The following is a 71,477-nucleotide window of genomic DNA, read 5'->3' as shown; positions in this document are numbered from 1 at the left end:
AGTCGCTTGCTGCAGCTCCACCTCATACCTTTGCCTTACCTATAAGCTTAAATAGTCTTGATCGTGAGGGTGTGAGATTGCTGAGTCCCCGTGACTCACAGATTCCTTCCTAAACCAGATGCAGGGACCGATGATACCGTTCCAGACGATGCGCTTAAGCTCAACTGGGAGTTCGATGAAGACTCTCACCATTACTACGTGTCTTTCCCAGATGATCAGTAGTGGTGCCCAGTTGGGGCGATCGGGGACTTTGTCGCATTTGGGGGTTGATCTTTATTTTGGTACCGTAGTCGGAGCATGAGTGTATTGGATGAATGTAATGCTATTTATGTATTTGTGTGACGTGGCGAGTGTAAGCCAACTATGTATCTTTTCCACTTTATTTATATTACATGGGTTGTTTGCGAAGATTACCTCACTTGCGACATTGCTTTCAATGCGGTTATGCCTCTAAGTCGTGCTTCAACACGTAGGAGATATAGCCGCATCGAGGGCGTTACAAGTTGGTAATCAGAGCCTTCCCCGACCTTATGAGCCCCCTGCTTGATCGAATCGTTGGCGTTGTTGAGTCTAGAAAAATGTTTTGAGTCATTTAGGATTATATATATCAGAGAGTTAGGAATTCTTTTTACTCCCAAGTCCCTTCATCGCTCTGGTGAGGCATCCTGACGTAGAGTTTTGACTCTTCTCTTCTCAAATTTCACTAATTATTTTTAGGATCACGTGGGTATCTTGGAATTGTTTCGATGGTTTTGTGACGACAACATTGTTCTTGGTGCCTCCTGACATTTAGGGGTTGTGGCAGTGTCCCGGGGAGTTGAGCTCCGAGGTGTTGTCATCACAATTTTATCATTGAGATTCTGGAATACCTGAGTTTCGCCGACATCGAAAATCTCTTTTATGTAGTTGTTGGTGAGATAACCTCGACGCCACCCAGTACTGGGCGGGAGTTCAGGAGTATTGCCATAACTTGTATAACGGATGCTTTTCGAAAGTTGAGGTAAATGATTTCCGAAGGTTTCTCGGTTATGTGTTGAAGGATGGATACAGCTGGATGTAGGATTTGCTAGATTTGGGTGAGATGTTATGCTTTCCCTGTATTCCCAACACCTGATTGCATAACCGGAAAGGTTCGGGAGTTTCATAGGTGGGAATTCTTGTAGCTCTAGTTCTTCTTCCGCGGATATTTGGTTTGGGATTGAGTAATCCTCACCAAGTATTTGTTCTTGTCCGTACCTTGTTTTTATTCTTCTACCTCAATTCTAAGTGGCTTCTCAATTTATGGAAATGTGACCATTTCAATTGGATTGCATTCGTTCATTTTGTTCGGATGTGAAGACTTTATGTTGCAATTTCAATCCGTTTGATTCAGCTTGAATATTTGTCTGTCAAGATGCTAACGGATGTCAACCTCTTCAGGATGGCTCCTCCAACGCGCACGACTCTGAATCCTGATCCGCCACCACCACCTTCACCTCCGGAGGCATGGCAAGTTGTGATGGCCGCTACCAATGCAAACACGCAGCTGATCATGCAACTTCTTCAAGAGCGCAACCAAGGGAATCATGGCCATGGAAACAATCAGAATCAGTTCGCTACACTCAACCAGTTCCTTGCTAACCAGCCAAAGACCTTCAGCAATTGTGTTGAGACAACAGACGCTGATGATTGGCTCGTGGACATATGCAAGCATTTCGAGTGCAGTAACGTCAGGCTTGAGGACTTTGTCAAGTTTGCCTCCTTCCAACTCAAAGACCAATCTGCAGAATGGTTTCAGCAGTACAAAGATTCCAGAGGAGGCCGTGTGATTACCTGGGATGAATTCCGTCAAGACTTCAAAGCTCATCATATTCCTCAGAGTGTGGTTGAAAGCAGGCGTGAGGAATTTCGCAACCTGAAGCAAGGCACTATGTCTGTTTACCAGTACAACATCATGTTTCAGAAGCTCGCCCGTTTTGCTAAGCAAGACGAGCATGATATACCAGTTCAGGGGTGGTCTCAGAGAAGAACTCCAGCTAGCTCTCGTCCTCTTTGAGCCCAATAAGTACGATGAGTTTTACAACATGGCAATGAAGCAAGAGGCTGCCCAACTGAAGTGCGATGCTTCCAAGAAGCGAGTCAGAGATGCGACTACTTCTTCCTCTACTCAAGTGACTAAGCAGCAAAAGTATTGGTTTCCTCCTCCTCCGTTCCATCAGCCTTATTAGCAGAAGAGTAAAGGTGGCAATGGATCTTCCCACCCACCCAACCCTGGCTTTCAGAACAAGACTTTGTCTCAAGCTCCAAGATCTAGTGCTCCGTATCACCGTCCGCTCTCGGAGGTCACGTGCAACAAGTGCCAATAGAAGGGTCACTATGCCAACAAATGCTTCAATCAGAGGCGTCTTCCTCCTCCTCCTGTGGGATCTGCCAGCACCGCAGTGGTCAAGCATGACCCCAAGTCTGCTAAGATCAACATGATGAACGCAGCTCAGGCAGAGGACTCGCCAGATGTGATTATGGGTAACCTTCCTGTTAATGACATTCCCGCAAGAGTTCTTTTTTATACTGGTGCATCTTTGTCATTTTTATCGAATCCTTTTGCATCCATGCATGATGTGCATACTGTTGATTTGCCTAAGCCGATAGCGGTTTCTTCTCCGGGTTTGTTCATGAACACCAAAATGATGGCTCCGAATGTTACTATCACGTTGGGCGACTACAAGTTTCTTTCTTTTTCAATGGTCCTTGGCAACTCGGATATTGATCTTATTCTTGGAATGGACTGGCTTTCTAAGCACAAGGCTTAGCTTGATTGTGTTGCCAGGCAGATTCAATTGACTCATTCGTCTGAGGATGTAATTGTATTTGCCGCAAGGGATGATACCATTCGTCTGTTTTCTCTCAATGAGAAGGATGAGATGGAGGCCATCTCACAAATTCCAGTCGTTTGCGAATATCAAGACGTCTTTCTAGAAGAGCTTCCGGGAATGCCTCCACACCGGCCAGTTGAATTGTCATCGATCTTGAGCGTAGCACGGAACCTATTTGCAAACGTCCTTACAAGCTTGGACCTAAAGAGTTGAAGGAGCTGAAGAAGAAACTCGATGAACAAGAGCGTATGGGTCTCATCCGACCTAGTTCTTCTCCGTGGGGTTGTGGAGTTCTTTTTGTGAAGAAGAAGGATGGAACAGACCGACTCTGTGTTGACTACCGTCCATTGAACAAGAAGACTATAAAGAACAAGTACCCACTTCCCAACATCAATGAGCTGTTTGAACAACTCAAAGGTGCTCACATATTCTCCAAGCTTGATCTCCGTATGGGCTATCATCAGATTCGAATTGGGAGCAAGATATCCCTAAGACAGCATTCAGAACAAGCTATGGTTCATATGAATACACCGTCATGTCTTTTGGCCTCGTCAACGCTCCTCCGATATTCTCTCGCATGATGAATTTCATCTTCAACCCCTACACAAATGACTTCGTCTTGGTCTACCTCGATGACATTTTGGTCTTTTCCAAGAACAAAGAATATCATGCCAAGCACTTGCGTTTGGTGCTGGATAAGCTCAGAGAACATCAGTTCTATGCCATGTTTTCAAAGTGCGAGTTTTGGCTCGATGAGGTTCTTTACCTTGGGAATATCATTTCTGCCAAGGGCATAGCGGTGAATCCTGAGAAGGTGTCTGCAATTGTGAATTGGAACCACCTCAGAATGTGAAGCAACTCCGCAGCTTCCTTGGGCTCGCAAGCTATTGTCGAAGGTTCGTTGAGAACTTTTCAAAGATCACGAAGCCGCTTTCCAACCTTCTCCAGAAGCACGTGAAGTATGTTTGGTCTCCTGAATGTGACATCGCTTTCAACACCCTGAAAGAGAAATTAGTAACTACTCCAGTTCTGACTCCTCCTGATGAATCCAAACCGTTTGAGGTCTTGTGTGATGCCTCTCTTCAAGGTCTTGGTGCAGTGTTGATGCAAGAGAAGAAAGTTGTGGCTTATACTTCTCTCCAGTTGAAGCCCAATGAAAAGAACTACCCCCTCACGACCTCGAGTTGGCGGCAGTTGTCCATGCTCTTTTGACTTGGAGACATCTCTTATTGGGACGAAAAGTGGACATCTTCACTGACCACAAGAGTCTCAAGTACATCTTCACTCAGCCTAATCTCAACCTCAGGCAGACTCGTTGGGTCGAAATGATTCAAGAGTATAATCCAAGCATCGAATATACTCCAGGCAAGGCCAATTTTGTTGACGCATTGAGCAGGAAGGATTACTGCAACAGTTTGATTCTCAAGCCTTACCAACCCGAGCTTTGTGAAGCTTTCCGCAAACTCAATCTGCAAGTTGTTCCTCAAGGTTTCCTCGCCAACCTTCAAGTCTCTCCTACTTTGGAAGATCAGATTCGCAAGGCTCAATTTCTTGATGCTATGGTGAAGGTGAAGATTGGGATTGCCAAGAGTCAACCCAAGTACAAGTGCTATCATCTTGATGACAAGGATACTCTATTCTTCGAGGATCGCATTGTTGTGCCTAAAGGTGATCTTCATAAAGTCATTATGAACGAGGCTCAAAATTCACTCCTCTCTATCCACCCTGGAAGTACAAAGATGTACCATGACCTCAAGCAGTCGTATTGGTGGACTCGAATGAAGCATGAGATTGCTCAGTTCGTGAATGAATGTGATGTCTGTAGAAGAGTGAAGGCAGAACACGAACGACCAGCTGGTCTCCTCCAACCTCTTGCCATTCCAGAATGGAAGTTTGACCACATTGAGATGGACTTCGTGATGGGATTTCCAAAGTCCAAGCGTGTCAATGATGCTATATTCGTTGTCATCGACAAACTCACTAAAGTGGCTCACTTTCTGCCTATCAAAGAATCCATCACAGCAGCTCAATTGGTAGAGCTATATACCTCTCGGATTGTCTCTCTGCAAGGCATTCTGTAGTTGATTTTTCAGATCGTGGCAGCATCTTCACCTCGAAGTTTTGGGATTCTTTTCAGAAGGCCATGGGCACCAACATCCGTTTCAGCACAGCTTTTCATCCTCAAACTAGCGGCCAAGTCGAGCGTGTCAATCAGATTCTTGAAGATATGCTCAGGGCTTGCGTTATCTCTTTCGGTATGAAGTGGGAAGATTGTCTTCCATATGCCGAGTTTTCCTACAACAACAGCTTTCAAGCGAGTTCGGGCAAGGCCCCATTTGAAATTCTCTATGGCAGGAAGTGTCGTACTCCTCTTAACTGGTCAGAGACTGGTGAACGTCAACTTCTTGGCAATGACTTGATCACAGAGGCAGAAGAGATGTGCAAAGTCATTCGTGATAACCTCAAAGCAGCGCAATCGCGCCAGAAGAGCTACTATGATAGTAAGCATCGTGATTTGGCTTTCGAGATCGGAGACCATGTTTACCTCCGCGTCTCTCCAATGAAAGGTACTCGTCGCTTCGGTATCAAAGGGAAGCTTGCCCCTAGATACGTGGGTCCTTTCAAGATCTTCAGGAAGAGAGGCGATCTCGCCTATCAACTTGAGCTTCCCTCCAACTTTGCAAACGTGCACGACGTGTTTCATGTCTCTCAGCTCCGCAAGTGCTTCAAGACCCCTGACCGCACCGTCAACTTCGAAGACATTGATCTCCAAGAAGACCTCTCTTATCATGAGAACCCAGTTGCTATTCTTGAAGAAACTTAGCGCAAGACTCGCAACAAGTCAATCAAATTCCTCAAAGTCAAGTGGTCACATCATTCCGACCGTGAAGCCACCTGGGAACGCGAGGATCACCTCCGTTTTGAGTACCCAGAGTTTTTCTAGTCCTAGATCTCGGAACGAGATCCTTTCGTAGTGGTGGAGTGTTGTAACACCCCGGGTGTAATTTACCTTATATGTATCCCAACTCTTTCCGTTTCCGGCACTAAGTTATTTTATTTTCCTCGTTGTTGGGTTTTTGTCCTGATTTTGCTGTTATGCCATATGTTCATGTTGTTTCCTAGTGATTCGTGCCTCATTTGAGGATGATCAGTAAAGATGTTTTGTTATAGTTGTGGTGCTCTATCCATCCATGTCTTTGTTTGAAATTATGGAGCACCCTAGCTTGAGTCAATCGAGCTCTATTTTTGCTATAAAATGATCCTGGCAGATTGTTGACATTTTTAGCGATTTTGCCGAGGATGTTGCTATTGATCCGTGCATGCTATGTTGTTGTTCTTGCCATGTCTAGCTTCTATGCTATGTATTCTTGATGGGTGTATGCTTAGTTTGCCATGCCATGCTCTGTAGTGAGTGCACCGAGCTCGTAAACATGCCTACTCGTTAACTGTTTTGCATGCTCCAGTTTTTCACTAAGTCTGAATCTGTTTGTGTTTTTGCTATGTTCACATGCTTGCAATTATATTTTCTAGTCCCTTTTGGCTCAAGGTCACTAAGGGACTTTTGTTAATTGCTTTGAGTAGCTTCATGCCATGCCTTGCTTTGCCATGTTAAGTTCCTGTAGCATGTAGTTTTCATGCTCTAAAGTTTGCTTCCTGATGATAAATTCCAGACTTGTGTTAATTTCACTAAGTCTGAAACCTGTCATCATTTGCACTTTTGCCATGTTTGTTTGAACCTGTTAATGGATGATTTAGCCGTAGCTCAGTGTTCATATTTTGTCAAGCTTCATGAGTGGATTGCTGCCATGTATTTTGTTGTCATGTTTGAGTGCTGTAGCATATTTATCTTGATGCATTTAGTTGGTCACTTGCTGATTATGGCAGACCGATGCCATATTTGTTTTGCTTGCCATTTCCAAACCGTGCATCCGATTCCGGTGATCTTTATATCGATTTCAACCAAAATCACCTCATCTTTCCAGTGGCACTCTTGGATTTCCAGGTTGAGGCCAGATTCAATCATTCCTTTGCAAATCTTGCATATGCATCACATATCGCATCCCGCATAGCATACCATGTTTGCATCATGTTGCTTGAGAATTGCATGTGGTTGATTGTGTTATTTTGCTTGTTGTTCTTGCTTGGGTAGAGCCGGGAGACGAGTTCGTGAACGAGGAGCCCGTTGAGTTCGCTTACGAGGATCAAGGCAACTCTGAGTACTTTGCAGGCAAGATGACCATACCCTCGAAATCACTTCTATCTTTGTTTGCTAGATGCTTGCTCTTTTTCTATGCCTATGCTACGATACCTACCACTTGCTTATCACGCCTCCCAAATTGCCATGTCAAACCTCTAACCTACCATGTCCTAGCAAACTGTTGTTTGGCTATGTTACCGCTTTGCTCAGCCCCTCTTATAGCGTTGCTAGTTGAAGGTGAAGATTGGAGATCGTTCCTTGTTGGAATATTGTTTATTGTTGGGATATCACAATATTATCTTGTTTATCTTAATGCACCTATATACTTGGTAAAGGGTGGAAGGCTCGGCCTTTTGCCTAGTGTTTTGTTCCACTCTTGCCGCCCTAGTTTCCGTCATATCGGTGTTATGTTCCCGGATTTTGGGTTCCTTACACGGTTGGGTTATAATGGGAACCCCTTGACAGTTCTCCTTGAATAAAACTCTTCCAGCAATGCCCAACATTGGTTTTACCATTCGCCACCTAGCCTTTTTCCCTTGGGTTTCGCGGACTCAAGGGTCATCTTTACTTTAACCCCCCCCTCGGGCCAGTGATTCTCTAAGTGTTGGTCCAACTGAGCGATGTCCGGGGCTACCAGGGGCAACTCTGGGCTGGCCTACCCGACGTCTTGCTCATCCAGTGTGCCCTGAGAACGAGATATGTGCAGCTCCTATGGGGATTTGTCTGCACATCTTGGTGGTGTTGCTGGTTTAGTTTTACCATTGTCGAGGATGTCTTCTAACCAAGATGCCGAGTCTGATCAGAATGTCTCGGGAGAAGGAATATCCTTCGTTGACCGTGAGAGCTTGTGATGGGCTAAGTTGGGACTCCCCTGCAGGGATTTGAACTTTCGAAAGCCGTGCCCGCGGTTATGGGCAGATGGGAATTTGTTAATGTCCGGTTGTAGATAACATGAAACTTAACTTAATTAAAATGCATCAACCGCGTGTGTAACCGTGATGGTCTCTTCTCGGCGGAGTCCGGGAAGTGAACACGGTGTTGGAGTAATGCTTGACGTAGGTTGTTCTAGGATCACTTCTTGATCATAGTTGTTCGACCGTGCTTTTGCCTTCTCTTCTCGCTCTCTTTTGCGAATAGGTTAGCCACCATATATGCTAGTCGCTTGCTGCAGCTCCACCTCATACCTTTGCCTTACCTATAAGCTTAAATAGTCTTGATCGCGAGGGTGTGAGATTGCTGAGTCCCCATGACTCACAGATTCCTTCCTAAACCAGATGCAAGGACCGATGATACCTCTCCAGACGATGCGCTTGAGCTCAAGTGGGAGTTTGATGAAGACTCTCGCTGTTACTACGTGTCTTTCCCAGATGATCAGTAGTGGTGCCTAGTTTGGGCGATCGGGGACTTTGTCGCATTTGGGGGTTGATCTTTATTTTGGTACCATAGTCGGACCATGAGTGTATTGGATGAATGTAATGCTATTTATGTATTTGTGTGATGTGGCGAGTGTAAGCCAACTATGTATCTTTTCCCCTTTATTTATATTACATGGGTTGTTTGCGAAGATTACCTCACTTGCGACATTGCTTTCAATGCGGTTATGCCTCTAAGTCGTGCTTCGACACGTAGGAGATATAGCCGCATCAAGGGCGTTACATCGTCCTTCACCAGGGCCACGTCCCGGACCCCTAAACCAGCTTGCATTCAGGTCCTTGAAAACTAGCGCTTTTGGTGCCAAACACCATCGCCACACTCCTTAAAAAGATGCCCCAAGTTGCCACATACCGCACACCAATCACGGAGCCTCTCGAATTTTACACGAAAGATCACCCTTTGCATCACATCCTTCTTCTTGATAACCAGCGAGACTGCATTCTTTAGTGGCTTTGTGACATCGATCTTAACTCTCACACTGGCAAAGTTACCCTCAAAATCCTAGGATTTGGGCTAAGCATAGATGAACTCACCCACCGTTGCCGAGAGCGCTTTGATCTTGGGGAAGAAACCATCAGGAAGGTCATGAATTTGCATCCATATGTCTAGCTTGGTGAGATCTATCAGAGAGGGTTTAGTGAATCCATCGTAGGGCGCCACGATCACCGCTTTCCCTTTGAAAGTCCACGGGCCCTCCTCCATAACACGTTCCCGGTCGCCGAGGCACGCAAACTGCAAAGTATACAAATTCTCCTCCAGCGGTCTGATTTTCACTTCCTTTGCCAGATCCCAAGCAACTCTCATATTCTTGTAGAACCAATACTGGTTGTAGGTCTTTTCGGTGTGAACCCTAGCTAGAGCCATCCACCGGGTCGCTTCCTCCGGAAGTTCCTCGTCCTCCACCACGACATCCTGGAGATCGTCTTCCTTTAAGCCCAACTCTTCCATCATCGCTGCCAGATCTGATTTTGCCTCTGCCGCACCCGAGGGTGCGCCGTCTTCTTTAGTTCGCTTGCCCGAAGAAACCAAGTCCACGAGCGGTAGGGTCCCCATCGCTTCGTCCGCTCCCGCCATGATCGAAGCCCCGAGGGCGCCCGAACGCCGGGAGAGGGAGGAGGCAGGGTAGATCAAGGTCTCTATGGCAGGGAGAAAATCGCCGCCGCCGAGAGTAGGAAAACCCTAACAAGAGGGGTCTCATGTGTTTGTGAGAGCCTTGGGTCACTCAAGTAGGACTCGCTCCTGGAGTACAAATGATCTGTGTGCGTTGGTTGTGAACGCACGCGATCGAGCCCTCTTGAGCGGGAATGGGCTGGCCCGGGAAGGAGAAACCTTCAGCGAGAGCTGCTAGTGTATCGCTTAATGCTGTTTAGGAGCTCTTGCTGTGTAGGCCCAGCAGGGCCCAGACAAAGGCAGTGGCATTGCTCCTTTTCTGATTCTCCCCAAACCCAAATGCACCCGATTTTTTTATTAATAATAAATAAGAATTCTCTAATTACGGAAGTGGTAAATGGTCAGTGGAAATTGTCAAAAATAGTAAGGACGCTATTAAGAGCAGCGTCCAATCCTGGACGCCATTGCTAAGTGCGTCCCTTTATGGACGCTCTGTTACGCATGATGTCCAGCTATATGGTTTGACTTATTAGGCTCAGCCGAGTTGTCTTTTCTCTTTCTCTGATATACGTAACAGTTTTTGATCCGCAAAACACTAATACGCATGCAGCCGTCGCTCCTAATCTCGCCGTCCCGTAAGCAAGCTCCAGCGGGTAACATCAGCAATCATCAAAGGAATCGTGTTGTCTCACCGGCCGCTCATCATTAGGATCATCCACTTGAACTGCAGTTGGCGCATGTGACTTGTACGCCGTATTGCATCTTCTCTATCAAGTTTTTTGTATAATTCATTCCATGGTTGCAAGTGTACCGCGTACAATGTATAGATGATTGGGTTTTTATTTCTGGTAATATAATTGGTAATTGTCTAGTTTATGAGCTGATAGGTCGTGAAAAATTCAACCTTGAGTCAATAGTAAATCAATTTAAGATTTTGATCTTTACTTCCTACATGTTCATGTCTGCAGGTGAATTCGAGAACATGTTAATTGTTCTAACGTATGTGGATGGTGAAGTGCAACATGGATCCATGGGTGTGGAGTATAGTGTTCCTCCCAAAGTCACATTTTCAGCATATGGGAAAACATGTGGTGATCCAAAGTAGTTGCGCATCAACCATTTGTGTGCATCAATCCGTTCTCTCCGAATGAACGCACGACCATAGACGGAACCACCGTGCTTTGGCTTCTTCCCCTTGTGCATGGCTACAAGCATAGCAATGTCCTCTTCTTCATGCAAATCAAATTCCTCGTCCGACGATGAATCGTCCATGAACAAGGAGTCAACTGTGACGCCCGGGTAATCAAGCTACAGTAACCCTCTAGTAATGATGCCACGTCACCTCGATTATTGTTGATAATCTCGTGTTAGCTCAGAACCGAACCAAATTCAAATTTGAATTAAAGTCAAAACAATTAAAGTTTTCAAAAGTCAAAACTAAATTGTCCCTAATGTGTCTAATAATCCATAATAAATGCTGGTGAAGAAATCATCTCTTAATAAAATACCTAAATGCACTAAATAAACTAAAACAGTAGCAAAAATGATTATTTAAATGCTTTAAAATGATAAACAATTACAAACTAATATATTTAGGTGCCAAGTTAATTGTGGCAGTGGTATAATTCCTATTACCAATTTAGGGATCATTTTTGTACTTCACAAAACTAAATTACAATGAGGAATAAAATAAAACAGAAAAGAAAATAAATAAAAAAGAACAGGAAAAAAAACAGAAAACAAACACAACAAAAAAAAAGAACCCCCTCCCCCTGGGCCGAATGGCCCAGCTAGCCATCAGGCCAAAAGGCCCAACCGGCCCACCCCCACTCCCCTTATCCCTGGACCCCGAAACCCTAGCCACTACCCATCGCCCCACTCCCCCACTTCCCCCCCCCCTCACGACCCCCTCGCCCCTCCTCTGCCTCCCCCGATCTGGATCGGGGGGAATCAGCGCCGCCGCCCGATGCCCGGCACGTCCCCGCCGCCGCCGTCCTCCTCGCTCCCCCTTCCCGAACTGCGAGCTCCGACGCCGCATCGATCCGCGTACCACCGCCTCGTCCTCGATTCACCGCCGCCCGGAAGCTCCACGGACACGCAACGGAGCCTGCGCAGCCCGCCCGAGGCCCTCGCCGGACCCTCCTCGCCGGTCGGCCTCCTCCACGACGCGTCGCTCCGTCATCCTCCTCGACCCCCGCTGCCTAACCTACAGCCTCGATGTGAGCCCCATCATCGTTTCCCCTTGCCTCTCATTCCCTCCCCGACGCTTTAGGTCGCCGACCTCGCCGGCCCCGCGCTTGCGGTGCGTGCGCTCACCGTGTCCCTACCGCTCGCTGACGCTCCGCCTCGCGCTCTTCGCGTCGCCGCTGGACGCTTCCACCTGTGCGCCCGCCGGCCTCCGCCCCGCGCACCGTGCCGCACGCGTGCTCACCGCTGGCAGCGCCCATCCGCTGTTTGCCCCGTGCCGGCGGCCGTTCTCGCCGGCCACCCCCTGATTTGGCCGCCACCGCGCCCTTGGGCATGCGCCCAAGCGGGCAAGAGCCCGGCGCCCGCTGCGCCCGCTCGAGCCGCCCAGCGCCCACACCCAGTGCCCAATTTGGGCATGGGCCTATGACAAGTGGGGCCCAGCCCCAGAACGTTAATAAAAAAGAGTTGTAAATAAATAAATAAATAAATGATAAAAAGTATATTGATTAATTAGTTAACTTAATTAATTAAATTAACTTAATTAATTAATGTTTAATTAACCTAATTAACTAGTGTTAATTAACTAAACAATAATTAGATTAGTTAAAACCTAATTAGGCTGAACAGACAATGACACGGGGTCCCACCCCTGTTGACTAGTCAAACGTTGACTGGTCAACTGGGTCCCCCTGGCCCACATGTCAGCCTCTGTGTACATTCTGTGTACACAGGGCTGGGTACCCATAGCATTTGTCTATTAATTTTGAATTAGTAATAATTTCAGAAAATGAATAAAACTTTGAAAAATCATATAAAATAATCTGTAACTCGGATGGAAAACTTGTACATGAAAGTTGCTCAGAACGACGAGACGACCGGATACGCAGCCCGTTCGTCCGCCACGCATCCCTAGCATAGCAAACACGCAACTTTCCCCCTCCGGTTCGTCTGTCCGAAAACGCAAAACACCGGGAATACCTTCCCGGATGTTTTCCCCCTTCACCGGTACCACCTCGTACCGCGTTAGGGCACGCCTAGCACCACGCTTTGTCATGTCATGCATCTTCATGCATTTGTTTGCATTATATTTATTGTTTCTTCCCCCTCTTCTCTCGCTAGACACCGAGACCGACGCCGCTGCTACCCAGTACGACTACGGAGTTGACGACCCCTCTCTCTTGCCAGAGCAACCAGGCAAGCCCCCCCCCTGATCACCAGATATCGCCTACTCTCCTCTCTATACTGCTTGCATTAGAGTAGTGTAGCATGTTACTGCTTTCCGTTAATCCTATCCTGATGCATAGCCTGTCCTTGCTACTACTGTTGTTACCTTTACCTGCAATCCTAATGCTTAGTATAGGATGCTAGTTTATCATCAGTGGCCCTACATCCTTGTCCGTATGCCATGCTATACTATCGGGCCGTGATCACTCGGGAGTTGATCACGGGTATATACTATATACTTTATACATGATACATGTGGTGATAAAGACGGGTCGGCTCGTAGGAGCACCCGTGAGTGGATCTTTGAGGCGGAGCGACAGGGCAGGTTCCGACCACCTAGGAGAGAGGTGGGCCTGGCCCTGGTCGGCGTTCGCGGATACTTAACACGCTTAACGAGATCTGGGTATTTGATCTGAGTCTGGCCATTTGGTCTATACGCACTAACCATCTACGCGGGAGTAGTTATGGGTATCCCGGCGTCGTGGTATCAGCCGAAGCCTTCGTGACGTCAGCGACTGAGTGGCGCGCGCCGGATTGGACTGGAAGGCCACTAGGCTAGGTCTGCTTTCGGCCGCGTTCGCAACGTGCAGGTGTGCTAAGGGCGATGGGCCCAGACCCCTGGGCGCTTAGGTTTAGACCGGCGTGCTGACCTCTCTGTTTGTCTAGGTGGGGCTGCGACGTGTTGATCTTCCGAGGCCGGGCATGACCCAGGAAAGTGTGTCCGGCCAAATGGGATCGAGCGTGTTGGGGTATGTGGTGCACCCCTGCAGGGAAGTTAATCTATTCGAATAGCCGTGATCTTCGGTAACAGGACGACTTGGAGTTGTACCTTGACCTTATGACAACTAGAACCGGATACTTAATAAAACACACCCTTCCAAGTGCCAGATACAACCGGTGATCGCTCTCTCACAGGGAGACGAGGGGAGGATCATCGGTTAGGATTATGCTATGCGATGCTACTTGGAGGACTTCAGTCTACTCTCTTCTACATGCTGCAAGACGAGGCTGCCAGAAGCGTAGTCTTCGAAAGGACTAGCTATCCCCCTCTTCTCCGGCATTTCTGCAGTTCAGTCCACATATGATAGCCTTATTCCAGTTGATACCAAATGCATACATATGTAGTGTAGCTCCTTGCTTGCGAGTACTTTGGATGAGTACTCACGGTTGCTTTCTCCTTCTTTTCCTCTATCCCTTCTACCTGGTTGTCGCAACCAGATGTTGGAGCCCAGGAGCCAGACGCCACCTTCGACGACGACTCCTACTACACCGGAGGTGCCTACTACTACGTGCTGCCCGCTGACGACGACCAGGAGTAGTAGGAGGATCCCAGGCAGGAGGCCTGCGCCTCTTTCGATCTGTATCCCAGTTTGTGCTAGCCTTTCTTAAGGCAAACTTGCTTAACTTATGTCTGTACTCAGATATTGTTGCTTCCGCTGACTCGTCTATGATCGAGCTCTTGTATTCGAGCCCTCGAGGCCCCTGGCTTGTAATATGATGCTTGTATGACTTATTTTATTTGTAGAGTTGTGTTGTGATATCTTCCCGTGAGTCCCTGATCTTGATCGTACACGTTTGCGTGTATGATTAGTGTACGATTAAATCGGGGGCGTCACAAGTTGGTATCAGAGCCGACTGCCTGTAGGAATCCCCTTTCCAACTCCTTGGCCGAAGTTGAGTCTAGTCGATGAAAACTGTTTTTCTAACATGGCTGTGCGGCCCATGGGCCCACGTCGCCATCTGGGTGGTATTAGGATCTTTTACTCCTCGATCCTTACTCTGGGACTCTGATCTCTCTTCTATTCGGGTTTAATAAATTTACTAAAAATCTAACTTAGGTTCTCGAAAATACTTTCTCCCGGAGAACCCCCTTCAGTCCAGATGATCGTCGGCTGCACTAGAGGATTTCGAAGGTACTCTCCGATATTCTGTTGAAACCTTATGTCGTTGCTTTTGCAAGTCCCTACCACCGGAATATCCCTATGGATAAGTATTTAGACCTGGCGTGCTTACTTTTATTCCCAGTCGATCTTGTTATTATAAGATACCCCGAGGATACTTTGTGCCTACTGCCTTGCAGTTCTTTGCCACATGCATACCACTACGGATAATTACTCGCATTTATCGAGTATCCGCTCATCCCCAGATATTCATGCAGTTCACAAAATTCTTCGAAATACCATTCGGTCTTCCGAAAATCCTGAGCAACCTATTGCTCCTGAAATTCTTGCTTGCTTGCATTATGGTTAATCCCATAAGTATAGTAATCTTATTGGCTACCTTTGTCAATATCATTTTGAGTCCATTGACTCAATATGTTACGAATTCTCGCAATCCTCACTCAGATCGTAGAATTCATCCTTCCAGCTCAGATGTCATTTAAAACGTGAGCTGGTCCTCGGCCAATCAGATTGCCATCGATTGTACCCCTAAGTCTATTCAACTTGTCCGTCCTTGATCAGAGCGTTTGCTCCTGATCCCTTGATTTGAAAATCATAAATCCTTTGTTATTTAAACGTTGAATTATTCAGATGTTCTGTAAAACGATGCATTTGCATTCTTTCTTCCTCTGATTGGGTATCGATACTCACATCAGCTCCATTGTGGATCACCATATCCACTGTTGGATTATTATCCGACAATGTCCTTCATAATTAATCACCTTGTGAGTTCTTTCTCCGATACATAATGCCTTTGGTAATTTGTATCTTCTACTTTCTCAACCTTGCTCTACTTTCGAGCTCGTGATATTTACTCTTGAAACTTGTGGTATATGTTTCTAAGAAGCCCCTATGGGTTGAACATATGCCTTCTCTAAACCATGTGAACTCGAAAGTTTTCACGAGTCATACACTTCTGGTAATTTTCCAGATAAAATTCCAACACTACACCCTCTCCGAAAATGAGAGGTGAATGAAAGGTTACGCATGGGAGAAGTGGGAGTCGACCTTGAACTTTGTGTTCATGCCCATGGACACGATGTAGATCTTATCATTAAAGCTTCTCTTAAATTAAATTATACCTTTGGAATAGGTTCATCTTATATCCGGGATCTGGCCTTTTGCAATCGTGGTTCCGACCATGTTCTTCTCTGATCCCATTTCTCGGGCAAGTTTAAGCACTTGTTTTCTGTAGATCAATACACCAGTCCAACCTTTACTTTGACCTGTCGTCGAGTATTACCCCCTGGTATCTCGAGATTATCATGGAACTGCATAACCTATTATGAGTTCTTCATCAGGTATTACATTCTCACGGACTCCAATTTTTCACGGGCTTCGAGTTATGAAACACTCAAGGACACCGATAACGGAATCGAGTCTGCATTGCGATTCAACGAGGATTAGAGATCTTCATCGCTTACAAGTTTAATACTCCATGTCTGTCCTAGCCTGAATGGATACATCATTATCGTGCTAATTTTAATCATCAGCATTCTGAGCTCTTCAAGGGTATCAACTGAATTCATGATGAGAAATACCATCCTTGCCCCTGATGATTGGTGTTATCATCGGCCACTTTATTGCCTTCCCTCCAACACAAACTTGTTCATGTTTTGTGTTATACCTTGAGTTCCTTGCTATCCAGCATTTGTCCTTCTTTACCTTGGAACATTACCACCTTTTATGTCAAGAATGTCGTGGCAATTTTACCACCTCTTGAGAATTCTTGATATAGTAATATCTCTCGCCATTTGCGTTCATTTCTTGGTCTCCGTGTTGTTTCTAACCGGAATACCGACAAATGGTCTGTGATGTGTAAATTCTAAACTTCTAGCAACCCTATTGCTTTGAAGTTATTGGTCTACAGTTTCTTTAGAAATTCTATTGCTTATTGAATCATCATTCGAACATTGATCGTGCTACCTAGTCCAGATTCCTGGGTGCACCCTTCTATCATTGTTCAGTTGAGTATGTTCCCCTCGAGCATACATCATTATATCATTGATCCGACAAATGATATTTCCTTGTTCACATAATTGTGGAAATCCATATTTTGGAAATCTCGATGAATTGCCGTTGAGTTCACCAGACACCTCCTTGTCCTCTCCTTGGATTAATGATGAACTCTTGTTAACGAAAATCACTTCATAGTTCATTTCCCGAGAATCTTACAACGTCGTCTCGTCAATTTGTTTTGCACCTTTCCTTCTCAAACATTCTGAGTCTGAGTTATCCTGACACCAATCATATCTGAATCTCGGTCAGATATGATGATTGGAACATATTTCCAAGAGTTATAACAATGGTCTTTATGTGACCCGGTAAGGTGTTGTCATGCCTAGCACACCTGGCCGAAGGCCCTATTGTTATAGTTTCCTTTTCAGCAAGGCTATCCTTTCTTCCATGAGGAAAATGTAAGACTTATACTATAGGTTGTTCCTGATGGATCCTTTTTGTTTCCAAAGTCTGATCTTCACCTGTTGACCATGTCAATGCTATCTCGAAGCATGTCTATGCTACTCCGATTTTCAATAAGAACATTTGAAGCACCATGCTAAATGTTGTTGAAATTAACCAAACACCGTTGTATGGGTATTGTCATGAAATTTCTTTCCCCTTTCCTAAAGAGTTTTTATTATATCCTGCCAAGGATATCATGCTCTGCTTGTCCTTGGGGAGGATATACCCCTGATATATGTGTTTAAACACATTTTCCTTTCCATTATTTGGTTTAACCTTTCTTGTGATCTATATGATCTAAGCAGTAATATTCTCCTGCTTATGTGTATGCCTCGGTGTACAATTCTGTCAGCAAGACCCTGTTATTGTTGTTGATGACATTTCGGTAGCCACCGATGGACGGGAACCTTGCCTATTGGCCCGCCTCGTTCAACGAGCAGGAAAATGGTTCTCTTCGTCCCTCGCCCTTGGTATCGATGTTGTTGCCGACATAACTGACAGACTATCCTCTGACATTCCTTGCTTACACGATCGTGCAAGATGTCACCGACCTTCCTACTTTTAACCACATGGTGGGCCCATAACCCACAGTTCCACGGGATCGAAGCCTGACTCTCCGGTACCCCCCTGTTTCCAAAGTTATTCCTCATGCGAGGCATCATAAGTAATTCACGGGCCACCTGCCTAGTGATCCGTTCTGGTATCAGACGCTATACTTACTCTCGCCGCTCTGAACCCCTGTCTCACTCTGGTTCAGACTTCGAGCAACAATCTATCCTCTTGGAACCTCTTATGGTACCTTCGTACCTTACTCTCGATGTATTTTATATGTTCAACTCGAGAGATAATCTTATGCTCATTCATAGGTTAACCCCAGATGGTTTCCCTCATAAACATTCTGTCGTGACTGAGCTGCCCCTTACCTATTCGTAAGTACGTTGGAGTGCCTGAAGAAAAGGATGACTTCACCATAATTACCTGAAGCATAGAAATGAAGACATCAATATAATGGATCGACCACTTCGAGAAGAGCAACCAAGACCGAAAAGATTCGTTAGAATTTCGTAACCAAATCCCTTCCCCCTTACTCCCGCTCCTAAATCTCGGGACGAGATTTCTTGTAGTGGAGGAGAATTGTGACGCCCGGGTAATCAAGCTACAGTAACCCTCTGGTAATGATGCCACGTCACCTCGATTATTGTTGATAATCTCGTGTTAGCTCGGAACCGAACCAAATTCAAATTTGAATTAAAGTCAAAACAATTAAAGTTTTCAAAAGTCAAAACTAAATTGTCCCTAATGTGTCTAATAATCCATAATAAATGCTGGTGAAGAAATCATCTCTTAATAAAATACCTAAATGCACTAAATAAACTAAAACAGTAGCAAAAATGATTATTTAAATGCTTTAAAATGATAAACAATTACAAACTAATATATTTAGGTGCCAAGTTAATTGTGGCAGTGGTATAATTCCTATTACCAATTTAGGGATCATTTTTGTACTTCACAAAACTAAATTACAATGAGGAATAAAATAAAAAAAGAAAAGAAAATAAATAAAAAAGAACAGGAAAAAAAACAGAAAACAAACACAACAAAAAAAGAACCCCCTCCCCCTGGGCCGAATGGCCCAGCTAGCCATCAGGCCAAAAGGCCCAACCGGCCCACCCCCACTCCCCTTATCCCTGGACCCCGAAACCCTAGCCACTACCCATCGCCCCACTCCCCCACTTCCCCCCCCTCACGACCCCCTCGCCCCTCCTCTGCCTCCCCCGATCTGGATCGGGGGGAATCAGCGCCGCCGCCCGATGCCCCGGCACGTCCCCGCCGCCCCACCGCCGTCCTCCTCGCCTCCCCCTTTCCCGAACTGCGAGCTCCGACGCCGCATCCGATCCGCCGTACGCCACCGCCTCGTCCTCGATTCACCGCCGCCCGGAGCTCCACGGACACCGCACGGAGCCTGCGCAGCCGCCCGAGGACCTCACCGGACCTCCTCGCCGGTCGGCCTCCTCCACGACGCGTCGTCTCCGTCATCCTCCTCGACCCCCGCTGCCTAACTGTAACACCCCGGATGCGACTTTCCATATTTGTATCCAACTCGTGCCGTTTCCGGTGTTAAGTTATATTTATTTCTCGGGTTTGGGTCTTTGCCTCCGTGTGTTGTTTTCGTTTTCTTGCATCTCATATCATGTCATCACGTGCATTGCATTTGCATACATGTTCATCTCATGCATTCGAGCATTTTCCCCGTTGTCCGTTTTGCTTTCCGGCGCTTCGTTCTCCTCCGGTGGCCATTTCTAGCTTTCTTTCGTGTGTGGGGATTAAACATTTCCGGATTGGACCGAGACTTGTCATGCGGCCTTGGTTTACTACCGGTAGACCGCCTGTCAAGTTTCGTATCATTTGGACTTCGTTTGATACTCCAACGGTTAACCGAGGGACCGAAAAGGCCTCGTTTGTGTTGCAGCCCAACACCCCCCAAATTTGGCCCAAAACCATCCAAACTCTGCTCCATGTCCTAGATCGTTCGATCACGATCGCGTGGGGGAAAACCGCACCTCATTTGGACTCTCCTAGCTCCACTTATGCCTATATATACACCCCCATTCCGAAATTCGCGGGTCTCCCTCCCCTAACCCTAGATCCAACTCCTCCCGCCGCCGCCGGACACAACCGCCGCCGACGGACATTGTCCGCCCATCATCCCGCCGCTGCGCCCAGCCACTCAGGGGCCACCACGTCACCCCGCCGCCGCCGCCTCCCACCGCGGCCCGGGAGCCCGCGTCCGGCCCCCGCGGCCCGGTGAGCTCCGCCGCCGCCCGGGTCTCGCCTCCCGCCCGGATCCGTCGCCTCCCTCGTCTCCGGCCACCGCGCCGCCGTCTCCGGCGACCGCGAATCCGGCGAGCCGCGCCGCTCCGCCTCGACTTCCGCGCCGCTGACGCCCGAGCCGGCCCCGCCGCCTCTTCGTCGCGCCGCCGCGGGACGCCGCCCCCGCCGGCGCCGCCGACCGCCGCCGCCGCCCCGGCCTCGCCCCGCCTCGCCGGCCTCCTCCCCAAGCTCCGGCTCCGGCGAGCTCCTCCGGCTGCTACAGTAACTCGGGCGGTGCCTCGGTTTCCGTGCGCTGGATCTGGATCTGGGTTGACCCCCTCTCCCCCGAAACCCTAACTCCCAGATCTTTATGCCTACTTTGACTGCTTGTATCTCCGCAACCGTAGCTCTGTTTTAGGCGTATAATATATCAAAATCTTCGTCTCGACATGTACATCATTTCATTCCATTGCATCATTTGCATTTGAGTTCATCTTGATGCCCAAAATGCTGTTAGAAGGAGGCTTCGTGAGTTAAATTGCAGATCCGTTAGTTCATCATGCACTTTTGTCATTTTTGCCATGTTTAATCCGTGCATGATATGCCTGTGCCCCTTTAGGATGAATTGTTAAGCATTTTGTCTTATTTCCAGAGGTGCCACCCATGCATTTTTAGGATGTGTGTGTTGTCTTGTGCAAGCTTGCGAAGAGAGGTACCTGAGATTGCTGATTTCAGGGACTCAGTGATTTTCACTAAGTCTGGGATATTTTAGTTCGTGATGCTATATGTCCAGCTTGTTTCCTAGTGATCCGTGCCTCTTTTGAGGATGATCAGTAAGGGAGTTTTGATATTTATGTTATGCTCTATCCATACATGTCTTTGTTTGCATATGTGGAGTGCTCTAGGTTGACTCAATCGAGCTCAACTTTTGCTTCATTGTTAATTTGGGCAGATCGTCAACTTGTTTGCGATTTTGCCGATGCTACCGTTAGTGTTCCATGCATGCTATGCCTTTGTTCTTGCCATGTGTAGCTAGCATATTGTGCCTTCTTGCTGGTTATATGCTTGCCTTGCCATGACTTGTACCCTAGTGAGTGCATCGAGCTCGTTTACATGCCTTCGTGAGTTATAATTTCAGCATGTCTCAGTTTTCACTAAGTCTGAAAACTGATTCTGTTCGAGCTATGTTCGTGAGCTCGGTAGAGTATTTTGTGAACCCTTTTGACCCTAGGTCACTTTGGGTGTTTTGTTAAGCTTGTTGAGTAGCTCCATTCCATGTTATTACTTGTCATGTTCAGGTCATTTGTCATGTTGTTTTGCTGCTCCAAAGAGAGCATCGTGATCTGAAATTTCAGGCTAGTGTTAATTTCACTAAGTCTGGAATCTGTTTTGCATATTCGTTTTTGCTATGCTTGTTTGAACCCCTTAATGGATGAATTTGCCTATGGCTCAGTGCTAGTGTTTTGTTAACCAGATTGTGTACATCACTGCCATGTATTTTGTTTTCATGTTTGCTGGATGTAGCATGTTCATTTCGTTGTGTTTAGATGCCTACTTGTTGTAAATCGCAGACCGGTGTCATATATTAAAACGCTTGCCATTTCCAAACCGTAGCTCCGATTCCAATGATCTTTATATCGTTTTCAAGCGATTTCATCCCCTCTATCCAGTGGCACACTTGGTTTTCCAAGTTGAGGCCAGGTTCATGCATTTCCTGTCATATCTTGCATTTTGCATCCCGCATCGCATCCCGCATAGCATATCATCATTTCATCATATTGCTTGGTCTTGCACGTGGTTGATTGTATCCTTGTTGCTTGTTTGTCTTGTTGGGTAGAGCCGGGAGACGAGTTCGCTACCGAGGAGCCCGTTGAGTTTGCTTGTGAGGATCCAGTCAGCTTTGACAACTGTGCAGGCAAGATGATCATACCCTCGAAATCACTACTATCTTTGCTATGCTAGTTTGCTCGCTCTTTTGCTTTGCCACTGCTACGATGCCTACCACTTGCTTGTCAGCCTCCCAATTGCATGATTGAACCTCTAACCTACCATTGTCCTAGCAAACCGTTGATTGGCTATGTTACTGCTTTGCTCAGCCCCTCTTATAGCGTTGCTAGTTGCAGGTGAAGATTGGAGCCGTTCCTATTGGAACATCTTTTATTTGCTTGTTGGGATATCACTATATTGCTATGTTACCTTAATGCATCTATATACTTGGTAAAGGGTGGAAGGCTCGGCCTCTCGCCTAGTGTTTTGTTCCACTCTTGCCGCCCTAGTTTCCGTCATATCGGTGTTATGTTCCCGGATTTTTGCGTTCCTTACGCGGTTGGGTTATAATGGGAACCCCTTGATATTTCGCCTTGATTAAAGCTTTTCCAGCAATGCCCAACCTTGGTTTTACCATTTGCCACCTAGCCTTTTCTTTCCCTTGGGTTCTGCAGACTCAAGGGTCATCTTATTTTAACCCCCCCCCCGGGCCAGTGCTCCTCTGAGTGTTGGTCCACCTGTCAGCTATCGGTGGCCACCAGGGGCAACTCTGGGCTAGCCTACCCGTACCTAGGACAATCTGAGTGTGCCCTGAGAAAGAGATATGTGCAGCTCCTATCGGTATTTGTCGGCACATTCAGGCGGTGTTGCTGGTCTTGTTTTAACCTGTCGAAGTGTCTTGAGTTACCGAGATACCGAGTCTGATCGGAACGTCTTGGGAGGAGGTCTTTTCCTTCGTTGACCGTGAGAGCTTGTCATGGGCTAAGTTGGGACTCCCCTGCAGGGATTGAACTTTTGAAAGCCGTGCCCGCGGTTATGGGCAGATGGGAATTTGTTAATGTCCGGTTGTAGATAACTTAAACCTTAATTAATTAAAATGAATCAACTGCGTGTGTTGCCGTGATGGCCTCTTCTCGGCGGAGTCCGGGAAGTGGACACGGTGTTGGAGTTATGCTTGCGCAGGTTGTTCCTCTAGTTTCTCGCTCGCGCCTTGCCTCCTCTTCTCGCTCTCTTTTGCGGATAAGTTAGCCACCACATATGCTAGTCGCTTGCTGCAGCTCCACATACTTGCCTTATCCTTCCTATAAGCTTAAATAGTTTTGATCGCGAGGGTGCGAGATTGCTGAGTCCCTGTGGCTCACAGATACTATAATTCCAGATGCAGGTCCAGGTGATTCCGCTCCAGGTGTCGAGTACGAGCTCAAGTGGGAGTTCGACGAGGACTCTCAGCGTTATTATGTTTCCTTTCCCGACGATCAGTAGTGGTGCCTAGTTGGGGTTATCGATTCAGGGCCTTGTCGCATGTTGGGGGTCTTTTCTATTTTGGCGCCGTAGTCGGGCCATGAGTGAATTGTATGATGAATGTTATTTATGTACTCTGATGTGACGTGGCGAGTGTAAGCCAACTATGTTATCTTCCCCTTTTTATTATGTATTACATGGGATGTTGTAATGATTGCCTGACTTGCGACATTGCTTTCAATGCGGTTATGTCTCTAAGTCGTGCCTCGACACGTGGGAGCTATAGCCGCATCGAGGACGTTACACTAACCCTACAGCCTCGATCTGAGCCCCATCATCGTTTCCCCTTGCCTCTCATTCCCTCCCCGACGCTTTAGGTCGCCGACCTCGCCGGCCCCGCGCTTGCGGTGAGCGTGCGCTCACCGTGTCCCTACCGCTCGCTGACGCTCCGCCTCGCGCTCTTCGCGTCGCCGCTGGACGCTTCACCTGTGCGCCCGCCGGCCTCCGCCCCGCGCACCGTGCCGCACGCGTGCTCACCGCTGGCAGCGCCCATCCGCTGTTTGCCCCGTGCCGGCGGCCGTTCTCGCCGGCCACCCCCTGATTTGGCCGCCACCGCGCCCTTGGGCATGCGCCCAAGCGGGCAAGAGCCCGGCGCCCGCTGCGCCCGCTCGAGCCGCCCAGCGCCCACACCCAGTGCCCAATTGGGCATGGGCCTATGACAAGTGGGGCCCAGCCCCAGAACGTTAATAAAAAAGAGTTGTAAATAAATAAATAAATAAATGATAAAAAGTATATTGATTAATTAGTTAACTTAATTAATTAAATTAACTTAATTAATTAATGTTTAATTAACCTAATTAACTAGTGTTAATTAACTAAACAATAATTAGATTAGTTAAAACCTAATTAGGCTGAACAGACAATGACACGGGGTCCCACCCCTGTTGACCAGTCAAACGTTGACTGGTCAACTGGGTCCCCCTGGCCCACTTGTCAGCCTCTGTGTACATTCTTTGTACGCAGGGCTGGGTACCCATAGCATTTTGTCTATTAATTTTGAATTAGTAATAATTTCAGAAAATGAATAAAACTTTGAAAAATCATATAAAATAATCTGTAACTCGGATGGAGAAACTTTGTACATGAAAGTTGCTCAGAACGACGAGACGAATTCGGATACGCAGCCCGTTCGTCCGCCACGCACCCCTAGCATAGCAAACACGCAACTTTCCCCCTCCGGTTCGTCTGTCCGAAAACGCAAAACACTGGGAATACCTTCCCGGATGTTTTCCCCCTTCACCGGTACCACCTCGTACCGCGTTAGGGCACGCCTAGCACCACGCTTTGTCATGTCATGCATCGTCATGCTTTTGTTTGCATTATATTTATTGTTTCTTCCCCCTCTTCTCTCGCTAGACACCGAGACCGACGCCGCTGCTACCCAGTACGACTACGGAGTTGACGACCCCTCTCTCTTGCCAGAGCAACCAGGCAAGCCCCCCCCCCTTGATCACCAGATATCGCCTACTCTCCTCTTTACTGCTTGCATTAGAGTAGTGTAGCATGTTACTGCTTTCCGTTATTCCTATCCTGATGCATAGCATGTCCTTGTTACTACTGTTGTTACCATTACCTGCTATCCTACTGCTTAGTATAGAATGCTAGTGTTCCGTCAGTGGCCCTACACTCTTGTCCGTCTGCCATGCTATACTACTGGGCCGTGATCACTCAGGAGGTGATCACGGGTATATTACTATATACTTTCTACAGGATACATGTGGTGACTAAAGACGGGTCAGCTCGTAGGAGCACCCGCGAGTGGAGTTTTGAGGCGGAGCGGCAGGGCAGGTTCCGACCACCTAGGAGAGAGGTGGGCCTGGCCCTGGTCGGCGTTCGCGGATACTTAACACGCTTAACGAGATCTGGGTATTTGATCTAAGTCTGGCCATTTGGTCTATACGCACTAACCATCTATGCGGGAGTAGTTATGGGTATCCCGGCGTCGTGGTATCAGCCGAAGCCTTCGTGATGTCAGCGACTGAGTGGCGCGCGCCGGATTGGACTGGAAGGCCACTAGGCTAGGTCTGCTTTCGGCCGCGTTCGCAACATGCAGGTGTGCTAAGGGCGATGGGCCCAGACCCCTGGGCGCTTAGGTTTAGACCGGCGTGCTGACCTCTCTGTTGGTCTAGGTGGGGCTGTGACGTGTTGATCTTCCGAGGCCGGGCATGACCCAGGAAAGTGTGTCCGGCCAAATGGGATCGAGCGTGTTGGGGTATGTGGTGCACCCCTGCAGGGAAGTTAATCTATTCGAATAGCCGTGATCTTCGGTAACAGGACGACTTGGAGTTGTACCTTGACATTATGACAACTAGAACCGGATACTTAATAAAACACACCCTTCCAAGTGCCAGATACAACCGGTGGTCGCTCTCTCTTAGGGATACGAGGAGGGGATCGCCGAGTAGGATTATTGCTATGCGATGATACTTGGAGGACTTCAGTCTACTCTCTTCTACATGCTGCAAGACGGAGGCTGCCAGAAGCGTAGTCATCGAAAGGACTAGCTACCCCCCCTCTTATTCCGGCATTCTGCAGTTCAGTCCACCTATGATAGCCTTATTCCAATTGATACCAATGCATACATATGTAGTGTAGCTCTTTGCTTGCGAGTACTTTGGATGAGTACTCACGGTTGCTTTCTCCTTCTTTTCCCTCTATCCCTTCTACCTGGTTGTCGCAACCAGATGCTGGAGCCCAGGAGCCAGACGCCACCTTCGACGACGACTCCTACTACACCGGAGGTGCCTGCTACTACGTGCTGCCCGCTGACGACGACCAGGAGTAGCTAGGAGGATCCCAGGCAGGAGGCCTGTGCCTCTTTCGATCTGTATCCCAGTTTGTGCTAGCCTTCTTAAGGCAAACTTGCTTAACTTATGTCTGTACTCAGATATTGTTGCTTCCGCTGACTCGTCTATGATCGAGCTCTTGTATTCGAGCCCTCGAGGCCCCTGGCTTGTAATATGATGCTTGTATGACTTATTTTATTTGTAGAGTTGTGTTGTGATATCTTCCCGTGAGTCCCTGATCTTGATCGTACACGTTTGCGTGTATGATTAGTGTACGATTAAATCGGGGGCGTCACAAGTTGGTATCAGAGCCTTCTACAATGCAGACAATCATCTTCAAACATACTATCCAATCCCAATTAAGATCATCAAGTTTCGTCTTTTTTTACATTGGGGAATTTCGTCGAACACCTTGTGCATGGGGTGGAAGAAGATGGCCGGCGGTTCGATTGGTCGCTGTTGCGGACGGCGGCTCAGAGGAGAAATGCCACGGACGGCGGCGCAAAGGGGAAGGGAGCACGGCGACGCATAGAAGGGAGCACGGCGGACCTTCGGAGTTGGCGAATCCCGCCGCGGCTGCTTCCCGAAACGGCGGCACCGGGGCGGCTGCTCGACGCCCTCCGGTGAGGGAGACGACGAGGGCTAGGGCAGCGGCGGCGCAGAGGTGAAGGGAGCAAGGCGGACCGCCGGAGTCGGCGAATCCAGCCGTGGCTGCTTCCCGAAACGGCGGCATCGGGGCGGCTGCGAGACGCCCTCCGACGGGGGAGGCGACGAGGGATAGGGCAGCGGAGGGCAGCGACAATGATGTGGGGCGGTGGCGGCGACGGCGGCGACGACTTGGCCGGTGGCGGCGGCGACTTTCGGCTACTCGTGCTCGGTCGCGGGCGGCCAGTCGCCAGGCGAAAGCGGAATGAAGTGGCGGTTGGGCGTTTGGCGGGCGACCCCGGTTTTACATTAGTTGCATCTCGTGATGTAAATTTGCATCATAAAGTTTTCAATTTTACATCACCAGGAGACTGCGGTCCAATTTTTTTTATATATGAACTGTTTGTTAGAGTAACGTTTTTTACCCCAGACGATCCAAAAGTTAGGTATCTTTATATTTGGACGGTTTATTGGAGATGCTCTAACAAAAAGCAAGGGGGGTGCAGAAGCACCATTACCGGTGGCTGGATAGCGGCGGCGAGGAGGTGCGCGAGGGGAATAACGGAGCATTGGGCTGCCAGTTCAGGAAATTTAGGTCGTAATGAAACACAGGACGCCACTAACAACAGCGTCCACACCTGGACGTCGTTAGCAACAGCGGCCGTACCTGAACGCTATTAATCACAGCGTCCTTCCTACTTACACAATTTCATTTACCAGTTCCGTAATTAGATAATTCTTATTTATTATTAATAAAAAATCGGGCGAACGCACGCGCAGCCGCCGCTGGCGCTACTCGCCTGTCCCCGCCTCGCCCCATCCCGCGGTCCGCCGGCGCTGCTCCTACGGTCCCATCTCCAAGGCTGTCGCCGTCTGGCGGCTACCCCAGTCCCCGGCCGCCGTGTTGCAGGCTTTGGTCCATCTCGGTTCAGGTGAGTTTTCAGGCAGCCTGCAGCCGGCAACGGTTTTACATACTCCAGTGCTTGCTAGTAATATTTCGTATCATGTCTGTGCGCCCAGTGCCCCAAGTGTGTCATGTTTTGGTGCTCGAATTGAACAGAAGACGTAGAGATTCTGTTGTGCGTGATTGTGCAGGACACTTTTGTTGTCAATTGTTGAGAAATTGTCAAATAGAAGATGAAACGGACCATTGGTTTGGTACTAGCAAGCATCTCTGTATTGCATTACTAGCAAGCATCTCTGTATTGTATTACTAACCGTGCCTTCTCTGTTGTTGTAGGGACAGCTAAGCTATTGGCCATCCAAGCTTGGCGTGCAGTCGGAATCTCCTTAAGTTGATGTTCGTGTGCAAGTATGCTGGAGGAGACGCTTCAGGGTTAGTAATGCAGCCACAATCTGCTTATGATGTGCATAAAGCTCCGAGTCCAGTGGATTAGTAAATCTTCCTTCATGATAAGCATAACTAACTCAAGACCTCTGTTTCCCTTCACCAGGTGTGGATTTAGCTGTTCATGCTTCTAGGCCTCTCCAAACGGAGGCTTGGCACGACTTCCTGCGCTCGCCGTTGGGTTTGCCCATGGACAACTTCGGCCATGCACAAGCACAGACATCTACTCTGGTACCATTTCAGCAGCCATTTACCATCATTGTCACCGATTCGTCTGTGTGTGGCGAATTTTGACAGTCACTTACCATCTGAGAGATCAACAAAGCAAGAGGGGCGCGGCATCCATGATGCGTTGAGAGTTTTGCACCTCGTGCCAGGGAAGGCATATAATGGCAATGAGGAAGGTCTGTCTCATCACCGCATTATCAATGATTGTATGCATGACATCTTGAGAGTTCAGTTAGGAAATCATGGTATGCGTAATGGAGAAGTGCGGTTCGCTAGCTCAAGCAATAACACAGAGCAAATTTTACCTGATACCATTGATTCTCATGATATCTCTGCTTCTCCTTCCATGAATAAACTCGCAAAGGGAAACAAGTTTATGCTACTTGTGGAGTTGCATAGGAGAGGAATAAGTGCCGATATATCTGTTTTAGCATCTACCATGAGCTTTTGTGCTGTTAAGCAATCCATTAGGACAGGTGCTCAGCTCCATGCTCTACTGGTGAAAGTTGGTTATGAATTGTCGGTACTTTCTGGTACCTCTCTGATTAGCTTATATGCAAGATGTTGTCAGCTGGAGAATGCTTGTCAGGTTTTTCAGAGCATGCCAATAAAAAATACCGTGTCGTGGACATCACTCATTTCTGGTTATGCACAGGATAATCAGGTTGAGCCATGCCTCAAGGTATTTCAGCTGATGAGACAGTCAGCGTGCAGGCCTAATGACATCACATTTGCCACTATCTTCAGTGTGTGCACTAAACACGCACTTCTTGCACTTGGTAACAGTGTTCACGGTCTAGAACTAAGAATGGGTTTTGATTTGTGTGTGCATGTCTCGAATGCACTGATATCAATGTATGCAAAGTGCGGGAATATAATTGAGGCCCAATCAATATTTGAGAACATTGTGTGCAAGGACCTGGTTTCTTGGAACTCTATGATCTTTGGATATGCACAGCATGGCCTTGCTGAGCATTGTCTAAGCTTACTAAAAGAAATGGAGGAGGAGCACATAGTGCCTGATGTAATCTCCTTCCTTGGCATCCTGTCATCATGTCGGCATGCATGCCTTGTAGAGGAAGGCCGGCGCTGCTTCAAGGCAATGATCGGACTTGGAATAGAACCAGAGTTAGATCACTATTCGTGTATGGTAGACCTCCTCGGCCGGGCAGGATTGCTCGATGAAGCGTGGGATTTGATCGGTACAATGTCCATGCCCCCAAATGCAGTCATATGGGGTTCTCTGCTGGCTGCCTGTAGGATGCATGGAAACATTCCGATTGGCATCCATGCTGCAGAGCACCGTCTTAAGCTGGAGCCAGGTTGTGCTGCAACTCATGTACAGCTAGCAAATCTATACGCTAGCATTGATTGCTGGAGTGATGTGGCCAAAGTGAGGATGATGATGAAGGAGGGAGGACTGAAGGCGAACACTGGATGCAGCTGGATAGAAATTGGCAGTGAGGTTTATACTTTCACAGCAGAAAACAGATCTAAGAGCCACCAAATAAACAATGTCCTGGCTGTACTTGACTTCTTGCGATCTCATATGGAATACAAACATGATGTGCTGACAGATGGTTTTGAGTTTGATGACCCTCAGTAGTTCAAGGTAAGTTTGAGCTCTGAATAAAGTATTGGGAGATGATAGATCGCCGCAGTCATTTGTATATGAAGATCAAAGAGTCAATTCTTTATAGAAAAAGCATGACTCACACCTCAGAGACTTGTGATATGATTCGTCTGATTCCAACCTCAAAGTATTCAATATTGTGCTGCATTAGAAGCAGTAGAGTTTTCCCACCTGACATCTGATTTCAATTTTGATGCTCAATGTAGTCTTTCTTATACGCACTTGATGTTTTAAACTAGGATACACTAGTAATTAGACTAGGCTGCACTAGTAATTAGTGTGAATCATTTGGGAACTTTAAATGTAAATTTGAACCAAATATAAGAAAAGGTTGGCTTGATTGACTAGATAAGGTTTGATGGATATTTTTTCTCTGCTATTTTGGATTGGTCTGAATAATGTAAATTACATCATAATTTCAGTTTGACACTTGAAAATTACTTCTTGATTGCAACTTATGGTCAAATTAATCCCCTAACCGTCCTTCTAATAATTACTTCCTCCTTCCCAAAATATAAAGCATGGTTGATTTTTCACGGTCTTTGATGCATGGCTTTGACCATCAATATATATCCTAATGCATTTATTGAACATGTATAAATAGTATTGTCATATTTGTCTTGTAAAATAATTTTAGTTCATCTGTCTTTATATTAATTTGGTAGACATGCAATAAAGTCAAAGTTGTGTGATGAAGACCAAAAAAAGTCAAGTGCGCCTTATATTTTGTGAAGGGGGGAGTATCTCTTAGTTGCATTCTTGTGGGTATGTTTATAGTTTTTCCTTTCAGTGGTTTTTAGAAGAAATAGATTTAATAATGGATAATCCTATATTTTACTTAGTGCTTTCCTACTATGTTAGTATATTTCACTACAATCTCCTCTAACCTGTAAGGCTTCGTTCGGTTAGAGCCCACCCCACTGGGATCGGGGCCAAACCCCATGGTTTCATCCCACCCGAGGTTTCATCCCGGTCAATCTTATAGGTTAGAGCCCAGCGTGGATTGTAACCCTGTCTCATATAAACTATGTTAGTATTGCTTCTGAATTTCATACACCTCCAAAATCCTCGGTTTTTACCGGGATTGTACCCCTGACTTACAATTTTATTCTAGTATTGCTTCTGAATTTCATGCACAGAGCACATTGGTAAATTGTCTAACAGTTCCATTTTGTGTAAAGCAGTACTTTCTGATTAGTGCTGCATCAGCATATGAACTGCTATATATTTCACACCATTATTAGGATGGGATCAGTGGGGATTGGGTGAGGGGTTGGGGATCACCTAGAGGATTAAATCCACTGCAACCGAACAAGGCCTAAGCCGGGTCAAAAGCCAGGCTTTTCCTTGCTAACTGAAGTAAATTGACAGCAAAGTACGTAAACACAAAACTATAAAGACACTTATTGTGAATCCCAAACTTATAAATCATTGGACATGCTGCCGACCATATTTATAAACTTAACATCCAGAATACGTTGCACCTTGCACATGAGCAGAGGGTCTAGGTCTTGACCATCAAAAGTGCAGATTATTGTTGGCAAGCAACTCCATGATAGCAATCGAAGATTGTTCTTGGAGATAACATCCATTAAATCTAGTAGCTAAGACCAAAAGCATACTTCAACGCTCAGGCATGAACAACACCTTGCACATGAGCAGAGGGTCTAGGTCTTGACCATCAAAAGTGCAGATTATTGTTGGCAAGCAACTCCATGATAGCAATCAAAGATTGTTCTTGGAGATAACATCCATTAAATCTAGTAGCTAAGACCAAAAGCATACTTCAGCGCTCAGGCATGAACAACACGACCGGTTCCGTCTAGCATTTGGTAAAGTTTCAGTCGCTTCCAACAACCGACGATGGGGAAACCGCGCGATTCAGCAGAAGAACATGGACGATGCTATCGTGGGATGCAGACGAGGCAGCTCCGGCACCGGGGCAGCCTCAGCCTGGGACGACGTCTCCGACATGTCATTGAGCCTGGTGAACTTGGCCACCTGTGCCGCCGCAAGGTGTGCGTAGAAGATGGGAGCAACTGAGAGGGAAAATCAGATGATCAACCATGCCCTTTTGGCGTATGTTGCGAAATCAAGTAATGGCAAATCATGCTTACCAGCTGTGATGGCTGTGGTGCTCCTCTGGTACCTGAAACGAGTTCACAAGCATAAAAATGTCAGGAATGCACCGAGGCAAGGTAAGGGCTGAATCTTTTGCAGCTACTTCAGTGCACATACGCATAGGAAAGGGAGTGGACGAGCTCCTGCAGCTCATCAGCGGAGAAGCCTGTCTCATCTTGGAGCACATGGTCGTGTGTTGGCCTTGTAGTCCCCTGGAATATACAACCAGAATGACTTGGATTGTATTCCCTCCGTCCCATAATATAAGAGCGTTTTTTACACTACACTAGGGATATGATAAGAATGTATGTGTAGAAAAGCCTAGGAGTTGCTCGTTTAATCCTATACAAAATTGTAAATAATGGTTCTGTGGTAGGTGCTTAGATTCCTATGAGATGCATTTGGTTTCGTATGAATGCTACAGTACCCCCATTAAAAAGTACATACAGATCAAACAACCTAACAATTGCCATGGATTGCAATCCTCCACAAAAATTGGAAGATTAGAAAAAATATTTAGATAAAAGACGTAGGTTACCAGGGGGGACATTAGTCACTTGATCAGGTCTCTGTCCATTCCGTAGGAAAAATCTCGTGTGATGATTCTTCTGTGTAACCATCACTGTGAACTTGGGGAACCAGTTGCCACTAAAGTGCTTGCCACCAAAAAACTTGCATGTCTGTATCAATTAGGCAGGCATTACTATCCAGGACTGGCTCATGAGGAATTGGATATCACTTACTTTTACCTCCATGATTTGAGATAGCTCATCGTTCAGCACCTGATTGAATTGGCTCTCGCTAACACCATCCCTAACATAAGACAACAGAGTTTCCTTACACAGAATCAGGGTGCCAAAGTAAACTTAGAGATGGCATCGAGTATTTAGAGTCGGTTTGTACTCTTAACATCAAGGGACAAGACACAATTAATTCAGCAATTTCAACAGAAAAATTATGCTATTTAAATGCAGAAACCACTTATCTCACGGAGGACTACTGACCTGAAAATGATAATTTGTTCCGGCTTCTGACCATTGTTATTTTTCAGAAAGTCAACTACTGAATCCCTGAAATGTTATTGTCCCAGTGAGCAACAAATTAAAAGCATATGTATAATTAGGAAGCACTGTTATTAAAATTGTATAAATTGCACTTTATAAAATCTGAGCAGAAGAAACTCACTTAATGAAGCCATGATCGTCATCTCCAACTGGCTTAAACAAGGTATCGATCATTTCCAGCCTGGATGACTGAGTGCACACAGAAGCTCTGTGTAGTTTGAAATGATTAGCCACTTGAATGAACTAACCACCTGGGCCAAAGCAACAAGCACTCAGGTGAGTTAGCAAATTGTCGGTTGAAACTCTCTTCAGGACCATCAGCTAACACCTGAGTTTTTACTGCAGAAAACTGAATACTCCCTCGTTTCTAAATATTTGTCTTTCTAGAAATTTCAACAAGTAATTACATACGGAGCAAAATGAGTGAATCTACACTCTAAAATATGTCTATATACATCCATATATGGTAGTCTATTTAAAATCATCAAAAAGACAAATATTTAGGAACAGAGAGAGTACATAATAAGCAAATCTTACTGCAGCAACCGATGGCACGTCAGACCGTCCTGGTGAACCATGGGAATTGGGAAACATCCATAGCAAAGATGATGTTCGAACCCTCGAGACATGAGGAATAGCACAGGTTGTTTCATTTTTCAGCAATGAATTCAACCCGCCAAGCTGAGCTGATTGGCAGCACAACACAAAAGCAAAGCATCCAGTTGTTCAGCTAAAAGAAATCCAAATTATGTGGTATACTGAAGATGGCAATGCAGATCACACTGCAAACCTTGGCATTTATCTTTAGCAGCACATTTGTGAGGTACTGATCTTTGACGTTGGCAGGAGGAACCAAGCATCGCGTCAAAATACCATACCGTGCAAGGCATCCGCGCTTCCATGGTCTGACAAGAAGAAAAAAGGCTTGATGCCAGGTAGGCATTAAAAGAGCAAACCCTATGTCACAGTTCTTCCTCTTCTCAGGAAGAACGTACAGGAGAAACTCTGGTTCGTTGTACTTAATTCTTTCTTGTTTTTAGGCAAGTGAAAGATGTGATTTTATGTTTACTTTCTACTTTTATGCAGCCCCAACATCTTTCATTGTCGCCAACACTCTTTGCACACAACTTTCGGCCACCCCCCAAAGATTAATTTTTTTGCCCTGCCTCCTTGAACACTGCCAAATCCTCAATCGTCTACATAAGAGAAAGAATCAAATTGGTATTCAAGCATAGCATAGGGTCAAACTCTTCCTTGCGTTGATGGCTGCATACCACTTCACTGTGATTTCCTTGTTCTGTAACCGTTTCCTTAAATATGGAAGACAAACAAAGTGCAAACGAACTTTCCAAGTGCAAGAAAAGGAAAGTCAAACTCAGCAAGCAGAGAGATGGAAAGCAACAAATTAGATGGTTCGATAGTAAAGGTTCAACTGCAGCACCCTGACAGGATTCAAAGGTTCTGAGGCACCAAGTGCGGCAACCAGCTTAGGAACACAACATCCCACGAGTCCAACAGGCCATAACAGGCCACTACTACATACTACTAGTACTAGATAACCAAGCGCATCACCAAAAGTTGGAACGCGGAAGTGCGGCTGGCTGGCTGGCTCAGCAGAAGAACATGCTGCTGCGGACTTTCTCATGGAGGCGAGGCAGCTCCTGCACGGGAGCGCTGCCGGCAGAGGTGTGGCCACCGCCCTGGCTCGACGACGTCTCAGACATCTCATCAAACTTTATGAACTGCGCCACCTGAGCAGCCGCAAGATGTGCATAGCAGATTGGAGAAACTGCAAGGAAGCACAACAAGGTTGCAAAATCAGCGCAGGGTTCACAAGACTAACAACAGTTGGAAACTTTGCAGATGCAAGAACAAGCACATTAGTGCAAAACTCACCAACTGATATGGCTGTCGTGCTCCTTTGGTACACATATGAGAGCGAGTGCACAAGATCCTGCAGGTCATCCGCAGCAAAGTGTATCTCATCATGCAGGATATGGTAGTGTGTTGGCCTTGTAGTCCCCTGCAACACACAAATAAGATTAGCTTATCAAGTCTACACGACAACAAACTGGAAATGGTCACGATGGTACAAGCAACAAAAATACAACTGAAAGCCAGGCCTAACCAAAACTTGCAAGTCATTCAAGTAAGATTTGACATGCCCAGGATGCAAAAAGAGCTGGATAAAGTAATGCATATGATCCAATAACAACTTACACAAATAAGATATTAAAATTGTCCCACTGACCAGAGTTTTACATCATACTGTACTGTACTTATCATATGCTATATAAATGCATCAACCACAAAGTGATTACTCTTACAAAATCTTGAACACTTCAAAAAAATATTCACAAACTATCATGGTAAATCAGTGATGGTTCCAACAAGGTGCATAACTTGGGGTTCCAACAAGGTGCCATTAACAAAGGTGACAGGAGGGTCAGTATCAACTGATCAAGGGAACTACCAAACTTCCAATTTTTTGTCTCTATTCAGTAGAAAATGGCATAAATCACAGACAACCAGCACTAGAGCAGACAGATGGATCAAAAACTTTTAGCCTTTATATCACAAGCAAATATGATGCACCAGAGAGAATACTTACAATCATTCCAGCATGAGCGCACATGTAGAAGTCATAATTCCTTGGATGGCAGACTGCATTATCTACAACAGTGCCTGTGGAATGGCAACATTCAAACATTAGTATTATTATGGAACAATTTGACATTATCATGGGATAGAATACAGCAGACAAGTGGTGTATGTTACCTGGAGGGACATTGTCAGGAGATCCAGGTATGAAGAACTTGGTGTGGTGATTTTTCTGAGCAACAATCAGCGTGAACTTGGGGTTCCAATTTTCATCCAAGAACTTGCAGGCCTGCACCAAATACAATAAACACCAAGTCAGTTGTGCAATAGATGAATGAGATACTCATGTACAGTATAATATGAGCCCAACTAGAACCACATGAACAGTACCTCAATTATTTGATCCAATTCAATGTTCAGCACCTGATTAAACTGGCTCTCACTAACACCATCCCTGTAATGAAGAAGAGATCAACATTTCCTCAAGAAAATCAGGCAACCATTCTATACAACTGAACGACCCTGGTATGTCTCCAATACTGACCACTGACATTTGCAAGTAGTTATTTAGGAAGTATGACAAACCTGAAGATGATGATCTGATCTGGTTTCCTTTTTCCAGAACTGGTGTAGAAGTCAATGAGACACTCCCTGAAACAGTCCGGAATAGCAACAGGAAAAGAGAACATCAAGAGAACCACCATAGCACATTTGTATGGACGACTGAACAAAAAACAAAAAAATATCTTACCGAACAAGGCCATCATCATCAGTTCCTTGTGGCTTGAACAATGAATCTATCATTTCGAGCTTTGGTGACTGCGAGCGCACTGAAGCCCTATATTTCGAGACAAGAGGCCATTCCCGAGAACCAACAACCTATAATCAAAATGGAAACAGACATCACATAATAGGTATCTTAGATTTGGGCTTACTAGTGTTATCTTAGATTTGGAAGTACTATAATGCAGAGTAAATTTAGTAGCGTACTGCTGCAATGGACGGTATATCAGACTGTCCAGGGGATCCATGGGACACATCCATTCCCAAGATGAGAGTTGGGACCTTTGATACAAGAGGTATACTTGGGGACATTTCAATTTGTAGTAGTGAGTTCATTCCACCAAGCTGATTAGAAAAAGGATTAGTACAAAGAAGACAATAATGTAAGCACTGTTACAATAAGAATTAGACGTGGGGGAGGCACAAACTTTTGCATTGATCTTCAGCAGAACATTTGTCAGATATTGGTCATTGACCCTTGTTGGGGCCACACATTGAGTGACAATCCCAAAGTCAGCAAGGCATTTTCGCTTCCATGGACCTACAAAAGAAAAATAACCAGATGATACAGATGATTGTACTAAACTTATTGAAGATGATACAGATGATTGTCCTAAACTTATTTAAGGGATGCAATTAAGAATTTCTAGAACCAACCATAAACATCTGAGTTCTTCCTCTCAGCAAGAATACACAAGAGAAACTTCGGAGCCCCAGGAAGCTTAGACTTCACTTGCTCAAACATATCCTCAACCCTTTTTGGAGCAGGTGCACGTCTCATTGAACCATTCTCTTCAATTACAATATGAGGTTTTTCTACTGTCTGCAAATTTTAAAAAAGAGTGAGTACAAAAACATTTCAGAAAATGTGTAGTTAGGTTAATGGAAAACCTACAATGCCCTTCATGCCCCCACACTTGATGAGGTCATTGACAAGGTTCATGGTGTTACACCTAGCCGAAAAGTTTACAACTGCCCATCTGTCCACCACACAAGCTCTAGCAAGCCTCTGCAGAAGCATGACTAGCAAAGTTATGATTGAAAACATGCAGGATAAAAGAGTAGACACAGAATGCAGTCAAAACAAGCTGACCTTGTTGTTGAAATTCCAACGTCCATTCCTTGTGAAAATATCTTCACCATTTCCAGCTTTGAGCTACATTACAGGATTCAATAAGGATGCATAAGGATTTCACAAGCACAAACGATGACTAAATAAGATATGGAGCAGTTAGTTGTGACTGACCTTGGGGGCCTGCAGTACCCTACCAGCCACCTGTGTAAAGCCCTGAGCTATCGAAATTCCACATGCCTTCAACATGGGTTCTGTATCATAGCTGCTGCGTTTCAGTACCTGCCAAATTGACATTGATGAAACAGTTAATAACAAACCTACAACTAGGTATTGAGACAGAATAAATACGCCACTCACATCAGACAAAACTGACATCCTCTCTTGAGGCTTCTGCCTGGACTTCTCAACAAGAGATGATCTTTGTAGGGTACTCAAAGATTTGGTATACCTTTGTAAAGGCACCAGCTGGCAGAGCTGGCAAACATAGATAGATTCATCAGGGAATTGCACAAATAAGGCACAACCAAGAATATAAATTACAGGAATAGTCAAATCAAACCTCAATGGGAAAATATGTTGGCCGCCTAGGTTTCCCAACATTTATACAAGGGAAATCACCAGAGTACCTCAGCTCAATGCCACGGTTCTTCACAAAGTAATCATAAACAGATATTTCTATTGCTTCAGGGTCACCATTCCCACCATTCCTTTGCTTGAGGGAAAACCTAGATAGGCATAAGAATCACAAAGCAGTTATATAAAAATAATGAAAGCTGCATGAAACTTAAAAGCATCTAAATAGCTGTCTCAATAAAATCTACAATGCACAGATGCCATGCAACAAGTCCAAACAATTAATTAAGCGCCACTTACATACAACAAATGGCGATATACTCACTTACATTTGTTCATAACAATTCCTCTCACTCAAACCAACAATCTTGTATTCTGTATTTGCTGGGCTTGTTTTTATCCTTAAATTCTTAAGTGCACGCTTGGCCTACCAAAACAAAAAAGGATTAGATATATCTACAGAGATACATACACATTTAGATATATATGATCAATGGTTTTCACAAGCAAGTTAAGGAGAAATCTTACCTTAGCCCAATCAATTTTATTAGGGTGGTCAACCTTCTGGTTGGCCAGCAGAAAATCGACAACAGGGCCAGGTTTCACAATCATTGTTGTAGAAACATCTGCACAATTAAGCAGTAGCTGTAAATATGAACTGTCACCTAATTTAAAATGCTGTCACAAGATTATATACAGAACTGCACTCATTGACAACAAGCATACCAATATTAAGAGAAAGCCCGCTCTGTGTGGCTCGAAAGCTTGAGTGGAAACCTCGGCAGCCCATCACACCCCCACCCAAGTCCACAAAGTTTGAAGGATTGTTGTGAAAAAATGACTGGCGGACTAACAGGCAGCCCCTGCAAACACAAAGAAATATACACAAGGAAATTAGAAAAGATTTACCATGGAATATCAACACTGAGAACAATACTCAAGAACAGTAAGTTAGGATTCAGAAGTACATAGAAACAAACATACTGTTTGGCAGAGTGTTGTCTTAATATGATATCAATAACCCGAATGGCTTCTTGCGTGTGCTCTGATTCCTGGCCTTTGAGTGCCATTGCAATAGCACTCATGGGGATTCTAGCAGCAAAGCTCAACTCCACCTTGAAGGTTTTAGTCTGATATGGCCTTTTCACTCTCTTCTTGTCTGGACTGTCGTTTCCAGGGCTGCCATTTGCAGGAGTCCTACAAGCAACAGAGTTACATGAGCAACAACAAGGCATAGTAACAACAAAAGACAACCTAAAAGCAAGAAAGTTACATGCAAGTAGACATAGTAACAGCAAAAGACAATACTGGACCAGGGCAGAGAGAGTTAATTACTTTCCACTGGAAACATCTTCAAGAACCACAACAAACTCATTGTTAATTTGTGGGAGGGCACCAATGGTAAAAAGACTCTTTTCACCATCATAGGCAAAGTCTTTATGAGCTAGTTCCGATGGATAAGTCTGAGCAAGCTTATCAATGACTTTTCTACCAACACCTTTTCCATCAACAGGCCTGTCATCTTCATACTTCAGATTTACCTGCATCCAATTAAACAACAGAGGAATGACATTAGATGGTAGCACAAGGAATTCAACAACAATCAAAGTAAATGAGGATAGAGGCATACAACAAAGTAAACAAGGATAGAGGCATACATAGTAATGATGGAAGAACTCGTCTGTCGTCTTCAACGAGACTTTGAAATGATTTGTCACAAGCTGTATAGGATTTCCCCTCTTGCCAAAACCAGGACGAGCAATCAGGGCCCTCTTAGGCTTTGAGATCTTCTTTGCTTCTTCAGGTTTGATAGGCGGCAGGGGTGGTGGTGGTGGCAAGTCATCAGCCGACTGAGCTTTTATCGGCTCTGCATTTGGCGGGAGTGGTGGTGGTGGTGGCAGGTCCTCTCCGTGTGACTCCATCTGACAGTACATCAGTTAATCAGCTTCCAACATTACAAGTACAAATTGTACAACTTAACAGTCAAGCAGAAGCTTTGCATAAAAACAAGTTAAACAAGTTATCTAACAGACCAACACAGGTGGTACAAGAGGTAGTATGTAAGTTCTATGGCACAACTTAACAAATCAAGTATGAAAGGGCACATAAAGAAACCATTTTTCAGTTAATCCAAGGAAACAGAGGTGACAAGTAGACCTAACAAGGCTGGTGAATCCACAATAGGCATATATATCAACAGACCAACATAAGAAAACAACAATGTTGACACTACAGACTCATGAATGGTACACAGATTATATTAACAAACCAAATAATTAAGTATCTTATGTTTATTGAAAGAAAATCTTAATTAGGAACAAACAAGGAATATACATAGCAAAAAACATAAATTCAAAGTACTCCCTCCCTTTCTTTTTACTCCAAGTATAAAATTTAGTCGAAGTCAAACTACATAAAATTTGACCAAATTTATATAAAAAAATATGAACATCTATAATACTAAAACTATATAGTATGAAATGTATCTGATATTATTGATTTCATATTGTGAATGTTGATATTTTTTAATATAAAGTTAGTCAAATTTTACAAAGCTTGACTTTGCCCAAACCTTATATGCAGACTAAAAAGAAACAGAGGGAGTACAAAGGCACAAAAGGAAGCATCTCTCGCTTTCCTTCCATTCCATATAATATATAATTAGATGTAAGCTGGCCAATTATATTTTAATCATAATAGTTTAAAGCAAATAAAAATGGTACTACTTTCCTGACGGGATTAACAACATTCTTCCTTCTTGTTATAATGAGATAAGGTCATTCCAGTGAGGGAATAGGTAAAAGATGCTCGTACAAAAGTACATGCTTATACAGGATGGTAATGACCAAGCATGCAAATTGGACAACTGCTATCACATCAGGTAGGGCAAAACAATAAAGAGGTACCTCACAAACGTAACTAGGACTAACATCTCTTAGGCATTAGCGATATTAACATGGGAAACTCATATAGCAGGTCCTTCTGAGAGCACAAGGATTATAAAACAGAAAAAACATAAAACAGAGTTTACTTACTTCAGCGAACCAACAATGGTCCCGAGGAGCCGAACCGCTGAACTGATCTGCTGCACACAAACAAGTTAAGTAAGCCATCTGACAGTGATAAAGTGTAGGAATACATGAGAGATTGGCAGAAAGACAAAAAAATTCCAGAGAGAAAGGCACAAGGCACAAAAAGAAGACATATTTCCCCTTGCCTCCATGGGAACAGAGATGCAAAATTCCAAGCAAAATGCCCCAATTATAAACATATAAAGAAAGCATCTAAATACTCAGTAATGGTACCCAGGACTAGACCGAACCAAGGGGGAAAAGAAGTATTTTTTCCCAGGAGAAACCTCTGAAAAACCCCAGAATTTCTTCCGCTGAAAAGAAAACCCCAAAAGTTCCTTTTTAGAGGAAAAAAGAAACTGTCCTCAGGCATAGCACATACAAGAAGCAAAACGAAAAACCCTACACTTTAACTGCCTCTGGCAGAGCACCCCAGTATTTCTTTCAGTCGAAAGAAAACCCCCAAAAGCTGGATTTTTTTTGAAAAAATAAAGATGTCCTCTGACATAGGACAAGAAGCAAAACGAAAAACCCTACACATATATAGAGATTATTACAAACAAAAGACGGTGGAAAAATAAATACCAAGAGAAGATGAACAGATTAAGGGCCAAACGAGAACCCCGGAAGGGAGAACCGGTGGCACATATCATATACTTGGACTAAAAATAAATGAAAGAAGAAAAGGGCTCAAAACCCCACAAAACACGCCGAGAACGCGGGCGAACGGAACCTAATCCCAAATCCAACGCCTTGGGGAACATGCACACAAATGCATGACCTCCGCCGGGAAAAAAAGATCCAAGGAAAAAGAGAAGAAGAAGAACAGAGGAGGGGAAAATAAACCCCCGTCCAAGAAATCCGGCGAACGAAAGCGGCGACCAAGAACGCGAGGAGAAGGACGATCTAATCTACTACAGGACAAGAACCCTAGATTTGTCCATTACCGAGGGAGCAAGGGAGGAAGCCTCGCCGTTGGCCTCCGCGAGAGAGGGCTTGGCTTTCTTTTCCGTTCCCCTTCTCGTCTCTCCCCCTCCCCTCTCCTCGAACAACACTCCCCTAGACAGTGCCCCAGCCCCGGGACCGGCCCCCTCTTCTTGTAGCAGAGGAGGGAAGGGCAGGAAGGTAAAAACGGACGGACGCTTGCCATCTATGCGTCGCACGCATCGCGGCCGTCCGTCGGGTGGGAGCGTCGATCCGGGCCGGACGCGTGGGGCCAGGGGAACTCGGCGGGCTGCGTTGGCGTCAGGCGCGTCCCGTGCTGCCCCGCCCACTTCCCCTGGTGCGGGGTTTTCGTTCCACAGATGCCGTCACGGGTACCTCACTGACGCCGCGGGCCCGAGGCCCGTGGGCCCGAGAGGTCATCGTGTTGGGTGTGGTTTTACGTGTCGGGCCGTTTTCCCCACGGCCGGGAAGCCTCTCCCAGATATCCACACCCACCACGACTCCCCTTCCGCTCCCCGGGTTAAAGGAGGCTGCGGCCAGCCTTGCGATGGGGTCCGTGAGGTGCGCCCGGTCCATGCACCGGTGCGTAGCGGAGCGCTCGATGCAATGACACGTTTGGCGCCGGTGCATGTGGGCCGGGTGCGTTCAACGCGCGTACAAGTACAAGCAAGCGTCGTCCTGGGTAGCAGTACGTAGTTGCAGTGGCGCGCCGTGCTGGCCGGGTGATTTTGGGCAATGCCTTTGAGCCGCATCAATAAAGGGCGGTTGGTAAATTACCATCTCCATTGCTGCCACCTGCCCACAGTACTCCCTCCCCTGCTGCTGCTGCTAGTACTACTACGCGACAGCTCGCATCCCTTCTTCTCTCCCGACGAATGGGCCCTGCGTTCGGCACGTGAGTGGTAGAGTAGAGGCGAGCCTCCGGAAAAAGGACGTTTCAAATCGGAGGTGATTATTGCTTCCTAAAAAAAAAAAATCGGATGTGATTATTGCCGCGACTAGTGGAGGATCTCGGGTCATAAAACTAGGATCGTCTCCGTTTACTTCAGTAAAACGATTCAAATTTTCTAAAAAAAATATACTGCAAAAAAAATCTAGATATATCATCGCAATTTTTCTAACAAATAATCTCAGGATGGACTTTAAAATGTTAGACCGCCAGCGTTAAGTATGTGGTATATATTGTTTTGCGTTTTAGGAGGGGGTGCCATGGCATCCATGGAACCCCACTAGGTCAGTCCCTGCAGCGGAAATTTGATTTTATTTTTATTTTTTTTTGCTTGTTTGGGGATTCAATTCATTTTGAGAAAATAGAGAGGATTTGTAAAGTAATTACGTCAAGGTTTGGTGGGTGGTAAATGGATTTGAATGTGATAGCTCAGAATGCTCTCACGTTGACCCTTTGTTGGAAGAGCTTTAATGTCTCCTTATGGTTTTGCTCCTGCTTCTATTGTATACTATTTATGTTACTTTTATTTACTTCCAAAGATGCATGCAATGAAATTTGGCCGATGGATTGTAGCAGAGAAACTTGGCCGATGGATCGTAGCAGAGAAACTTGGCCCATGGATTTATTCAATTTGGATAAAGTGGAGACATTTGTAATGTTTTATGTGAAGGTTTGGTGAGTGATAAATTGAGATTTCTAGTGTGACTACGACGATTGCGTTGCATGCACACTTTTTTAGGGCAAAATGATGTGGTTTTATTACTGCTTTCCCAGCAAAAATATTTATTATTTTATTCTTGTTATTCTTTTTAAATACATATGTTTTTATTTGTTTATGTATATTTTGTTGGTGCGGCAAATCATTTTGGGACAAATTAAGAGGGTATGTAAAGTAGTAGTGTGAAAGTTTAATGAGGGGTAAATCGGGGTCTCAACTGGGATGACAATGCACCATGCACTGACGAGAATTATTTCCCACGCGATTTTTAACAAGGTTATATTACGGATATCTTATTGAATTTATTCCTGGTTCAATTTCATGTTTCCAATGTTTGGCATTTATGTTCCTTTTGTTTTTCATAAAATATGTAAGGTCAAACATATAAGAATCACTATATCATGTGACTTACCATCTGGCTTTTTTTTAAATTGCAATTCTAGCATTAAATCTCAGTGTGGTGTCATAAAAGTTAATGACCAAAGTAACTTCTCCATGATCAATGAGTTTAACATAGAAGCATCAAAGTCAAAACATACAGATGAAATAAGAAAACATTATGACTTATAGAAGAAATGTGAATAAGTTAAAATATGCATTACTCAAAGCTAGCATCGTTTCGGTTGATATGGAGCTGAAAACCTAATGCTCTAGAAAAAAACAACGCGTCCAAAATTATATTGACACTTCTATATGGTGTTAAATCTTACTTTTATACATGTCATAAACGATAGTCAACTATAGGTTGAAGTAAGAATGGTAGTGCTTGAGTTAGCATATTGTTCTACATGTGTGTTTTAAGAATAAATAAAACCTTCCAATAACTGCTTACATTTGTAACGAGGCCACTGATGAGTGTGATAGGTGATCACCATACTTGAACCGTTCACATTAATTTTAAGTTGCATTACAACTTATGTTTACAAGTGTTGCATAGAACCTCAAGCCAATAGTGTGTCACGCGCAATTGTAGCACCAACAAAACTAGAATTTATGTATGGCAAAGTACATCGCATAGATAATACACCAAAAACAAGACAAAAAGGCACAAACAATTTATTGCGCCGCACAAAATTTTGTTTTTGTTTAAATGGCATAGTCCCCTAGAATTTGCGTTACAAATATGCTTCATGTGACTGCATATATTACTTTATAAGATACACTAAATCAAGACTGCGCCAACATAAAAGTAACTCTAACACAACAATGAGAACCTTCGACTCTACTATTTGATTACATTAGACCTTGGGTGGTTTCATACTTTAGATGATGATGACAAGTCATGTAATAAAAAATTATATGGAAAGTGCTCTCTACTCAATCTTACCGAGCGAACCCCTCTAATCCGGTAGATCAACACAAGTTCAAATGAGATTGAAGAGGGTGTGTGGCATCTTATTCCATGGTGGGAAGACATGATGAAAAAAGTAAGGGGTGAGTGTCGAGATAGATGGCCACGACTTGAGAATCAACGATGACGAACCTCGGATTCACGGATGTTCCCTCGTGGCCAGAGGAGTGTTTGTTGGTGGTGTAAGTGTTGGGAAACGTAGTAATTTCAAAAAAATTCCTACGCACACGCAGGATCATGGTGATGCATAGCAATGAGAGGGGAGAGTGTTGTCCACGTACCCTTGTATACCGTTAAGCGGAAGCGTTATGACAACGCGGTTGATGTAGTCGTGCGTCTTCACGATCGATCGATCCTCAATACCGAACGTACGGCACCTCCGCGTTAAGCACACGTTCAGCTCGGTGACGTCCCGCGAACTCACGATCCAGTAGAGCTCGGGGAAGAGTTTCGTCAGCACGACGGCGTGGTGACGATGTTGATGAAGCTACCGCAGCAGGGCTTCGCCTAAACACCGCTACAGTATGACCGAGGTGGATTATGGTGGAGGGGGGCAACGCACACGGTTGGGAGAGATCTTTGTGATCAACTTGTGTGTCTAGAGGTGCCCCCTGCCCCTGTATATAAACGAGCAAGGGGGAGGCCAACCGGCCCTTGTTGGTGCGCCAGGAGGAGGAATCCTCCTCCTAGTAGGAGTAGGAGGAATCCTACTCCCACTAGGAGGGGGAAAGGAAGGGGAAGAAAAATAAGGTAAGGGGGGCGCCCCCCCCCTCTCCTAGTCCAATTCGGACCAGAGGGAGGGGGCGCGTTGCCTGCCCTAGGCCAGCCCCTCTCTCTTTCCCTTGTGGCCCAACAAGGCCCATTAGCCCCCGGGGGTTCCGGTAACCCCTCTAGTACTCCGGTAAAATCCCGATTTCACCCGGAACTCTTCCGATGTCCAAATGTAGGCTTCCAATATATCAATCTTTATGTCTCGACCATTTCGAGACTCCTTGTCATGTCCGTGATCATATCCGGGACTCCGAACTACCTTCGGTACATTGAAACATATAAACTCATAAAACCAATCGTCACATAACTTTAAGCGTGCGGACCCTACGGGTTCGAGAACTATGTAGACATGACCGAGACATGTCTCTGATAAATAACCAATAGCGGAACCTGGATGCTCATATTGGTCATATTCTACGAAGATCTTTATCAGTCAAACCGCATAACACTATACGTTGTTCTCTTTGTCATCGGTAAGTTACTTGCCCGAGATTCGATCGTCGGTATCCCAATACCTAGTTCAATCTTGTTACCGGCAAGTCTCTCTACTCGTTCCGTAATACACTATCCCGCAACTAACTCATTAGTTGTATTGCTTGCAAGGCTTATAGTGATGTGTATTACCTAGAGGGCCCAGAGATACCTCTCCGACAATCGGAGTGACAAATCCTAATCTTGATCTATGCCAACTCAACAAGTACCATCAGAGACACTTGTAGAGAACCTTTATAATCACCCAGTTACGTTGTGACGTTTGGTAGCACACAAAGTGTTCCTCTGTGTTGGAAATATGCCCTAGAGGCAATAATAAAATGGTTATTATTATATTTCCTTGTTCATGATAATTGTCTATTGTTCATGCTATAATTGTATCAACCGGAAACCGTAATACATGTGTGAATACATAGATCGTAATATGTCCCTAGTAAGCCTCTAGTTGACTAGCTCGTTGATCAATAGATGGTCATGGTTTCCTGACCATGGACATTGGATGTCATTGTTAACGGGATCACATCATTAGGAGAATGATGTGATGGACAAGACCCAATCTTAAGCGTAGCACAAGATCGTGTAGTTCGTTTGCTAAAGCTTTTCTAATGTCAAGTATCATTTCCTTAGACCATGAGATTGTGCAACTCCCGGATACCGTAGGAATGCTTTGGGTGTACAAAACGTCACAACGTAACTGGGTGGCTATAAAGGTGCACTATAGGTATCTCCGAAAGTGTCTGTTGGGTTGGCACGAATCGAGACTGGGATTTGTCACCCCGTATGACAGAGAGGTATCTCTGGGCCCACTCGGTAATGCATCATCATAATGAGCTCAATGTGACTAAGGAGTTAGCCACGGGATCATGCGTTACGAAACGAGTAAAGAGACTTGCCAGTAACAAGATTGAACGAGGTATGGCGATATCGACGATCGAATCTTGGGCAAGTAACATACCGATAGACAAAGGGAATTGCATACAGGATTGATTGAATCCCCGACATCGTGGTTCATCCGATGAGATCATCGTGGAACATGTGGGAGCTGATACGTCTCCAACGTATCTATAATTTTTGATTGCTCCATGCTATATTATCTTCTGTTTTGAACATTATTGGGCTTTATTATCCACTTTTATATTATTTTTGGGACTAACCTATTGACCCAGAGCCCAGTGCCAGTTCCTGTTTTTCCCCTTGTTTCAGTGTTTCGAAGAAAAGGAATATCAAACGGAGTCTAAACGGAATGAAACCTTCTGGAGAAGTTATTTTTGGAAGGAAAGCTACCCGATAGACTTGGAGTGCACGTCAGGAAAGAAAAAAGGGAGCCACGAGGCAGGGGGCGCGCCCACCCCCCTATGGCGCGCCCTCCACCCTCGTGGGCCCCTCGTGGCTCCCCTGACGTATTTCTTCTGCCTATATATATCCATATACCCTAAAACGATCGGGGAGCACAATAGATCGGGAGTTCCGCCGCCAGAAGCCTCCGTAGCCATCGAAAGCCAATCTAGACCCGTTCCGGCACCCTGCCGGAGGGGGAACTGCTCTTCGGTGGCCATCTTCATCATCCCTGTGCTCTCCATGACGAGGAGGGAGTAGCTCTCCCTCGGGGCTGAGGGTATGTACCAGTAGCTATGTGTTTGATCTCTCTCTCTCTCATGTTCTTGAGGTGGTACGATCTTGATGTATCGCGAGCTTTGCTATTATAGTTGGATCTTATGATGTTTCTCCCCCTCTACTCTCTTGTAATGGATTGAGTTTGCCCTTTGAAGTTATCTTATCGGATTGAGTCTTTAAAGATTTGAGAACACTTGATGTATGTCTTGCCGTGCGTATTTGTGGTGACAATGGGATATCACGTGATTCACTTGATGTATGTTTTGGTGATCAACTTGCGGGTTCCGCCCATGAACCTATGCATAGGGGTTGGGACACGTTTTCATCGTGATTCTCCGGTAGAATCTTTGGGGCACTCTTTGAGGTTCTATGTGTTGGTTGAATAGATGAATCTGAGATTGTGTGATGCATATCGTATAATCATACCCACGGATACTTGAGGTGACATTGGAGTATCTAGGTGACATTAGGGTTTTGGTTGATTTGTGTCTTAAGGTGTTATTCTAGTACGAACTCTAGGGCTGTTTGTGACACCTATAGGAATAGCCCAACGGATTGATTGGAAAGAATAACTTTGAGGTGGTTTCGTACCCTACCATAATCTCTTCGTTTGTTCTCCGCTATTAGTGACTTTGGAGTGACTCTTTGTTGCATGTTGAGGGATAGTTATGTGATCCAATTATATTATTATTGTTGAGAGAACTTGCACTAGTGAAAGTATGAACCCTAGGCCTTGTTTCAACGCATTGCAATACCGTTTGTGCTCACTTTTATCATTAGTTACCTTGCTGTTTTTATATTTTCAGATTACAAAAACCTTTATCTATCATCCATATTGCACTTGTATCACCATCTCTTCGCCGAACTAGTGCACCTATACAATTTACCATTGTATTGGGTGTGTTGGGGACACAAGAGACTCTTTGTTATTTGGTTGCAGGGTTGCTTGAGAGAGACCATCTTCATCCTACACCTCCTACGGATTGATAAACCTTAGGTCATCCACTTGAGTGAAATTTGCTACTGTCCGACAAACCTCTGCACTTGGAGGCCCAACAACGTCTACAAGAAGAAGGTTGTGTAGTAGACATCAGGAGCCAATATGGGTATCCAGACCCCACTATTGGTTATTGGCCGGAGAGATGTATCGGTCATGTCTGCATGGTTCCCGAACCCGTAGGGTCTACACACTCAAGGTTCGGTGACGCTAGAGTTGTTATGGGAAATAGTATGTGGTTACCAAAGGTTGTTTGGAGTCTCAGATGAGATCCCGGACGTGACGAGGAGTTCCGGAATGGTCGGGAGGTGAAGATGGATATATTGGACGAAGGATATTGGAGTCCGAAATTGTTCCGGGGGTACCGGGTGACGACCAGCGTGTCCGAAAGGGGTTTCGGAGGCCCCGACAAGCGTTGGGGGCCTTATGGGCCAAGGAGAGGGGGCAAATCAGCCCACTAAGGGGCTGAGCGCCCCTCCCACCCCATCTCACGTAACCTAGAGAGGTGGGGGCGCCTCCCCTAGGGCAGCCACCCCTCCCGGCTTGGGGGGCAAGTTTCCTAGGGGTGGGGGCGCTCAAACCCATCTAGGGTTTCCCCTGTGGCCGCCACCCCTCCCATAAGGAACCCTAGGGCACCTCCTCTTCCCCCCTTCCCCCTATATATAGTGAGGAAGAGAGAGGGCAGCCGCACCCTTCCCCTGGCGCAGCCCCTCCCCTCTCCTACACTTCCTCCTCCTCCTCCGTAGCGCTTGGCGAAGCCCTGCCGGAGAACCACGAGCTCCATCACCACCACGCCGTCGTGCTGTTGGAGTTCTCCCTCAACTTCTCCTCTCCCCTTGCTGGATAAAGAAGGAGGAGACGTCCCCGAGTTGTACGTGTGTTGAACGCGGAGGCGCCGTTGTTCGGCGCTTAGATCGGGATCGACTGCGATCTGAATCGCTGCGTGTACGACTCCACCAACCGCGTTCTTGCAACGCTTCCGCTTAGCGATCTTCAAGGGTATGAAGATGCACTCCCTCTCTCTCGTTGCTAGCATCTCCTAGATTGATCTTGGTGGCACGTAGGAATTTTTTGAATTATTGCTACGTTCCCCAACAGTGGCATCATGAGCTAGGTCTATGCGTAGATTCTATGCACGAGTAGAACACAAAGCAGTTATGGGTGATGATTTGTTCAATTTGCTTACCGTTACTAGTCTTATCTTGATCCGGTGGCATTGTGGGATGAAGCGGCCCAGACCGACCTTACACGTATGCTCACGTGAGACTGGTTCCACCGACTGGCATGCACTTGATGCATAAGGTGGCTGGCGGGTGTCTGTCTCTCCCACTTTAGTCACATCGGATTCGATGAAAAGGGTCCTTATGAAGGGTAAATAGAAATTGGCATATCACCGTTGTGGTTTTGCGTAGGTAAGAAACATTCTTGCTAGAAACCCATAGCAGCCACGTAAAACATGCAACAACAATTAGAGGGAGTCTAACTTGTTTTTGCAGGGTATGCTATGTGATGTGATATGGCCAAAAGGATGTGATGAATGATATATGTGATGTATGAGATTGATCATGTTCTTGTAATAGGAATTACGACTTGCATGTCGATGAGTATGACAACCGGCAGGAGCCATAGGAGTTGTCTTAATTTATTTATGACCTGCGTGTCAATGAAAACGCCATGTAATTATTTTACTTTATTGCTAACTGTTAGCCATAGTAGTAGAAGTAATAGTTGGCGAGGCAATTTCATGAAGACACGATGATGGAGATCATGGTGTCATTCCCGTGACGATGGTGTTCATGCCGCGCCTCGAAGATGGAGATCAAAGGCGCAAGATGATATTGGCCATATCATGTCACTTTATGATTTGCATGTGATGTTTGTCATGTTTACATCTTATTTGCTTAGAACGACGGTAGCATAAATAAGATGATCCCTCACTAAAATTTCAAGAAAGTGTTCCCCCTAACTGTGCATCATTGCGAAGGCTCGCTGTTTCGAAGCACCACGTGATGATCGGGTGTGATAGATTCTAACGTTCGAATACAACGGGTGTAAGCCAGATTTACACATGCAAAACACTTAGGTTGACTTGACGAGCCTAGAATGTACAAACATGGCCTCGGAACACGAGAGACCGAAAGGTCGAACATGAGTCGTATAGTAGATACGATCAACATGGAGATGTTCACCGTTGATGACTAGTCCGTCTCACGTGATGATCGGACACGGCCTAGTCGATTCGGATCATGTATCACTTAGATAACTAGAGGAATGCCTATCTGAGTGGGAGTTCATTGAATAATTTGATTATATGAACTTAATTATCATGAACATAGTCTAAATTGTCTTTGCAAATTATGTCGTGGATTAATAGCTCACGCTTTAGCTCTTTGTTTTAATACGTTCCTAGAGAAATACTAAGTTGAAAGATATTGTAAGAAATTGTGCGGATTAGGGCCGTAGTCTGAGGATTGTCCTCACTGCTACACAGAAGGCTTCTGTCCTTGATGCACCGCTCGGTGAGCCAACCCCTCTGGCGTCATCTGTGGATGTTGTGAACATCTGGTAGACACGTTCTGATGACTACCTAATAGTTTAGTGCACCATGCTTTACGTCTTAGAGTCGGGGCTCCAAAAGCGTTTTGAACGCCATAGAACATATGAGATGTTCGAAGAGCTGAAATTGGTATTTTAGGCTCATGCCCGTGTTGAGAGGTTGAGACCTCTGACAAGACCTTTGCCTACAAGATGGAGGAGAATATCTCATCCAATGAGCATGTGCTCAGAATGTCTGGGTACTTCAATCACTTGAATCAAGTGGGAGTTAATCTTCCAGATAAGAGAGTGATTGACAAAAGTTCTCCAGTCGCTATCACCAAGCTACTAGAGTTTCGTGATGAACTATAACATGCAAGGGAAGATAATCCCGGAGCTATTCATCATGCTTAAGGCCGTAAAGGTAGAAATCAAGAAGGAGCATCAAGTGTTGATGGTTAACAAGAGCACTAGTTTCAAAGAAGGTCAAGGGAAAGAAGGGAAACTTCTTGAATGGCAAGCCAGTTGCCGCTCTAGTGAAGAAACCCAAGAACCCAAACCCGAGACAAAGTGCTTCTATTAGGGGAACGATCACTGGTAGTGGAACTGCCTCAAATACTTGGTAGATAAGAAGGCTGTCAACTTGAACAAAAGTATATTTGATATATGTGTGTTATTGATGTGTACCTTACTAGTGCTCCTAGTAGCACCTGGGTATTAGATACTGGTTCAGTTGCTAATATTGGTAACTCGAAACAAATGCTACGAAATTAACAGAGACTAGCTATGGGTGAGGTGACGATGTGTGTTGGAAGTGTTTCCAAGGTTGATGTGATCACCATCGCACGCTCCCTCTACCTCCGGGATTAGTGTTGAACCTAGATAAATGTTGTTTGCATTAGTGTCTGCGTTGAGCATGAACATGATTAGATCATGTTTATTGCAATACAGTTATTCATTTAAGTCAGAGAATAATGGTTATTCTTTTTACATGAATAATACCTTCTATGGTCATGCACCCAACATGAATGGTTTATTGAATCCCGGTCGTAGTTATACACATGTTCATAACATTGATGCCAAAAGATGTAGAGTTGATAATGATAGTACCACTTTCATGTGGCACTGCTGCTTAGGTCATATTGGTGTAAAGCGCATGAAAGAACCTCCATGCTAATGGACTTTTGAAGTCAATGGATTTTGAATCACTTGACACATGCGAACCATGCCTCTTTGGCAAGATGACTAAAACCCCGTTCTTTGGAACAATGGAACTGGCAAGTGACTTATTGGAAATCATACATGTTGATGTGTGCGGTCCGATGAGTGTTGACGCACGCGGTGGATATCGTTATTTTCTCACCTTCACCGGTGAATTGAGTAGATATGGGTATATTTACTCAATGAAGCATAAGTCTGAAATGTTTGAAAAGTTCAAGCAATTTTAGAGTTAAGTTGAGAATCATCATAACAAGAAGATCAAGTTCCTTCTATCTGATCAAAGGGAAAGTATCTGAGTTATGAGTTTGGCAATCACTAAAGACAAGGTGGAATCGTTTCACAATTGACGCCGCCTGGAACACCATAGCATGATGGTGTGTCCGAACGTCGTAATCTAACCTTATTGGATATGGTGTATGATGTCTCTTACCAATCTACCGCTATTTTGGGGGGTTGTGCATTAAAGACAATTACATTCACTTTAAATAGGGCACCATCTAAGTCCGTGGAGATGACACCGCATGAACTATGGTTTTGGCAAGAAACCAAAGTTCTTGTTTCTTAAGGTTTGGGGCTACGATGCTTATGTCGATAGGCTTCGGTCAGAAAAGCTCGAACCCAAAGCGAAGATTGTATCTTCATAGAATACCCAAACAAGACGATTGGGTATACCTTCTATCTCAGATCTGAGGGTAAAGTGTTTGTCGCTAAGAACAGGTCCTTTCTCGAGAAAGAGTTTCTCTAGAAAGAATTGAGTGGGAGGAAGATAGAACTTGATGAGGTTGTAGAACCTTCACTTCAACCAGAGAGTAGCATGAAGGAAATATGCCCTAGAGGCAATAATAAAGTTATTATGTATTTCCTTATTTCATGATAAATGTTTATTATTCATGCTAGAATTGTATTAACCGGAAACATAATACATGTGTGAATACACAGACAAACAGAGTGTCACTAGTATGCCTCTACTTGACTAGCTCGTTAACCAAAGATGGTTATGTTTCCTAACCATAGACAAAGAGTTGTTATTTGATTAACGGGATCACATCATTAGGAGAATGATGTGATAGACTTGACCCATTCCGTTAGCTTAGCACTCGATCATTTAGTATGTTGCTATTGCTTTCTTCATGACTTATACATGTTCCTATGACTATGAGATTATGCAACTCCCGTTTACCGGAGGAACACTTTGTGTGCTACCAAACGTCACAACGTAACTGGGTGATTATAAAGGAGCTCTACAGGTGTCTCCAAAGGTACATGTTGGGTTGGCGTATTTCGAGATTAGGATTTGTCACTCCGATTGTCGGAGAGGTATCTCTAGGCCCTCTCGGTAATGCACATCACCTAAGCCTTGCAAGCAATGCAACTAAATGAGTTAGTTGCGAGATGATGTATTAAAGAATGAGTAAAGAGACTTGCCGGTAACGAGATTGAACTAGGTATTGATATACCGACGATCGAATCTCGGGCAAGTAACATACCGATGACAAAGGGAACAACGTATGTTGTTATGCGGTCTGACCGATAAAGATCTTCGTAGAATATGTGGGAGCCAATATGAGCATCCAGGTTCCGCTATTGGTTATTGACCGGAGACATGTCTCGGTCATGTCTACATTGTTCTCGAACCCGTAGGGTCCGCACGCTTAAGGTTTCGATGACAGTTATATTATGAGTTTATGAGTTTTGATGTACCGAAGTTGGTTCGGAGTTCCGGATATGATCGCGGACATAATGAGGAGTCTCGAAATGGCCGAGACATAAAGATTGATATATTGGACGGCTATATTCGGACACCGGAAGTGTTCCGGGGAAGTTTCGGATAAAACCGGAGTACCGGGGGGTTACCGGAACCCCCCGGGGGGTTAATGGGCCTCATGGGCCTAAAGTGGAGAAGAGAAGGGGCTGCCAGGGCAGGCCGCGCGCCCCCTCTCCCCCTAGTCTGAATTGGACAAGGAGGGAGGGGCGGCGCCCCCCCCCCTTTTCTTCCTCTCCTCTCTCCCTTCCTTCCCCCTCTCCTACTTGGACAAGGAAAGGGAGGGGAGTCCTACTCCCGGTAGGAGTAGGACTCCTCCTGCGCGCCTCCTACTAGGGCCGGCCGCACCCCCCCTTGGCTCCTTTATATACGGAGGCAGGGGGCACCCCTAGACACACAAGTTGATCCACGTGATCGTTTTCTTAGCCGTGTGCGGTGCCCCCTTCCACCATAATCCTTGATAATATTGTAGTGGTGCTTAGGCGAAGCCCTGCGACAATTGAACATCAAGATCATCACCACGCCGTCGTGCTGACGGAACTCTTCCCCGACACTTTGCTAGATCGGAGTCCGGGGATCGTCATCGAGCTGAACGTGTGCTGAAACTCGGAGGTACCGTAGTTTCGGTGCTTGGATCGGTCGGATCGTGAAGACGTACGACTACATCAACCGCGTTAATATAACGCTTCCGCTGTCGGTCTACAAGGGTACGTAGATCACACTCTCCCCTCGTTGCTATGCATCGCCATGATCTTGCGTGTGTGTAGGAATTTTTTTGAAATTACTACGTTCCCCAACAGTGGCATCCGAGCCAAGTTTTATGTGTTGATGTTATATGCACGAGTAGAACACAAGTGAGTTGTGGGCGATATAAGTCATACTGCTTACCAGCATGTCATACTTTGGTTCGGCGGTATTGTTGGACGAAGCGGCCTGGACCGACATTATGCGTACGCTTACGTGAGACCGGTTCTCCCGACGTGCTTTGCACAAAGGTGGCAAGCGGGTGTCAGTTTCTCCAACTTTAGTTGAACCGAGTGTGGCTACGCCCGGTCCTTGCGAAGGTTAAAACAGCACCAACTTGACAAACTATCGTTGTGGTTTTGATGCGTAGGTAAGATTGGTTCTTGCTTAAGCCCGTAGCAGCCACGTAAAACTTGCAACAACAAAGTAGAGGACGTCTAACTTGTTTTTGCAGGGCATGTTGTGATGTGATATGGTCAAGACATGATACTAAATTTTATTGTATGAGATGATCATGTTTTATAACCGAGTTATCGGCAACTGGCAGGAGCCATATGGTTGTCGCTTTATTGTATGCAATGCAACTGCGCTGTAATGCTTTACTTTATCACTAAGCGGTAGCGATAGTCGTGGAAGCATAAGATTGGCGAGACGACAACGATGCTACGATGGTGATCAAAAGGTGCCGCGCCGGTGACGATGGTGATCATGACGGTACTTCGGAGATGGAGATCACAAGTACAAGAAGATGATGGCCATATCATATCACTTATATTGATTGCATGTGATGTTTATCTTTTATGCATCTTATCTTGCTTTGATTGACGGTAGCATTATAAGATGATCTCCCACTAAATTTCAAGATAAAAGTGTTCTCCCTGAGTATGCACCATTGCCAAAGTTCGTCGTGCCCAGACACCACGTGATGATCGGGTGTGATAAGCTCTACGTCCATCTACAACGGGTGCAAGCCAGTTTTGCACACGCAGAATACTCAGGTTAAACTTGACGAGCCTAGCATATGCAGATATGGCCTCGGAACACTGAGACCGAAAGGTCGAGCGTGAATCATATAGTAGATATGATCAACATAGCGATGTTCACCATTGAAAACTACTCCATTTCACATGATGATCGGTTATGGTTTAGTTAATTTGGATCACGTAATCACTTAGAAGATTAGAGAGATGTCTTTCTAAGTGGGAGTTCTTAAGTAATATGATTAATTGAACTTAAATTTATCATGAACTTAGTACCTGCTAGTATCTTGCTTGTTTATGTTTGATTGTAGATAGATGGCCCGTGCTGTTGTTCCGTTGAATTTTAATGCATTCCTTGAGAAAGCAAAGTTGAAAGATGATGGTAGCAATTACACGGACTGGGTCCATAACTTGAGGATTATCCTCATTGCTGCACAGAAGAATTACGTCCTGGAAGCACCGCTGGGTGCCAGGCCTGCTGCTGGAGCAACACCAGATGTTATGAACGTCTGGCAGAGCAAAGCTGATGACTACTCGATAGTTCGGTGTGCCATGCTTTACGGCTTAGAATCGGGACTTCAACGATGTTTTGAACATCATGGAGCATATGAGATGTTCCAGGAGTTGAAGTTAATATTTCAAGCAAATGCCCGGATTGAGAGATATGAAGTCTCCAATAAGATCTATAGCTGCAAGATGGAGGAGAACAGTTCTGTTAGTGAGCATATACTCAAATTGTCTGGGTATCATAATCACTTGACTCAACTGGGAGTTAATCTTCCTGTTGATAGTGTCATTGACAGAGTTCTTCAATCACTACCACCAAGCTAAAAAAGCTTCGCGATGAACTATAATATGCAAGGGATGAATAAGACAATTCCCGAGCTCTTCGCGATGCTAAAGGCTGCGGAGGTAGAAATCAAAAAGGAGCATCAAGTGTTGATGGTTAACAAAACCACCAGTTTCAAGAAAAAGGGTAAAGGGAAGAAGAAGGGGAACTTCAAGAAGAACAGCAAGCAAGTTGCTGCTCAAGAGAAGAAACCCAAGTCTGGACCTAAGCCTGAGACTGAGTGCTTCTACTGCAAACAGACTGGTCACTAGAAGCGGAACTGCCCCAAGTATTTGGCGGATAAGAAGGATGGCAAGGTGAACAAAGGTATATGTGATATACATGTTATTGATGTGTACCTTACCAGAGCTCGCAGTAGCACCTGGGTATTTGATACTGGTTCTGTTGCTAATATTTGCAACTCGAAACAGGGACTACAGATTAAGCGAAGACTGGCTAAGGACGAGGTGATGATGCATGTGGGAAATGGTTCCAAAGTCGATGTAATCGCCGTCGGCACGCTACCACTACATCTACCTTCGGGATTAGTTTTAGACCTAAATAATTTTTATTTGGTGCCAGCGTTGAGCATGAACATTATATATGGATCTTGTTTAATGCGAGACGGTTATTCATTTAAATCCGAGAATAATGGTTGTTCTATTTATATGAGTAATATATTTTATGGTCATGCACCCTTGAAGAGTGGTCTATTTTTGATGAATCTCGATAATAGTGATACACATACTCATAATGTTGAAGCAAAAAGATGCAGAGTTGATAATGATAGTGCAACTTATTTGTGGCACTGCCATTTAGGTCATATCGGTGTAAAATGCATGAAGAAACTCCATACTGATGGACTTTTGGAACCACTTGATTATGAATCACTTGGTACTTGCGAACCGTGCCTCATGGGCAAGATGACTAAAACACCATTCTCCGGTACTATGGAGAGAGCAACAGATTTGTTAGAAATCATACATACAGATGTATGTGGTCCAATGAATGTTGAAGCTCGTGGCGGATATCGTTATTTTCTCACCTTCACAGATGATTTAAGCAGATATGGGTATATCTACTTAATGAAACATAAGTCTGAAACATTTGAAAAGTTCAAAGAATTTCAGAGTGAAGTTGAAAATCATCATAACAAGAAAATAAAGTTTCTATGATCTGATCGTGGAGGAGAATATTTGAGTTACGAGTTTGGTCTACATTTGAAACAATGCGGAATAGTTTCACAACTCACGCCACCTGGAACACCACAGCGTAATGGTGTGTCCGAACGTCGTAATCGTACTTTACTTGATATGGTGCGATCTATGATGTCTCTTACAGATTTACCACTATCGTTTTGGGGTTATGCTCTAGAGACAGCCGCATTCACGTTAAATAGGGCACCATCAAAATCCGTTGAGACGACGCCTTATGAACTGTGGTTTGGCAAGAAACCAAAGTTGTCGTTTCTAAAAGTTTGGGGCTGCGATGCTTATGTGAAGAAACTTCAACTTGATAAGCTCGAACCCAAATCGGAGAAATGTGTCTTCATAGGATACCCAAAAGAGACTGTTGGGTACACCTTCTATCACAGATCCGAAGGCAAGACATTTGTCGCTAAGAATGGATCCTTTCTGGAGAAGGAGTTTCTCTCGAAAGAAGTGAGTGGGAGGAAAGTAGAACTTGATGAGGTAACTGTACGTGCTCCCTTATTGGAAAGTAGTACATCGCAGAAACAGGTTTCTGTGACACCTACACCAATTAGTGAGGAAGCTAATGATAATGATCATGAAACTTCAGAACAAGTTACTACTGAACCTCGTAGATCAACCAGAGTAAGATCCGCACCAGAGTGGTACGGTAATCCTGTTCTGGAAGTCATGCTACTAGATCATGATGAACCTACGAACTATGAAGAAGCGATGGTGAGCCCAGATTCCGCAAAATGGCTCGAAGCCATGAAATCTGAGATGGGATCCATGTATGAAAACAAAGTATGGACTTTGGTTGACTTGCCCAATGATCGGCAAGCAATTGAGAATAAATGGATCTTCAAGAAGAAGACTGACGCTGACGGTAATGTTACTGTCTACAAAGCTCGACTTGTCGCAAAAGGTTTTCGACAAGTTCAAGGGATTGATTACGATGAGACCTTCTCACCCGTAGCGATGCTTAAGTCTGTCCGAATCATGTTAGCAATTGCCGCATTTTATGATTATGAAATTTGGCAGATGGATGTCAAATCTGCATTCCTGAATGGATTTCTAGAAGAAGAGTTGTATATGATGCAGCCGGAAGGTTTTGTCGATCCAAAGGGAGCTAACAAAGTGTGCAAGCTCCAGCGATCCATTTATGGACTGGTGCAAGCCTCTCGGAGTTGGAATAAATGCTTTGATAGTGTGATCAAAGCATTTGGTTTTGTACAGACTTTTGGAGAAGCCTGTATTTACAAGAAAGTGAGTGGGAGCTCTGTAGCATTTCTGATATTATATGTAGATGACATATTACTAATCGGAAATGATATAGAATTTCTGGATAGCATAAAGGGATACTTGAATAAGAGTTTTTCAATGAAAGACCTCGGTGAAGCTGCTTACATATTAGGCATTAAGATCTATAGAGATAGATCAATACGCTTAATTGGACTTTCACAAAGCACATACCTTGAAAAAGTTTTGAAAAAGTTCAAAATGGATCAAGCAAAGAAAGGATTCTTGCCTGTGTTACAAGGTGTGAAATTGAGTAAGACTCAATGCCCGACCAATGCAGAAGATAGAGAGAAAATGAAAGATGTTCCCTGTGCTTCAGCCATAGGCTCTATCATGTATGCAATGCTGTGTACCAGACCTGATGTGTGTCTTGCTATAAGTCTAGCAGGGAGGTACCAAAGTAATCCAGGAGTGGATCACTGGACAGCGGTCAAGAACATCCTGAAATACCTGAAAAGGACTAAGGATATGTTTCTCATATATGGAGGTGAAAAAGAGCTCATCGTAAATGGTTACGTTGATTCAAGCTTTGACACTGATCCGGACGATTCTAAATCGCAAACCGGATACGTATTTACATTAAACGGTGGAGCTTTCAGTTGGTGCAGTTCTAAACAAAACGTTGTGGCGGGATCTACATGTGAAGCGGAGTACATAGCTGCTTCGGAAGCAGCAAACGAAGGAGTCTGGATGAAGGAGTTCATATCCGATCTAGGTGTCATACCTAGTGCATCGGGTCCAATGAAAATCTTTTGTGACAATACTGGTGCAATTGCCTTGGCAAAGGAATCCAGATTTCACAAGAGAACCAAGCACATCAAGAGACGCTTCAATTCCATCCGGGATCTAGTCCAGGTGGGAGACATAGAGATTTGCAAGATACATACGGATCTGAATGTTGCAGACCCATTGACTAAGCCTCTTCCACGAGCAAAACATGATCATCACCAGAGCTCCATGGGTGTTAGAATCATTACTGTGTAATCTAGATTATTGACTCTAGTGCAAGTGGGAGACTGAAGGAAATATGCCCTAGAGGCAATAATAAAGTTATTATTTATTTCCTTATTTCATGATAAATGTTTATTATTCATGCTAGAATTGTATTAACCGGAAACATAATACATGTGTGAATACATAGACAAACAGAGTGTCACTAGTATGCCTCTACTTGACTAGCTCGTTAATCAAAGATGGTTATGTTTCCTAACCATAGACAAAGAGTTGTTATTTGATTAACGGGATCACATCATTAGGAGAATGATGTGATAGACCTGACCCATTCCGTTAGCTTAGCACTCGATCGTTTAGTATGTTGCTATTGCTTTCTTCATGACTTATACATGTTCCTATGACTATGAGATTATGCAACTCCCGTTTACCGGAGGAACACTTTGTGTGCTACCAAACGTCACAACGTAACTGGGTGATTATAAAGGAGCTCTATAGGTGTCTCCAAAGGTACATGTTGGGTTGGCGTATTTCGAGATTAGGATTTGTCACTCTGATTGTCGGAGAGGTATCTCTGGGCCCAAGATAAAGAACCTCATCGAGCCAAAATTCGCACTTGGAGAACTTGGCGTAGAACTGGTGTTCCCTGAGCTTATCGAGCACCAAACGCAAGTGCTTGGCATGATCTTCCTTGTTCTTCGAGAAAACCAGAATGTCGTCGAGATAGACCAAAACGAAGTCATTGGTGTAGGCGTTGAAGATGAAGTTCATCATGCGAGAGAAAGTCGGAGGAGCGTTGACGAGGCCAAAAGACATGACAGTGTATTCGTATGAACCATAGCTTGTCCTGAAAGCCGTCTTGGGAATATCTTGCTCACGGATTCGAATATGATGATAACCCATACGAGATCAAGCTTGGAGAATACTTGGGCACCTTTGAGTTGTTCGAACAGCTCGTTGATGTTGGGAAGTGGGTATTTGTTCTTGATGGTCTTCTTGTTCAATGGACGGTAATCAACACAAAGTCGGTCCGTTCCATCCTTCTTCTTCACAAAAAGAACACCACAACCCCATGGAGAAGAACTAGGCCGGATGAGACCCATTCTCTCTTGAATATCGAGTTGCTTCTTCAGCTCCTTCAACTCTTCAGGTCCGAGCTTGTAAGGACGCTTGCACACAGGTTCCGTACCGGCTCAAGATCAATAACGAATTCAACTGGCCGGTGCGGAGGCATTCCTGGAAGCTCTTCTGGGGAAAGAAGTCTTGATATTTGCAAACGACTGGAATTTGCGAGATATCATCCAATTCACCCTTCTCATTGAGAGAAAACAGACGGATTGTATCATCACGAGCGGCAAAGACAATTACATCCTCGGACGAATGAGTCAATTGAATCTGCCTGGCTGCACAATTAAGATGCGCCTTGTGCTTAGAAAGCCAATCCATTCCGAGAATAAGATCAATATCCGAGTCACCAAGAACCGTTGGAGAAGCCAGAAACTTGTAGTCACCCAAGGTGATAGTAACATCCAGAACGATGGAGTTAGCATGCATGCGCTTACCAGGAGAGATAACTGCTAATGGACTAGGCAAAACTTGCGAAACCAATTCATTCCTAGATGTAAACGGTCTCGAGATGAAACAATGCGATGCGCCAGTGTCAAAAAGAACTTTAGCTGGAATATCATTAACAGGAAGGTTACCCATGATGACATCTGACGAATCCTCTACCTGAGCTGCATTCATCAAGTTGACCTTGGCGTGCTTGGGGTTATGCTTGACCACAGCTGTACTTGCCGATCTCACAGGAGGAGGAGGAGGAAGACGCCTCTGGTTGAAGCACTTGTTGGCATAGTGACCCTTCTGTTGGCACTTGTTGCACGTGACCTCTGAAAGCGGACGGTGATACGGAGCACTCGATCTTGGAGCTTGAGACGAAGTCTTGTTCTGAAAGCCAGGGTTGGGTGGGTGGGAAGATCCACTGCCACCTTTGCTCTTCTGCTGATACGGCTGACGGAACGGAGGAGGAGGAAGCCAATACTTCTGCTGCTTGGCCACTTGAGTAGAGGAAGAAGGAGTAGCATCTCTGACTCGCTTCTTGGAAGCATCACACCTCAATTGAGCGGCCTCTTGCTTCAATGCCATGTTGTAGAACTCATCGTATCTCAAGGGCTCAAAGAGAACAAGAGCTAGCTGAATTTCTTCTCTGAGACCACCCCTGAACTGGTATATCATGCTCTTCTCATCAGGGACGTCCTGCTTGGAAAAGCGGGCGAGCTTCTGAAACAACTTGTTGTAATCATAAACAGATAAAGAGCCTTGCTTCAGGTTGCGGAATTCCTCACGCTTTCTTTCAACCACGCTCTGAGGGATATGGTGAGCTCTGAAATCTTGACGGAATTCATCCCAGGTGATCACGCGTCCACCTCTGGAGTCCTTGTATTGCTGGATCCATTCTACAGCTTGATCTTTCAGTTGGAAGGAAGCGAACTTGACGAAGTCCTCAGGCCTGACGTTACTGCAGTCGAAATGCTTGCACAGATCCACGAGCCAATCGTCAGCATCAGTTGCCTCAACACAATTGCTGAAAGTCTTTGGCCCGTTAGCAAGGAACTGGTTGAGTGTAGCAAAGTGATTCTGATTGTTGCCTTGGTTTCCTTGGTTGCATTGATTGTGCTCTTGAAGAATTTGCATGATCAACTGTGTGTTTGCATTGGTTGCGTCCATCACAGCTTGCCATGCCTCCGGAGGAGGTGGAGGTGGTGGCGGATCTTGATTCTGATTCTGATTGGTGCTCTTAGCGGGAGCCATCCTGAAGAGGTTGACCACCGTTAGCACATAGACAGATAAAAGAAGTTGAATCCAACGGAATGAAAATTGCAACATAAAGTCTTCACATCCGAACAAAATGAACGAATGCATTCCTCTTGAAATGGTCACATATCCATAAGTTGAGAAGCCACTTAGAATTTAGGTAGAGAAATAAATCAACAAGGTACGGATCAAGAACGAATACTCGGTAAGAAATCCCAATCTCAAACCAAATATCCGTGGAAGAAGAGCTAGAGCTACTTGAATTCCCACCTATGAAACTCCCGAACCTTTCCGGTTATGCAATCAGGTGTTGGGGATACAGGGGAAGCATAATATCTCACCCAAATCTAGCAATTCCTACATCCAGCTGTATCCATCCTTCAACACATAACCGAGAAAAACTTCGGAAACCTTCTACCTCAACCTTCGAAAATCATCCGTTATACAAGTTATGGCGATACTCCCGAACTCCCGCCCCAGTATTGGGTGGCGTCAAGGTTATCTCACCAACGAACTGCATAAAAGAGATTTTCGATGTCGGCGTACTAAACTCAGGTATTCCAGAATTGCAACGATAAAACTATGATGACAACACCTCAGAGCTCAACTCCCCGGGACACTTCCACAAAACCCCTCACAGGAGGCACCAAGACAATGTTCTCATCATAAAACCATCGGAACGATTCCAAGATACCCGCGTGATCCTAAATTTTTTTTAGTGAAATTTGAGAAGATAAGAGTCAAAACTCTACGTCAGGATGCCTTACCAGAGCGATGAGGAGACTGGGCTTACCAGAGCGATGAGGAGACTGGGAAGTAAAGAATTCCTAAACTCTCCGATATATAATTCCTAAATGACTCAAAACATTTTTCTAGACACAACTCGGCCGCTAAAAACGATCAAGCAATGGGGCTCCTAAGGTCGGGGAAGGCTCTGATTACCAACTTGTAACACCCTCGATGCGACTATATCTCCACGTGTCGAGGCACGACTTAGAGACATAATCGCATTGAAGGCATATGTCGCAAGTTAGGCAATCTTCACAACATCCCATGTAATATAGATAATAAAAGGGGAGATAACATAGTTGGCTTACACTCGCCACGTCAATCAAGTACATAAATAACATTACATCATTCAACACTCATGGCCCGACTACGGTCGCCAAAAGAAAAGACAACCCAACATGCGACACGGTCCCGATCACCCCAACTGGGCACCACTACTGATCATCAGGAAAGGAAACATAGTATCGTTGAGAGTCCTCATCGAACTCCCACTTGAGCTCAAGCGCGTCACCTGGAGCGGAATCATCAGGCCCTGCATCTCGTGTAATAGTAATATGTGAGCCACAGGGACTCAGCAATCTCGCACCCTCGCGATCAATACTATTTAAGCTTAATAGGTTAGGCAAGGTAAATATAAGTGGAGCTGTAGCAAGCGACTAGCATATATGGTGGCTAACCTATTCGCAAAAGAGAGCGAGAAGAGAAGGCAAACCGCGAACGAATAACTAAAGAGCAATCCTTCGGCAAGCATTACTCCAACACCGTGTCCACTTCCCGGACTCCGCCGAGAAGAGGCCATCACGGTAACTCACACAGTTGATTCATTTTAATTAAATTAAAGTTCAAGTTATCTACAACCGGACATTAACAAATTCCCATCTGCCCATAACCGCGGGCATGGCTTTCGAAAGTTCAAATCCCTGCAGGGGAGTCCCAACTTAGCCCATGACAAGCTCTCACGGTCAACGAAGGAATAGACCTCCTCCCGAGACGTTCCGATCAGACTCGGTACCTCGGTTCTTTAAGACACTCCGACAAGTTAAAACTAATCCAGCAGCACTGCCCGAATGTGCCGACAAATCCTGATAGGAGCTGCACATATCTCTTTCTCAGGGCACACTCAGATTGTCCTAGGTACGGGTAGGCCAGCCCAGAGTTGCTCCTGGTGGCCACCGTTAGCTGACAGGTGCCAACACTCAGAGGAGCACTGGCCCGGGGGGGTTTAAAATAAGATGACCCTCGGGCTCCGGAAACCCAAGGGAAAAGATGCTAGGTGGCAAATGGTAAAACCAAGGTTGGGCATTGCTGGAAAAGCTTTAATCAAGGCGAACTATCAAGGGGTTCCCATTATAACCCAACCGCGTAAGGAACACAAAAATCTAGGAACATAACACCCATATGACGGAAACTAGGGCGGGAAGAGTGGAACAAAACACTAGGCGAGAGGCCGAGCCTTCCACCCTTTACCAAGTGTATAGATGCATTACGATAATAAGATAATATAATGATATCCCAACAAGTAAATAAATGTTCCAACAAGGAACGGCCTCCAATCTTCACCTGCAACTAGCAACGCTATAAGAGGGGCTGAGCAAAGCGGTAACATAGCCAATCAACGGTTTGCTAGGACATGGTGGGTTAGAGGTTTGACATGGCAATTTGGGAGGCTTGAAAGCAAGTGGTAGGCATCGTAGCATTGGCATAGCAAAAGAGCGAGCATCTAGCATAGCAAAGATAGTAGTGATTTCGAGGGTATGATCATCTTGCCTGCAAAGTTGTCAGAGTTGACTGGATCCTCGAAAGCAAACTCAACGGGCTCCTCGTTAGCGAACTCGTCTCCCGGCTCTACCCAAACAAGACAAACAAGCAACAAGGACACAATCAACCACGTGCAAGGATCAAACAATATGATGCAAAGATGGTATGCTATGTGGGATGCGATATGCAAGATTTGACAAGGGATGCATGAACCTGGACTCAAATTGGAAATCCAAGTGTTCCACTGGAAAGATGAGATGAAATCTCTTGAAAATGATATAAAGAGCGCCGAAATCGGAGTTACGGTTTGAAAATGGCAAGCGATTCAAATATGACACCGGTCTGCGATTTATAGCAAGTAGCCATCTAAATGCAATGAGATGAACATGCTAAAGCACTCAAACATGACAACAAAATACATGGCAGGGATTCATTCATGATGCTTAACAAAAGTCTAGCACTGAGCTACGGCCAATTCATCCATTAACAGGTTCAAACAAGCATGGCAAAAATGCATATGGTAAACAGATCTCAGATTAACACTTGTCTGGAATTTCAGATCAGGTAACACTCTTTGGAGCAACAAAACTACATACTACAGGACCTGAACATGGCAAAGTAAAGCATGGCATGGAGCTACTCAAAGAGATTAACAAAAGTCCCTTAGTGACCTTGAGCCAAAAGGGATCAGAAAATACATTTGCAAGCATGTGAACATGGCAAAAACATAATCAGTTCTCAGACTTAGTGAAAACTGGAGCATGCTGAAAACAGATATCAAGTAGGCATGTTTACGAGCTCGATGCACTCACTACAGAGCAAGTCATGACAATCTAAGAATACACCCATCAAGATACACAAAATGCAAGCTAGACATGGCAAGAACAATAGCATAGCATGCACGGATCAACTACAACATCATCGGCAAAATCGCTAACAAGTAGACAATCTGCCCAGATTCACGAAGTAGCAAAAGTAGAGCTCGATTGACTCAAGCTAGGGTGCTCCATAATTGCAAACAAAGACATGGATGGATAGAGCACTACAATAGATTAACAAAACATCCTTACTGATCATCCTCAAAAGAGGCACGGATCACTAGGAAACAACATGAACATATGGCCATATGAGATAAACAGCTCAAGGACTTAGTGGAAATGCTAAGTCCCTGAAATCAGCATTACCAAGTGCCTCACTTTGCAAGCTTGTGCTAGTCACCACACACATCACAAAAATACATGGGTTGCACCTCTGGAAAGATGGCAAAACCCTTAACAAAACATATGTAGAGCTCATGGGCATATCATGCACACAATAATCATGGCAAAAATGACAAATATCTAAATGGAGTAGCAGATCTGACAATTATCTCAGATCTGACAATTATCTCAAGTAGCACTCTTCTAACAGAATTTCGGGCATCAAGATGAACTCAAACGAAAGTGATGCACTGGAATGATATGATGTACTCTCTGAGACGAACATTTTGATATGCTATATGCCCAAAATGGAGCTACGGATGCAAAGTTAAGATGCAATGAACAGGAGCATATGGATCTGAGAATTTGGGGACTTAGAAGAAATTCACCACCCGCGAATCTAGGGTTTACTGTAGCTGGTGCACGCCCGACCCAATGCGGCGGCGGATCTCGCCGGAGGAGCCGCGCGAGGTCACCGGAGGGGCCGTAGTGGCCGGATCCGGGCCGGGGAAAGCGAGGGCGAGGCGGCGGAGATGGGCGCCGGCGACGACGTGGCTTGGCAGCGGCGCGCGACGCGGGATCCGGTGCGGCGGCGGCGGGAGGGAGCGGGGCGGCTCGGGCCCGATCCGACCCGGGGCGTGCTCCCCGTGGGCCGAGCGGGCCTCGGCGGCGGGAGGCGGCGATGTGGGGCGCCCGCGCCACGTGGCGCCCCCCGGTTGGTTGCAGGCGGCGGCGGACGCATCCGGCTCCATCCGGACGTGTCCGGGTGGCGACGGAGACGATTTTTTTAGGGTTTGGGAGAGGGGATCCGCAAATTTAGAGGAGGGGGTCTTTATATAGGCATAGGAGGAGCTAGGAGAGTCCAAATGAGGTGCGATTTTCGGCCACGCGATCGTGATCGAACGCTCTAGATGATGGAGATGGTTTTGGTGGGTTTTGGGCCAAATTGGAGGGGTGTTGGGCTGCAACACACACGAGGCCTTTTCGGTCCCTCGGTTAACCGTTGGAGTATCAAACGAAGTCCAAATGGTACGAAACTTGACAGGCGGTCTACCGGTAGTAAACCAAGGCCGCTTGGCAAGTCTTGGTCCAATCCGGAAATGTTTAATCCCCACCGCATAAGGAAGGTAGAAATGACCACCGGAGGAGAACGAAGCGCCGGAATGCAAAACGGACAACGGGGAAAATGCTCGAATGCATGAGATGAACACGTATGCAAATGCAATGCACATGATGACATGATATGAGATGCATGGCAACGATAACAACACACGGAGACAAAGACCCGAACCCGAGAAAATAAAATAACTTAACGCCGGAAACGGCAAGAGTTGGAATACATATTGGGTAAGTTACATCCGGGGTGTTACAGCAATGCAACTAAATGAGTTAGTTGCGAGATGATGTATTACGGAACGAGTAAAGAGACTTGCCGGTAACAACATTGAACTAGGTATTGATATACCGACGATTGAATCTCGGGCAAGTAACATACCGATGACAAAGGAAACAACGTATGTTGTTATGCGGTCTGACCGATAAAGATCTTCGTAGAATATGTGGGAGCCAATATGAGCATGCAGGTTCCGCTATTGGTTATTGACCGGAGACATGTCTCGGTCATGTCTACATTGTTCTCGAACCCGCAGGGTCCGCACGCTTAAGGTTTCGATGACAGTTATATTACGAGTTTATGAGTTTTGATGTACCGAAGTTGGTTCAGAGTTCCAGATATGATCGCGGACATAACGACGAGTCTCGAAATGGTCAAGACATAAAGATTGATATATTGGATGGCTATATTCGGACAGCGAAAGTGTTCCGGGGAAGTTTCGGATAAAACCGAAGTACCGGGGGGTTACCGGAACCCCCCGGGGGGTTAATGGGCCTCATGGGCCTAAAGTGGAGAAGAGAAGGGGCTGCCAGGGCAGGCCGCGCGCCCCCTCTCTCCCTAGTCCGAATTGGACAAGGAGGGAGGGGCGGCGCCCCCCTTTCCTTCCTCTCCTCTCTCCCTTCCTTCCCCCTCTCCTACTTGGACAAGGAAAGGGAGGGGAGTCCTACTCCCGGTAGGAGTAGGACTCCTCCTGCGCGCCTCCTACTAGGGCCGGCCGCACCCCCTGGCTCCTTTATATACGGAGGCAGGGGGCACCCCTAGACACACAAGTTGATCCACGTGATCATTTTCTTAGCCGTGTGCGGTGCCCCCTTCCACCATAATCCTCGATAATATTGTAGTGGTGCTTAGGCGAAGCCCTGCGATAGTTGAACATCAAGATCGTCACCATGCCATCGTGCTGACGGAACTCTTCCCCGACACTTTGCTGGATCGGAGTCCGGGGATCGTCATCGAGCTGAACGTGTGCTGAAACTCGGAGGTGCCGTAGTTTCGGTGCTTGGATCGGTCGGATCGTGAAGACGTACGACTACATCAACCGCGTTAATATAACGCTTCTACTGTCGGTCTACAAGGGTACGTAGATCACACTCTCCCCTCGTTGCTATGCATCACCATGATCTTGCGTGTGCGTAGGATTTTTTTTGAAATTACTACGTTCCCTAACATAGCACATCACAGAAAGATGTTTCTGTGGCAACTACGTCAGTTGAAGAGAAAGCTAATGATGCTGATCATGAAGCTTCAGATCAAATTACTATCGAACCTCGTATGTCGACAAGGGTGTGTACAACTTCTCAGTGGTAACCCTGTCTTAAAGGTCATGTTGTTGGACAATGATGAACCTATGAGCTATGAAGAAGCGATGGTGGGCCCGGATTCCAACAAATGGCTAGAAGCCATGAAATCCGAGATAGGATCCATGTATGAGAACAAAGTATGGACTTTGGTGGACTTGCCCGATGAACTGCAAGCCATTGAGAATAAATGGATCTTTAAGAAGAAGACATACGCTGATGGTAATGTCACCATTTGTGAAGCTCGACTTGTCTCAAAGAAGTTTCCGACAAGTTCAAGGAGTTGACTATAATGAGACTCTCTCAATCATAGCGATGCTAAAGTCTGTTAGAACTATGTTAGCAGTTTCTGCACTTTCATTTACGAAATCAGGCAGATGGATGTCAAAAAACAAAGTTTCCTTGACGGTTTCCGTGAGGAAAGGTTGTATGTGATACAACCAAAAGGTTTTTGTTAATCCTAAGGATGCTAAAAGGTATGCAAACTCCAGCGATCCTTCTATGGACTGGAGCAAGCATCTCGGAGTTGGAACATACGCTTTGATGAGGCGATCAAAGCATTTGGGTTTATACAAAGTTTGCAAGAAACTTGTATTTGCAAGAAAGTGAGTGGGAGCACTACAACATTTCTGATAGGTATATATAGATGACATATTGTTGATCGGAAATGATGTAGAATTTCTAGAAAGCATAAAGGGTTGTTTGAATGGAGTTTTTCAAAGTAAGACCTGTGTAAAACTTCTTACATGTTGGGTATCAAGATCTATAGAGATAGATCAAGACGCCTGATAAGACTTTCACAGAGCACATACCTTGACGTGATCTTGAAGGAGTTCAAGATGGATCAGTCAAAGAAGGAGTTCTTGCCTGAGTTGTGAGGTGTGAAGTTAAGACTTGAAGATCGACCATGGCAGAAGAAATAGAAAGGACGAAAGTCATCCCCTATGCCTTAGCCATAGGCTCTATACGATATGCCATGCTGTGTACCGCAATGTGCCTTGCCACATGTCTGGCAAGGGGGTACAAGAGTGATTCAGGAGTGGGTCATTGGACAGCGGTCAAAATTGTCCTTAGGAATAAGGAAATGTTTCTCGGTTATGGAGGTGATAAAGAGTTCGGCGTAAAGGGTTACGTCGATGCAAGCTTTAACACCTATCCGGATGACTCTGAGTAGCAAACCGGATACGTATAGTGGAGCAACCATTTGGAATAGCTCCAAGTGGAGCATAGTAGCAACATCTACAATATGAAATCGAGATTTGCAAAGAACACACGGATCTGAATGTTGCAGACCCGTTGACTGACACTTCTCTCGTAAGCATAACATGATCAAACCCTAGAACTCATTGAGTGTTAATCACATGGTGATGTGAACTAGATTATTGACTCTAGTAAACTCTCTGGGTGTTAGTCACATGGCGATGTGAACTATGAGTGTTAATC

General features: G+C 45.3%; 3 protein-coding genes and 1 long non-coding RNA gene across 8 annotated transcripts; 2 read left to right on the top strand and 2 right to left on the bottom strand.

The window, feature by feature from the left end:
• The first annotated feature begins 27,678 nt into the window (after window positions 1-27,678).
• On the top strand, window positions 27,679-30,576 carry LOC125543724 (pentatricopeptide repeat-containing protein At2g37320-like). The gene is made up of 3 exons (XM_048707186.1): window positions 27,679-27,870; window positions 28,179-28,274; window positions 28,393-30,576. The coding sequence occupies exon 3, from the start codon at window positions 28,411-28,413 to the stop codon at window positions 30,118-30,120; it is 1,710 nt and encodes a 569-aa protein (XP_048563143.1). The 5' UTR covers window positions 27,679-27,870; window positions 28,179-28,274; window positions 28,393-28,410; the 3' UTR covers window positions 30,121-30,576.
• Window positions 30,577-30,768: 192 nt separating this feature from the next.
• LOC125543725 (protein argonaute 9-like) lies at window positions 30,769-33,743 on the bottom strand. Of its 2 annotated transcripts, none has more exons than XM_048707188.1 (6): window positions 33,454-33,743; window positions 33,273-33,338; window positions 33,018-33,081; window positions 32,807-32,948; window positions 32,386-32,480; window positions 30,769-32,287 (listed from the first exon to the last, which is right to left on the bottom strand). In XM_048707188.1, the coding sequence occupies exons 1-5, from the start codon at window positions 33,504-33,506 to the stop codon at window positions 32,440-32,442; spliced, it is 366 nt and encodes a 121-aa protein (XP_048563145.1). In that variant the 5' UTR covers window positions 33,507-33,743; the 3' UTR covers window positions 30,769-32,287; window positions 32,386-32,439. The 2 variants fall into 2 exon arrangements, with proteins under 2 accessions (XP_048563145.1, XP_048563144.1); XM_048707187.1 differs by having other exon boundaries at window positions 30,769-32,186; window positions 32,265-32,480; window positions 33,454-33,742.
• Window positions 33,744-34,673: 930 nt separating this feature from the next.
• LOC125543727 lies at window positions 34,674-34,826 on the top strand. Its single transcript, XR_007298719.1, has 2 exons — window positions 34,674-34,758; window positions 34,791-34,826. It is a non-coding gene; the product is annotated as an uncharacterized LOC125543727 (long non-coding RNA).
• On the bottom strand, window positions 34,724-42,534 carry LOC125543723 (protein argonaute 4A). Of its 4 annotated transcripts, XM_048707185.1 has the most exons (23): window positions 42,383-42,488; window positions 41,400-41,446; window positions 40,023-40,286; window positions 39,700-39,905; window positions 39,349-39,561; window positions 39,091-39,227; window positions 38,893-38,990; window positions 38,694-38,791; window positions 38,351-38,516; window positions 38,149-38,265; window positions 37,963-38,070; window positions 37,810-37,872; window positions 37,612-37,725; window positions 37,374-37,539; window positions 37,145-37,257; window positions 36,924-37,061; window positions 36,685-36,812; window positions 36,519-36,584; window positions 36,324-36,387; window positions 36,111-36,222; window positions 35,944-36,017; window positions 35,229-35,355; window positions 34,724-35,121 (listed from the first exon to the last, which is right to left on the bottom strand). In XM_048707185.1, the coding sequence occupies exons 3-23, from the start codon at window positions 40,284-40,286 to the stop codon at window positions 34,943-34,945; spliced, it is 2,751 nt and encodes a 916-aa protein (XP_048563142.1). In that variant the 5' UTR covers window positions 41,400-41,446; window positions 42,383-42,488; the 3' UTR covers window positions 34,724-34,942. The 4 variants fall into 4 exon arrangements, with proteins under 4 accessions (XP_048563142.1, XP_048563141.1, XP_048563140.1 ...); XM_048707184.1 differs by having other exon boundaries at window positions 39,700-40,286; window positions 42,383-42,534; XM_048707183.1 differs by having other exon boundaries at window positions 39,700-40,286; window positions 41,400-41,449; window positions 42,383-42,533.
• Between the last annotated feature and the right edge of the window lie 28,943 nt (window positions 42,535-71,477).

The sequence above is a fragment of the Triticum urartu genome, chromosome 3 (assembly GCF_003073215.2).
Source record: "Triticum urartu cultivar G1812 chromosome 3, Tu2.1, whole genome shotgun sequence".
Lineage (NCBI taxonomy): Eukaryota > Viridiplantae > Streptophyta > Magnoliopsida > Poales > Poaceae > Triticum > Triticum urartu.
The sequence above is the reverse complement of the archived record's forward strand: the minus strand, read 5'-3'. Positions and strand labels throughout refer to the sequence as shown.

Excerpts from the sequence above, each read along its gene's own strand:
- LOC125543723 (XM_048707182.1), bottom strand. The coding sequence starts at position 41,648 with ATGCTTTCTTTATATGTTTATAATTGGGGCATTTTGCTTGGAATTTTG. Across the intron at positions 39,228-39,348 it reads AGACAACACTCTGCCAAACA|GGGCTGCCTGTTAGTCCGCC; the intron begins GTATGTTTGTTT and ends TTGTGTTTGCAG. Across the intron at positions 35,122-35,228 it reads CACGACAGCCATATCAGTTG|TTTCTCCAATCTGCTATGCA; the intron begins GTGAGTTTTGCA and ends GCTTCCTTGCAG.
- LOC125543724 (XM_048707186.1), top strand. The coding sequence starts at position 28,411 with ATGCTTCTAGGCCTCTCCAAACGGAGGCTTGGCACGACTTCCTGCGCT.
- LOC125543725 (XM_048707188.1), bottom strand. The coding sequence starts at position 33,506 with ATGATCGATACCTTGTTTAAGCCAGTTGGAGATGACGATCATGGCTTC. Across the intron at positions 33,339-33,453 it reads GACGATCATGGCTTCATTAA|GGATTCAGTAGTTGACTTTC; the intron begins GTGAGTTTCTTC and ends ATAACATTTCAG. Across the intron at positions 32,481-32,806 it reads AGTGACTAATGTCCCCCCTG|GGGACTACAAGGCCAACACA; the intron begins GTAACCTACGTC and ends TGTATATTCCAG.